Raw genomic sequence first — 72,089 nt, 5'->3', positions numbered from 1 at the left:
GTGCATCTTCTTGATTCCACCAATGCCATCGATTTCCTTTAACAATTTCAACTCTGCTTTTTCTTTTTTTTAGCACCACCCAAAGTATTTAGTACTACTTGCTGTTGATATTGGTACTAAGTTCATGCAATTCAAGACTAGTTTATGCCTGTTATAATTAGGGAAAATATTTTGCAAGGTAAAAAAATTAGTAAAGTAATAAAATAATAAATTAATTATTAGTATCTTTTTATTTATTATCTGTAAATTTTATTATTTTAATTTAAAATAATTAAATATTTATTTTATTATTTTATTAATCTTTTTTAATTTTGAGGAATTTTATTTTATAATCAACATTTTACTATATATAATCTATGAATAATGTTAGGAAGATAATAACATAAAGTTATTTTATTTAATGTAATATTTATAATTTTATATATATAACATTTTTAATTACATGTTTATTATATCTGAAATTAATTATTTAATAATTAAAAATAAAAATAAAAAAAATCCAAATGCACACTTAACACAAAGTGTCAATGTTAAAATATCACTTTTGAATAAGTGGGGATTTTTTTCAAATAGTTATTATGTGAAAATTTCATTTGGTTGTCACGATGACTTTTTGATATAAGACATGTAATATTTTGTAAGTAATCCGTAAAATTCGCCCTGAAATATAGCTCGTTTTTTAAATTGGTTCGCGGAATTTTTTTTTAATTAAATTTATTTTTTAAATATTTTAAATTAATTATATTGGTTTTTTTTTTAGTGACAATCATATTAGTCTTTTCTGTTACTATTTTTTATTGACAATATTAAAATTAAATATTATACATTAAATAATAATACAACACAAAGTTTTAATTAGCTGATAATATTATAAATTTATAAAATAAAATCAAATCAAATTTTAATTGAGGATGGACCTTGAAGTATTAACCTCTCTTAATTTGAGATTGATTGATATAATTTCATAAATTTATTATATTAGCTGTCAATTAAAACTACTAGATATGTATTATAATGTTATTTAATATGTCATATCAACAAATTCAGACGCTATTATTAGTAATAAAAGTGACAGAATAATTAATATGATTAATTTAAAATCTTTTAAAGATAAATTTGATTAAAAAAATTCTTTCGAGAATCAATTTAAAAAATGAATGATCTTCTAAAAACTAATTTCTCAATATTTTGCGAATTAGAAAATTAAATCAAATATGATTCATTAGTTTTGTCTTATATATTTTTTTATTAAAGCAAACAAACATAAGTGAGAAAGATATTATATTGTGTTTAGTTAAAAGAAAAAAAATATAAAAAAAAAGAAATAAAAAGAAAAAATTGAGAAAAGAAAGAAGTTGAGAGAATTTTTATTTTATTTCGATATATTTTAACGAAAGAAAAACAAAAAATATATATAATGTTATAAAAAGATAAATTTATTTTTATATATTTTAAATATATTAAAAAAAGGATAAGTATTGTTTTGGTCCCTCACGTTGAGGGTCGTAATCGAACTCGTCCCTGGTCTATATTTTTATTTAAAATCATCTTTAATGTGTTTTTTTTGTATTAAAATCGTCTTTTTAAATTTTTTTGAACAAAAATGCCCTCCACTACCCTCAGCACTTTTACCTCCATCACCACTAGCATCTTTCCTCCAACCACTACCACCAGCACCTTTACCTCCATCACAACAAAAAAAACAACATCAATAAAATCAACACAAATTCAACAAATCCAAAAATCATAAATTCAACAAATCAATACAAATTCAACAAATCCAGAAAAAAATTCAACAAATCAACCCAAATTCAACAAATTCAACAACCAAATAAAAAAACAACAAATCAAAATCAGAAGAAGAAGCAGAGACAGTCATAGAATCAGAAACAGAAACTCAAACAGAAGCAGATGCAGAAGAAGAAGAAGATGTTGATGCAAAAGCCGAAGCTGTAGAAGCAGATGCAGCAGAAGAAGAAGCAGAAGAAGCAGATGCAACAGAAGAAGAAGCAGAAAAACAGATACAAAACCACCGGCGCTTGGCCACCCATCCCCAATGGCGGCGACGGAGCGTCCGAGAACCGGCGACGCACTCCACCCTCTGATCCCTCTCTCTCCTCGGCCACCCATCACCCGCGGACCTGCGACGGAGCATGCGCGGACCAGCTCAACCTCGGATCCCTCTCTCTCTCCTTCGCGTGCCGCCCTCCTCGCGTGGTGCTCCTCTTCCCGGCGACGCACTCCACGGCGGCAGAAGCATGCATGAACGGTCCTCCCTTCCACCGGCGTTCCCTCTCTCTTTCCCCTCCCCCCTTCGCATTTCCTTTCGCCCCCTCCCCCCAACCCCCAAAAACGCGTTTCCTCTCCCCCAAAAAACGTGTTCTTTTTTTATTTTATAATTTTTTTATTATTAAAGTAGGGATATTTTAGGAATAAAATTATTTTTTTTTTAAAATGACGATTTTAATACAAAAAAATACGTTAAGGATTATTTTAAATCAAAATATACACCAAAAATAAATTCGATTCTGACCCACAACGTAAGAGACCAAAACAATATTTATCCCTTAAAAAAGGATAATATTAAAATATTGATACTAACTATATTTTTTTTTTCATCCAATAAATTGAAGAAAAAAATTTAATAAATCCCACTTTTTTGCTTTTGATTTTTTTATACAATTAAATAATAAAAAATAATTATTTTTCTTTTATCTTTTTTTTTTACCTTTCAATTTTACCTCAAACAAATACAGTAAGAGAGAACCACCTTGCGCACGGAAGGGGGACTTAATATTCGAAATGAGGAGAGGACGTAAAATAAAACGTTAGTAGATATTTTACTTTCAACTTTCATTTTCTTTTTATTTATAATAATAAGAGTTTAGTTAATATATAGCATATGATTAGCTTATTATTAATAAAAATTTTAAATATTTTTATTTAATAAATATATTAAAAATTTAAATTTTTTATATTTTTAATAAAAAAATTCTTAATTTATAAATTTAATATGTGTGTCAATAAGTTATAGTTCAAATGACATAATCTCTTCATATTCATTTAAGAGGTCGTAAATTCGAGTCTTCTTGATAAAAAAAATTAATACGTATTCTTAAAACACAAGATAGATAAATAATAATAATAATAATAATAATAATAATAATAATAATAATAATAATAATTTTGCTTTGATTAAACCAACAGACAATGACAAATTTTAGAAATTTCCTTCTCCTCGTCGCGTCTTTTTCCTTTATAAATCCAAAAAAGACTGGTGATTAATATTGTTCTTTATAATTAAGTATAAACCCAAAATTTGTCAAGTAGTCGGTCGCAAATAAAAACAAACTTTTATAGCAAGCAAGAAAAAAGAGGTATTCATGATCCGGTCATGTTAGATAGCCAAAAAATAATTATAATATAAAAATATTATATAAAATTTTTTATTTTCTTAATAAGTAAGTGACATATAATTTTTTATTATTTATTCTCTTTATCACCTACTATTTTGTTGCATGTTTAGAGTCATTAATATTCTTTTTAAAATTAATTTCAATTTCTTCCAAATCAAGTTCTTAACATCTTTCAATCACATTATTATCCATTAAAATACAATAATTTTCTGCAAAAAATATGAAAATTAAATTAAAAAATTTTAACAACTTCTACTATACAACTTATATTTTACATATAAACTATTAAAAAATAAAATATAAAATATAAAATATAAACAAAAATTAAAAAATAATTTTTTAAAAATAATTATTAACTCGTCATATTAAAATCAATAAATAAGCATATATGAATATTAAATAAAAATATTAAAATAATTAAAATCATGGCCTATTAGTGCACATATGAGATAATTTAAAAAATACAATAAGATGTATAGTTTAAATTTTGATAATATTAATTATAAACATTATAGGTATGAAATTATAAATATTATGAATACAAATTATAGATGTTATGTGTATGAATTTATAGATATTATGTGTAAATTTATCAATTGAATAAATTAATTTAAAAATTTAATTTTTTTTAAATTCAATTATGATAAAATTTAAAAGACATCTGTGTTAACTTTATATTTACATATACAATAACTAAAAAATGACATGTGTATGGATGTAATATCTAATAAACATGAATTTAATTTTTAAATGTTAGTTGTATGTAATTATGGATGTTATGTATATATACGTATGAATATTATGTGTATGAACTTAGTTAGTATATACAATATAATTATAAATGCACATAAAAGCACAAAAAAAAAATTAAATCAGTTTATTACCATACCTCATCAAAATTAGTGTGGTTTTTCATATTCTCGAGAATTGGTTGACTGACAACAATCTCGTCGGGTGAGCCCGTCTGTTGTTCAAATTCTTTATCAGCACTTTCTACCATAAGTACCGTATTAAGGTCAAATTCAAATGCCATACTATTTGCAACGATAAACGCGACTTCTTGTAAAATTTCTTGACTTATACACTATTCTGTTTGTCAATGGTATTATAGTCATGATTTTTGAATAATCATAATTAAATTAATGGAAGGTATATATTACAAAGAATCAAGTGCAAGTAAATGTCTAAACGGAAACAAAGAATGAATGATTTTTTCGTATTTTCATTGATTGATATTAAATGCATTAAGGGAAACAAAGAATCAAGTGTAATTAACTCAATTAATGTATATTATCATTACCGTCCATTCTTATTATTATTATTAATATTTAATGTATTCTTAAATATAAAAATTAAATTATAAAAGGAATATTAAGTATTGATTACAAGAATGCATAATAGTAAGGAATATGATATTATAATTAATATTATTAATAAGTAGAGTTGATAAAAATATAATAAGTGGAATGATAAGAGAATAAGATAAAAAATAAAACTGTTATTAAATAATATAAATGAAGTAAATTATAAAAATTTTTGGCTAATTATGGCTGAAAATTTTTTGTTACCAAACTTTTTCGTTCGTGATCATATAAAAAATTTTAAATTTACTTGTGATCTATCAAAATCTCCCAACAATTATTATGTGCTGAATTTGAATACTGGTGCGATAATTTTTGTCAAAAATAATAACACTCAAAATAGAGAGATGGATTTTGTATTTGTCCATGTTCAAACCTTGAAGCAAGGATACGATAAAAGGATCATAAATTCCTATTGCATTATAAAGAGCGATAAATTAATTCATAATGTATCAGACTATTAATTCATGTAAAATTTAAAATATTTATGTTGAGTTTATTAATTTGGTTTCTGTTCCTTTCTTTCTCATATGCTTCACTCACCCTAATCCAATTTCAAACTGCACCAATGAACGAATATATATATATACACGAAACTTCCTAAACAAAAATTCAACCCCATCACGTGATTCTCTAAGATATTAGATATGTATTAAGATGTATTCATTATTCCACCGCAACACTATAAGCGTATTTGAATTCCTTTGTTTCACCAATTAAAGACAAACGTTTGCATGGACCACTATCATCACTACTATATATATTAATATATTATTATATACTATATACTATATATACTATAACTGTATCATATCATATTATGATATATCTTCTATCTCCTATCCCTTCTTTATTATTAGGCTGTATCCTTTCATATAATACATGTGCCTCACCGAGCCAAATGGAATTTTCAAAAAACAAAAAGGGAGTTTGAATTTATCATTTTCATGTGATGCCAATGCTGTTTTTTCTATTTGTGGATGTAACTGTTAGCACAGCGGTGCAGAAAATTGTTGGGTATAATTAATAAGGACAACAACTTTTGAAAATAATTTCACATTGGAATATTTCATTTCCTCTATCTAAAATGAGAAATTCAAAATGGTATCATGCGTTTAATTAAAAACTATATGAATCAAAATAATGAATTTTGTTTTCCTTCTTTATCAAACTAAATTAGGCCACTAAATTAATGTCAATTAAGTTAGAGACCAAACTAACAATTTATAGTTGAGTTGCCAAATACCCTCTCTTTTCTTTCTTTTTGGTTTTATTTATTTTTCTTCCTCAAAAGTCAAAAGTGTTGGGATTTGTAGTGAACTTCAATGAGCATAATATTGGGCCCTCTGTTCTGGTATTTCCCGGCTACAAAGTACAAACCCAACTATCCAATCCATTATTGCATTAAATATATACATTTAATTCTTTCGCAAAAAAAAAAAAAAGGTAAAGGACAAATAGGTCACTGACATTTTTTTTGCGGACATTTTCGTCTTCGAAAAATAAAAAATACATTCATGTCCCTGAACTTTGTAAAACGTGGACAAATATATCCCTCCGTTGAATTCACTGCGTTTGACCTGACGGAAAACTATGACGTGGCAAAAGAGGAGCTGACCTGTCTGTTACAGGATGACACATGGCTCTGAGCTTTTGGAAATTGGACATATTAGTCCCCAGGCAAGAAAACGACGTCGTTTCACTACCTTACTAGAATAATCCACTCTCCTTGCTAGCTCAGCTTCTCTCCTCAAACACTCACCGCCTTTCAACCCTCTTTGCAGCCCTCCATAGCCACCGGGGGTCTCTGAAGTCCCCACTCATCTCCAGTGCCTCAACCAAGTCGGTCAATACTTCTTGGATCTTCGAATCGGATCACCGTCGCAGAGCCTCCTCCTGGTGGCAGACACCGGCAGCGACCTAGTATGGTTTTCTTGAAACAAAGACTATTTAATGATTTGCTCTATGTAACTATGATGATGCATTATTTTTACCTGTTAGAATGTGCCAAGAGATGCCAAAATGGAGCCCCCAATCCAAACAATGTACTTCCTCTCTGGTGGTGCTACAACCTTAATTTTCATGCTACTCGGTGCTAATGCTGTAATATCCTTGCTCATCCTGTCAGCAATGCCTGGAAACATAGTGGAACAACCACTCAAGACAATGTTACCATAGAGATCCTTCCTAATATCAACATCACACTTCATGATCGAATTATATGTGGTTTCATGGATTCCAGGAGATTCCATCCCGATCATGGATGGCTGGAAGAGAACTTCAGGGCATTGGAATCTTTCAGCTCTTATTGTGATAACCTGTCCATCTGGTAGCTCATAGCTCTTCTCAACAGTTGAGCTAGTCTTCGCAGTTTCTAGCTCTTGCTCATAATCAAGAGCAATATAAGCTAGCTTTTCCTTCATGTCTCTCACAATTTTGTGCTCAGCTGATGTCGTGAAAGAGTATCCACACTCAGTCAAGATCTTCATCAAGGCATCGGTGAGATCACGCCCTGCAATATCCAAACGCAAGATTGCATGCGGAAGAGCATAACCTTCGTAGATAAGAACTGTGTGACTGACACCATCTCCAAAGTCCAAGACAATCCCTACATAAAACAGAACAAAACAACATCAAACCCGAACCTGCAACCACACCAAGATCCACTCCCCATGTCTGTACTCATACTCTTACGTGGACGGTTCCACCACAAGCGGCTTTACTCAATCTCAAAAAGTTGATTAGCAGCAATCTCTCCTGACTCTGAATCACCTGAATCATCGTATGCTTTACATGCCTCCACCATATCTCCAACCTTCACATAGCCAACCACCATAGCCGTCCATGAAACTACATTCTTCTTAGACATTCCATCAAACACCTTGCGAGCATCACCAATCTTTCCACATTTTCCATGCATATCGACCAAACAGATTCCAACAAACATATCACCTTCAACCCCACACCTCAACGCCGAGCCATGGAGCAATTTTCCTTCGCAGGATCTGCACATGCTTGAATAGGCCATAAGAAGGGTGGTAATGGCGGCAGTTGAATGCGGCGGAGAAGAAGGGTGTTGAAATATTGAATTCATTAGAAGAACGGTGTCGTTTTGGTGGACTGGGGACTACTGCACATGCTTGAACAGGCTATAAGAAGGGTGGTAATGGCGGCAATTGAATGCGGCGGAAAAGAAGGGTGTTGAAATATTGAATTCATTGGAAGAACGGCGTCGTTTTGGTGGACTGGGGACTAATACGTCCTCTGTTCATAAGCTCCAGTCCACGTGTCATCCCGTAACGGCTAGATCAGCGTCACGGGAGCCACATCAGCGTTTTCCGTCGGGTTTAACAGGGTGACTTCAACGGAGGGGTATATTTATCCACGTTTTACAGAGTTCAGGGACATGAATATATTTTCTATTTTTTGGGGACGAAAATGTCAGCAAAAAAAAAAAGTCATGAACCTATTTGTCATTTACTAAAAAAAAATTCTTTAAAACAAATATTATTAATTATTAATTATTGTGTAAATTAATCTATATGATTATGAGTACTTTTGAATCAAGGAATTTATTGAGTATACCATTAGATGATTATACAAATGTTATTAAAATTAAAGTGATATATTTTTATATTTTAAATTAAAATACAATTAAATAATAAAAATATTATTTTTGTTATGACGAGAATTAATAAGAATAGATGTTCATTTATGAGTGTCTCATTTTTTCTATATTAAAAGAAACAAGTTCTTAGAATGAAGCGAACTTAATGAAGTTTGAAAACCATATTTTGTAGGTCTATAACACCATGAATTAAGACAAAATGGTTGCACACAATTAATAACAATTCTCTTCGTCTTTTTTATACTGTCAAACACTCTTCCTTTTTTTATATATACATTACTACACACACATATATATATATATATATATATATATATATATATATATATATATATATATATATATATATATATTATTTTTATTATATTGAGATATTAATTGTGGTGAATATTAATACTAGAGTTATTTATTTACATTTTTTTATTTTATATTTATTTTTTTCTTATTTATTTGTTTTACAACATGTTATCAGCACGAGACTCTGAGCAAAATTTAGGAAAATTCAGGTAATAAATTGTTATTATGTCAAAGCTATCTCATCTTGAATTTAATACTCTTGATATATCTGAAAACAACTACTTATCATGAATAATAGATGTTGAAATCCATTTTGATTCAATGGATCTTGGAAATAACATTAAGGCTGAAAATAATACATCCCAAAAGGATAAAGCCAAAGTCATGATCTTCTTTCATCGTCATCTTGACGAAGGATTAAAAAATGAATATCTCACACTAAAAGATCCTGCAGATCTGTGGAAAAACTAACCTTAAAGAAAGTTATAATCATCAAAAGACAGTGATACTTTCTCAAGCCTGATATGGCCGGACGCACTTGCGGCTACAGAATTTTAAATCCATAAATGAATACAATTCATCAATGTTCCGAATTACCTCATGAATAAAATTATGTGGGGAAAAGATAACTAATAACGACATGTTAGAGAAAATTTTTTCGACCTTCCATGCCTCGAATGTGCTTCTACAGCAACGATATCGAGAAAAAGAATTTAAAAAATATTCTGAACTAATTTCTTGCCTTATTGTTGCTTTTAAAAAATCATGAAGCGCGCCCAGCCGGCGCCGTCCCATTTTACGACGCAAATGCGGTAAATCATTACATCATAAGAGATAAATGGCAAGGTTTTTGTAACAAGAAAAATTATGAAAAGAAGAAAAATTATGTTCACACGAAATGATCTCACCAGAAGTGGAATAAAGAAAGAAATAATGGACAAAATAAATTAACATAGGATAAATGTTTCTGTTGTAGTGGAAAGGGTCATTGATCGCGTACCTATCGTTCCCCAAGGCACCTAGTCGATTTTTATCAAAGGAGTCAAATTTTGTTTCGAAGGATGTTGCTGAAAATTACACCACTCATTATGAAGTATCTGATTTCTTTGAGGATCCTGAAGGAAATATTAGTAATTTGATCAATGATGGAAAAGTTTGATATTTGAGTTCAGTACTTATGTAAAAAAAAAAAACTTTTTAAGTTTTATTATCTATGTATTTAAATTTCAAGTGTAATGTATATAAATAATATTTAATAAAATATTTATGTTTATAAATTTCAAAATTACTAAATATGCTAAGTTCTAAAATAATAATAATAAAATTTTTAGTATATGATACTATGTACAATACTTTTTAGAAAAATATTTTCAATCAATAAAATAATTTTACTGTGCAAATACTTTTACTTATTCTATTATTATTTATCTTTGAAAAAAATGATAAGGACATATAGTAAAGATGTTTGTCTTGCGAATAGTGCAAGTTCACATACCATTCTCGAAAGTAATATATATTTTACATATCTCGTACCAAAAAAGAATATATTAATACTATTATTAACTCAAGCAATGTGATAGAAGACTCCGGAAGAGTTATAATTTTATTTTTCGGAGGAACAACATTCATAATAAATAATGCACTATTGTTTATCAATTCTTTAAGAAACTTATTAGCTTTTAAAGATATTCGCCGAAATAGATATCATATTGAAACAATGAATGAGGGAAATCATGAGTACTTATGTGTCACAACTCATGATTCAAATAAAAAGATTATATTAGAAAAGTTACCCTCACTTTCATCTGGGTTATATTATACTAAAATTAGTACAATTAAATCACATGCCATTGTAAACCTAAAGTTTACCAGTCCAAATAAATTTATAATTTGGCATGATCAATTGGGTTATCCGAGAACAACTATGATGCGAAAAATTATTGAAAACTTCCATGGACATTCACTAAAGAACTAGAAGATTCTTAAATCTAGTGAATTTTGTTGTGCTATACGTTCTCAAGAAAAGCTAATTTTAAAGTCATCACCAGTAAATATTGGATTTGAGTCCCCTGAATTTCTAGAAAAGATTCAAGGCGTTATATGTGAACATATTCATCCACCATGTGGATCTTTTAGATATTTTATGGTGCTAATAGACGCATCTTCGAGATGGTCACATGTGTGCTTGTTGTCTTCTCGCAACCTGGCGTTTCTGAGATTACTTGCTCAAATTATTCGATTAAAAGCACAGTTTTCAAAAAATCCAATAAAAGCAATTCGTTTTGACAATGTTGGTGAATTCACTTCCCAAGCCTTTGATGCTTATTGTATGGCTAATGGAATAAATGTTGAACATCTAGTAACTCATATTCACACACAAAATGGGTTAGCAGAATCACTTATTAAACGCCTCCAATTAATTGCTAGACCTTTACTTATGAGAACAAATCTCTCAACCTCAGGTTGGGCATGCTATTTTACATGCCGCAGCACTTATTCGTTTGAGGCCAACAGTTACCAGCAGTAAAATATTTTCCATTTAAGAATATTCGGTTGTGCGATATATATTCCCATTGCACCATCTTTTCGCACCAAAATGGGATCTCAAAGAAAATTGGAAATATATGTTGGATATGATTAGCCATCTATAGTGATGTATCTTGAGATACAAACTAGAGATACATTTAAAGCTCGATTTGCAGATTGTCAATTTGATTAATCAAAATTTCCAATATTAGAGGAAGAGAATAAGTTTTCTAAAAAGGAACTTAATTGGAATGCATCATCCTTAATGCATTTAGATCCTCGATCAGGGAAATGTGAACTAGAAGTTCAAAAGATTATACATTTGCAAAGAATAGAAAATGAATTGCCTAATGCATTTTCTGATACAAAAAAGATTACTAAATTCTATATACCAGCTGAAAATGCTCCAATCCGAATTGATGTTCCGGTCGGACAAATGGCCACCAAAATAAATTCACGTTAGAATCATGTTAGGCCTGTCGGTTCCAAAGACAAAAATCCTCGAAAAAGAAAAAAGATAAATATTATTCCTGTCGAAAAAGATAAAGACATAGTAAAGACAATTGCAGTTGTTCAAAATTCTGATATAGTTTCGACGCAGAAGACGTTCAGGTACCTGAAAATTTTGAAAATGACGAGATCTCGATAAATTATGTCTTTACAGGAGAAAAATGGGACTAAAATAAGACAATTGTAAATAAAATATTTGCATATAATGTGGCACTAAATATTGTAAACCCCAAGTAATTAGTAAATAATTAACCAATAAATTAATTATTATTTGAATAAATTAAAAAATCAAATTCTATAGTTTTATGAAGTAGAAATAATCAAAATATGAATTTTAACACTAATTTTAAAGATTTTGGCCTAAAAACAGGCCAACAGATCGAACCGATTGAACTCGGCATGAACTTGGCCCAAACCGGGCCAATGCCCATAGTATAAATGAGGCATTCAGCCTCCTTTATTTCACAAACGGGTTTCACGCTGAGGAAGAAGGAGAAAAGAAACGAAACCCTCCTAAAAAAATTCAATTCCACGTAACTTTCAATATGGAGCTCCGATTGACGAGCCGTCAGCGACCATGCGTTCGTCTCAGAATTCTCTACAAAACCCACCGAGAAATTTGGTAAGAGAATTACGTTTTCTCACCCAATTCTCCCCTTTTCAGTTCGTGATTTTGGATTTTGGTAATTGAGAGATTTTGTGATTTTGATGGTTTAGGGGTACTCTAGCGTTGGATAATCACCGGATTTTGTCTATTTGACTTGTGGATAACGGTAAGAAATCTCTAACCCTTGTGAATTGGTAATTTAGTGAGCTCAATATTGATTATTGTGATATTGTATGAATTAGATCGTGTATTTTGTTGAATTAGAGTTAAATTGATGGATATTGGGAGCTTGGAATTGAATCCTGGGAGCTGGAATTCAATTGGTGAGGAGTTGGAGTTTTGGAGCTTGAGGAGCGGTGGATAATTGAGGTGTTCCGGGATTAGGGAGGAATCGGCCAATGAATGGTTTTCGTTTCTCGTAGTTAATGTTTAATGTCACATGAAAATTTAGGCTAGAATATGTTAAGATCAGAATGAACTGAATGAATTATTAATGGATTATGTATATGGTATACGATATGTGTATTAAGGATGAATGAATTTGTATGAGTTGGATTATGATTCTGATGAGTATAAATTAATGATGATTGTTGATGTGTTGAGGGTTGATAGTAGGTTTGTGAAATTGAATTGAACTGATTGGTTGAGAAATATGTAGTTTGATTTTATAAAAGATTTAATATTGGAACTGCTTTGATTTTGAAATTATTTGATAGTGGAAATGATTTGAATGACCGAGAGGTGTTTGGTTTGGTGGTCAGGACCCTTGAAGGGTGGTAGAAGTTCAAGTTTTAGAGGAGATGCTGCCGAAAGTTTTATGAAAATAAGAGGCTTCGTTTGAAGTGGTTATTTAAGAAGATTTGGATTTTTAAGGATTTTATAATTTGATTTTGAGTTATTAAAAAAAGGAATTACATTTTGAATTTAATTTATTTAAAAAAGAATGATTTATATTTTATATTTGAATTATTGATGAATAGAATGGGAGGAATGATGATGATTGAAAAAAAATGAAGAATGATGAGATTATGATTTAAAGTATGATTTTTTAATGAAACTAAATGATAATTGAGTGAGAGATTGAGTTTAAATGAAGGGTGAGGTGAGGATGATTGATATTGAAGTACGATATTTGAATAAATTAAATGATTATGAAATGTATGTGACCAGGCAAGAGGCGGTGGCGTTGTCCACTCGCTTCGGATCAATGATAAAGTTGTATGGGATATGATTGAGGACGAGGTTGGCTATGAGGAAGAGAAAGGTTGAGGATTGATTTTGATTATGAATTTAAATGAATATGAATACTCCGGGTAAGATGCAGTGGTGTTATCCACTTGCTTTGGGTAAGAGTTAATAAGTCGGGTAAGATGTAGTAGTATTATCCACTTGCTCCGGAAAAGTTTGAGGCTTCGGGTAAGATGTAAGGGCTGAGTTCTGTCGCCGCTTGCTCCAGGTTGAGAACTATAACACCACTTAGGTAAGAGGTAGGGTGAAGTTGTCCCCTGTTCCGGGTATGCGGGTAAGATGCAAGGGTTGCAGCGTTGTCCCACTTGCTCCGTGTTTGGTGTTCTGTCAAGGGTTAGCCACCGGACATGTCGGGTTTGACTTTATAACTGACAGATGAGATTCATCAGTCATAGGACAGGCATACATCATATGCATATGTGTGTTTTGTTTGATCATGCATTAATTGGATTTGCCTATGTGATTATTATGCTTACCTGCTATAATTACCTATTGTATCTATATCCTACTTGTGTTTGCTTTTTTTGTATTGCTTGTCTATGCACCAAAATTTTGGAGGAATGGAGAAAACGAAAAATAAAGGATTGGATCACAATTAGATTGGAGGAGACAGAGAGTGAATTGTAGGGCTAGCGTTTAATAAGATAGAAAGTGAATTGTAGAATTAGAGTTAGATTGAGACTTGGATACTTTAGATAGTTTTACCAAATTTATGATTTAGTTTATTCCTTTAAGTTTATATCTGAGTGACGAAGTTCTAGGATTGTCTTTGGTTTTTTCACGACCTTTTATATTAACTATGTGAGCACCTTTACCATGTTGAGAACATCCGGTTCTCATTCTATACATGTTGTTGTTTTTCAGATGCAGGTCAGGAGGTACCTCACTGAACATTGTGGAGACTCTGTGGAAGCAAAGAACTATGGAAACATAGGGTTATATTTTATTTATGTTTATATATGTACATAGATTCTCTATCTTGTATTTTATGTTTGACCCTCTTAAAGGTTGACTTGGAAAAACAGGTTGTCAGTTTTACGAGTCTGGGATATTTTGGGTTATATGTATGTATATATGTATACTCTAGCCGGCCTTTACTTAGCAGGTCGAGTTTGGAGCTTGACATTTGTATTTTAGAATTATAATCTATGTTTATGGTCTTTTAGCTTTCCTTTCAATCTTTCTTATCTGTCTACGCTTATCTTTCGTGAGCGACATGATTTTTGTTTCGATTTTTCTTAACTTCTTTTTCAAGACTCCTAATTATAACTTCTTTCAACTATATCTATGTATGTATCTTATTTTTAGAGGTCGTAGCATCTCACCACCCTGATTTACATCCTAGGCATAAAGCTCTGTGTGATAGGGTGTTACAAATATCTTGCATGAAAGTAAGGATCCTGAGTCAAGAACAGTCAAAGAATGTCAACAAAGGAATGATTGGCCAAAATGGGAAGAAGCTATGAAGGTTGAGTTAGACTCACTTGCAAAACGTGAAGTCTTTGGATCTGTAGTCCATACACCAAGAGATGTAAAACCTGTTAGATACAGACGGGTATTTGTGAGAAATCGTAATGAGAAAAATAAAGTTGTATGCTACAAAACTCGACTTATGGCACAAGATTTTTCACAAAGGCCCATAATAGATTATGAAGAAACATATTCCCCTATAGTGGATGCAATAACATTTCGTTATTTGGTCAGTTTATCCGCATATCATAAACTACATATGCATCTAATGGATGTGGTCACAACCTATTTATATGGATCATTAGATCGTGATATCTATATGAAAGTCTCTGAAGGACTAAACATATCTAAACCATCCAATGAATATTCACAGGAGTTATACTCAGTCAAATTGCATAGATTTTTATATGGTCTAAAGCAATCTGGACGAATGTGGTATAATCGTCTTACTGAGTATCTGGCCAAAAATGGATTCAAGAATGATGATATCTACCCATGTGTTTTCATAAAGAAATCTACATTTGGATTCATTATTACATTGATGATTTAAATATCATTGGAACCCCTAAAGAGATTCCAACAATTATAAAAGCTCTAAAAGAATAGCTTGAGATGAAAGATTTTGGAAAGACTAATTTTTGTCTCGGTCTACAGATCGAACATACAAAAAATGAGATATCTATTCATCAAACAACATACACAAAAAAAAAAATATTGAAGAGATTTTATATAGATAAGTCACATCCATTAAGTACTCCAATGATCGTAAGGTCTTTAGATATGAAAAAAGATCAATTCTGTCCTAAAGAAGAAAATAAAGATATACTTGGTCTTGAAGTACCATATCTTAGTGCCATTAGAGCACTAATGTATCTTGCTAATAATACATGACCTGACATATCATTTGCGGTGAATTTACTAGTAAGGTATAGTTCCTCTCCAACCAGAAGACATTAAAATGGAATCAAACAAGTCTTTCGATATTTTCATGGAACGATTGATATGGAATTATTTTATCCATATGAATTTAAGTCACAACTAGTTGGCTATGCAGATGCAGGATACCTGTCTAATACACAAAGGAAGATCTTAAACATGATACCTATTCATATATGGTGGTACAGTTATATCATGGAGGTCTACGAAACAGATGATTGCAGCAACATCTTCTAATCCAAGGTTATGAAAACCGGACCGGTCATTGAACCGGTCAAGCAACTGGTTCAATGGTCCAACCGGGGTCGAACCGTGATCGAACTGGTTTAATTAAATATACACTAAAATTATATAAAAATTCAATATATAATTTTAAATATACCAAATTAGTCTCAAACAATAGTATTATACTAACTCAAACAATAGTATTATACTAAAAAATGATTGGCTAAGCTATAATATCAATTAGTCTCAAACAATAGTATTATACTAACTCAAACAAAATTAACTCAAACAAAAAGCAGCAATTCAGAAACTAACCATCAACAAATAATTGCAATATTTCTTGCTCCACCTGGCCCTGTTCCTCCAAAGGCTTCCTTTTTTTCTAAATTAGTTGGCTAAGCTACATGCAAAACTAAATTTCCTATTTTATTTTGATTAAAGTTTCAAAACCAAATCTGGCAAATCAATAGATACTATGGGAAAAATAAAACTGCATATCTAATTGAAACAAAGTTCTCACGTTTCTACAGCCTTTTCAATATTCTAGATCATGACACCCTTAACTTCAGAGACCTTTTTCTGAACCTTGGCAAGCTTGCTTATCTACTCCAGTACTGCATATGCTCCTTGAATTTCAGCCTGCACCATCCAAACAAAACAAAACAAAACAACACAATTTACACAAATTCAACCAAATCAACCTCCATAATCAATTAGTCTCAAACAATAGTATTATACTAACTCAAACACAATTAACTCAAACAAAAAGCAGCAATTCAGAAACTAACCATCAACAAAATTAACTCAAACAAGCAGCAGCAATTCAGAATATCAATCCCATAACAGAAGCAGCAATGCAAAACAGAAGCAGGTAACAGAAGCAGCAATGCAAAACAGAAGCAGCTACCAGAAGCAGCAAAAAATATTCATCATGATTCATGAAGCAGCGAGCTAACAGAAGCAGCAATGCAAAACATATTCAAAATAAAAAACATCAATCCTGAAAATCAAGAAGGCAGCATAGAATAGGCAAGCTCACAGAACTTCAGAAAATCAAAATCCAAAATCATAAAGGCAGCATAGAACAGGCGAGCTCACAGAACCTCAGAAAATCAAAATCCAAAATCAAGCATAGAACAGGCGAGCTCACAGAACAAGATCAGAACCTCAGAAAATCAAAATCAAGAAGCATAGGTGAAAGAACAGAGTCTTACCAAATTCAGAAGGAGGCGGGCTCGGCCGGTGGTCGTCGGCTGCTGTCGATGGTTGTGGGTGGCGACCAACAACAGCATAACAGAATCAAGAATATCATCAACAATCCTAGACCACAGTGATAACAACAATAATTGAAGAAGAAAAATTAAAACAACAATTACAGTAAAAAAAATACCTTCTCTTCTAGAGAACAGAGGTGAGGGAGCACGACGGAAGGCTGGACGCGGCAGAACTAGAGAAGAGGTGGCCTGGACCACCGCGGAACTGGAGAAGAGGTGGCCTGGACCGCCACGGAACTGGAGCCCAGGAGGGTGGTGCGTGGCGGAACTAGAGCAGAGGAGCAGAGCCGGCGCAGCGGAACAGCGGCTGCGCGACGGAGGAAGCACGCGAGACGAGATGCAGTAGGGACGGCAGCTTCGAGTAGTTGAGACGGCGGAGGTGATATGGCAGTGAGGCTAGGGCTGGGAGAACTGGTGAAGGGGATCTAGGGGTTGGGAGGAGAGGCTTCTATGCTTCCCCTGACTGCGACGGACGGCGGCGGTGACTCACTCCTTGCGGCTTTCGACGATCGGCGGTGAGGCTAGGGTTTCCGTTTTGGTTTCGGGAGAAAGAAGGAGATGGGAGAAGGACTGGAGACTGGAAACTGACTAGGGCTTCCTTCGATTTTTACGCGTTTTCCCCTTTTTTTTTTTTTAATCCAAAACGACGTCGTTTAGCATTTCAGCCTTCAAACCAAAAACCGTTAAAAAACCGGACGGTTCTTCCGGTTCACCGATTAACCGCCGGTTCGATCGGTTTTTTCACCGGTTTTTTGCCAGGCGGTTTTTGATGTTACCCGGACCGGCTAGATGACCGGTTCCCGATTATTCCGGTTGAACCGGCCGGTCCGGTTCGGTTTTCAGAACCATGCTCTAATCATGCTAAAATACTAGCGATATATGAAGCAAGTCGCGAGTATTTTTGGCTCAAGAGTTTGATTCAATATATTCTGTCATCATGTGGACTGATTGATCATAAGATAGTTCAAACTGTTCTGTTTGAAGATAATATAACATGCATTGCTCAACTTAAAGGTGAATATATCAAATGTGATAGAACAAAGCATATCTCTCCCAAATTCTTCTTCACTCATGATCTTTAAAATCAAGGGACAATTGATGTCCAATAGATCCATTCAAATGATAATCTGACAGATTTATTTACAAAGTCACTCTCAAAATTCTCATTTAAAAGATTGGTACATCAGATTGGGATGCGCCGATTTTGAGATATTAAATAATGTCGACAAGAGGGAGAGACTGTACTCTTTTTTTCTTGGTCAGGTTTTTTTCTATTGGATTTTTCTTGACAAGGTTTTTAATGAAGCAATCCCCATCACAAAGGATTTTGTACTCTTTTTCCTTCACCCAATTTTTTTCATTGGGTTTTTCTTTAGTAAGATTTTAATGAGGCATAATCATAAATGAACATTTAAGGAAGAGTGTTGTGACGATGATAGATAAAAATAGATGTCTATTTATGAGAGGCTCATTTTCCCTTTGTTGAAAGAAACAAGTTCTTAAAATGAAACAAACTTAATGAAGTTTGAAAAATATATTTTGTACGCCTATAAAAATATGAATTGAGACAAAAAGATTGCACACAATCAATAACAATTCTCTTCCTCTCTTTTATACTCTCAAACACTGTCTTCTCTCTCTTTTATATATACATTACTACATATATTAAAAATATATATATGAATCATTTCTATTATATTGAGATATTAATTGTAGTGAATATTAATACTAGTGTTATTTATTTACACCTCTTTATTTTATATTTATTTTCTCTTTCTTATTTATTTATTTTATAACAATTTTAATTTTAACAATAATGGTTAAAATTTTGTATATATTATAATATAAACACCTTATCATGCATCATAATAAAAATCCTTATCCATACCTAGTCAGACTGTCAGAAGGTGGTAGAAACTTGCAGCAACAACAAGAAGTCAAGAAGTCATACCAAATTATCTTCCACAGCCTGTCAGGACGATTTTAGAAAAAAAAAATTAAATATTGACTTACTTTCAATCCGAAACAAAACAATCAATTGCATTCAAATATTCACAGTTTTTCTAAAATAATTAATTGGTATAAAAATAGAATTATATTGACGTAATATTTTATAACTGAATATATGAAACGATTTTCTGAGGGGCTTTTACACTATTAAGCTCTGATTTGAAAAGTTTTTGTTTTCTAAAATTAGTTTATTAAAGTTAATTTTTTGAAAAGATATAGCGATTATATTTGATAAATAAAAATATAAGTAACATTTAGTAAATATAAGGTAAGATACAAAAATAATTATATTTAGTAAATTTGTTTTCAAAACATTTAAAATAATTTTGACAAATATAAATATAATAAAAAGTAAAAATAAATATAGATATCTATTAATATATTAGATTATATTTTACCTTCAAAAAAAATATATTCATAAAATATTTATATTTTTAATTTAACAAATATGGAGTAAAATATTTATATTTTAAAAAATGTAAATATTTCTCAAAAAAAAAAAATTTATATTGACCTAAATCGATTCATACAAAGCTCGACGAATTTTACCTTACTTCATATCAGATAAACAGAAATCCCATAATTTATGAAGCACCGATATTTTGTATAAATGACTGTGTCTGTGTCGAATATGTTTTATCGATATTTGTCTGATAGGTGTTGTGTCTAATCGTATTTTAATAAAAAATAAAAGTTTTATTTAGATATAGTTAGACATATTTAAATATTATTACGTTTCAACGTGTTCAATCTTATTCTTAACATATATTCTTAAAATAAATTTAAAAATAATATTATAGTATATATTATTATATATTAAAATAAAAAATATTTTATAAAATTAAAATAAGACATTACAAATAATTAAAAAATAAATTTATATTTTAATATCAATAAAATATTAAAATATCATTACGACTTGTTTAAAAAATATTTTATATTTTATATGTATGCATATTTTCGTATCTTATAAAATTTTAAAATTCGCATATCAACATATTTCGTATCGCATCATATTCCAAATCTGCATTAGCATTCGTATATCATAGCCCAAAATAAAACATTAAAAAAGAACCATTATTATTGAATTGAATATTTTCATTTTGAATCTGAATACATGTAAATGGACTTATGCATTACATGGTTAAACTAACATTTTTTTTTTCTAAATTTAAGAGTTAAATTTGAATCTAAAATCTCTTAACAAAAATAAAAAAATTATATCATTTTAGTTATAGCTCATTCATTAAACCAACTTCTTTTTTTTTTACTAAAAATATAGAGGCTCAAACACACGACCTCTTAATTAAGTATGAGGAGACTATGTCATTTGAGCTATCCTTCTTGGCCATTAAACCACCCTCTTACTTTAGGTACACATAATAATGTTACTAATTTAATCAGCTACAGTATGATTTAACACCGAAAAAAAGAAGAATCAATTTTAACTTTCCGAACTTAAAATATTACCAAAATATTTGCAACGCAATTGAATTGGATTGCAATTTCTAAACGTGTAATAAAATTTAAAAATAAAATTCGTTACACATTAATGTTGGTGTTTAGTGTAAAATTAATGAAATCTAGAAGAGAAAGGAGGAAGGGGGAAATAAAAGAGAGAAAGAAAGGGATATATATGAAGAAATGATAAAAAAAGGATTGATTGAGAGAGACGAAGAAGCATTCAAATAGCTGGAGCTGCTTTTACCTGTACCTTCACCATCACGCGCCTTCTTCAACGCTCCAGCACCTTTTTCCTTTTTCTCTTTCTCCTGTACGTTCATCTTCTTTCGTTGATCGTGTTTTGAATCATTTTCCTTGATTTTATGCAATTCGCATTGGAGATGGTTAGGTTTTTAATCTATAAATTTCAAGAATGATATAGGATAAATAATGAATAATGTTTGGAAATTTACATTGATCTCTGAATTTGTGAAAAAGGAGAATGTTTACTTAATGAAAAGTCAAACCTTCTATTGTTCAAATCCAGCATTGTTAGGTGTTGCGGTTTGGAAAAGTTTAGATCCTAAGTACTAGCTAGAAGGAAATTGAAGAATTCTGTGCTTGCCTTCTAATCAGTTTTATGTCAAAAGCTGCTGTAGGTGGCATATATATTGCATTTCTTTTGGTTTGGTTGAGAGTGAACACACGCAACAAGGATCCCCAAAACTCCCTTTGAACTCTGTTTCTGTTCATGTCCTGAACTTCTGTTTCACAGTAAACATTCTACTCAATCAATTTGGTCACTGATGTGGCCCTTATACCTGTTATTCAACAAGATTCTTAAGACAGAAGATGAAAGAGAATTGAAAGGAGATAATTTGAGTGCCATAGATCCCTACTTGTTTCAGCATTCATCAAGTAACAATAACATAGAGTCCCATCTTCCCTCCTTACGCCGCTCGCTCTTTGTTGATGTAAGTGCATGTGATTCTGGCTGATATCTTTTTCTTTGTCTATCAGACTGCTATTATTTTACCGTTGATTTTGTCTGCTTATAGGTACCACATGTAAACCAAATATATACATGGGATTGTGGCCTTGCTTGTGTCTCGATGGTTTTGAAAACTATTGGTGTTAACGACCGTGATATTCAAGCCCTGGCTGAGCTATGCTGCACTAATAGGTCTTTCCCACTATAAGAAGCTTGAAACTCCTAGTTGCTATGTTATGTGAAATGCTTGTAGTCCTAGATGATGTATAAACATGAGTATGTCTACTGAAGGAAGTAAAATTGTGATTTTTTAACAGGGTAAACTGTCTATAGTAGGCACACACAACTATATGTTGGACTCACTGTATATTCAACACAAAGTTGAGAGTGTGCACCATAGGATTATGCCTATACAAGTACCTTTCTAGTCTTCCTCTCCTTCCCTTTGCTCTGTCCAATTGAAGACCATTGAAAATCTTAGAATGTTTATCAGGTGCAGGATTTCTTAGTATATTCACATTACCTTTTGGACCAACCTGTGAGTCTGTGACCAAATGGTCTATGCCTAGATACATACATTTTCTAGACTAGATACATAGAAATATAAAAATTGTATTTCATTTTTGTGTCGGGTTCTGTTATTCAAAATTGAAGTTTCCATTTGCTGATGATCATACTAAACTAAATGCCTTTCCTTTGAACATTGTTTCTGCAGTATCTGGACAGTTGATTTGGCATATTTGTTGCAGAGATTTTCTGTTGCATTTTCCTATTTCACTGTAACATTTGGTGCAAACCCAAACTATTCTGTTGAATCCTTTTACAAGGTGATTCTCTGGCTCAATAAAGTAGTTTCATGCTCTTTATTTTGAATAAATCCCAGCTTATGAATAGTTTTCCAAATATCAGTTTAATTTTCCAGAGATTCACTTGATCCTAGAGTGATTTTTTTTTGGCCGTCCTGCAGTAACTCCTGGACTAATTACTTCTATTTGAGGACCACTTGTTATAATCTTTTCAAGAGCATGTTGATATTCCAAAAATTTGAGGGACAAATAATGAGCTTTTATCCTAATTTTATCTTTGTGCACTTAAGTCTTTGTAGTAAGATGAATTTAAGAGATGAGCTTTTCTTTGATAGTGATTGGGATATGAGTTAAAATATACCAGTACTACAATAAATTTATCAAAGCTTACATTGTCTTGAATTACACCATTGAATGCTATATAGTTAAGTTTGACAGCAAGGTGGACTTGTTTTGCCTAAAATGTTTCCACGCTTGACTAAATGCCTCTTTGAAACTTGTGATAAATGTTTGTAGGAGGAATTGCCTAATGATCTAGTCAGAGTAGATATGTTATTTCAAAAAGCAGTGGAGTCTGGAATTGACATACAGGTCTGTTGTCCTTGTTTTTACTGGATCCCTTCAGTTTCGGTTTTAAGAGAATTTCTGTGATTCACTCCTATTGGAGAAGAAAAGAAGTTTAGGATCATTTATTTCTATTAATGGTTTATTGTTATACTTAGATTTTAATAAGAACTAATTAAATGGTGGAAAATTAGTTGCACTTTTAATAAGAATAGGAAAATGAAAGTGGTGTTTTTATCACAAAAAAGGGATAAAAAATAAAGTTGTGTGTTCTGCCAGATTTGTTGGACTTGAGGAAACTAACAACTAGATACATTTTATTCACTAGCAACTTTGTCATTTATTTATAATATTTAGTCAGCAAACCTTTCTATCGTTTTGCAGTGTAGATCAATTAGTGGAAGAGAGATTTCCATTCTCATATTGTCAGGGAAATATATTGCTATTGCATTAGTTGACCAAAGCAAATTGAGGTACAGGTTTTCTTCTTATATGTTCTGTTCTTTTTTGGCCTCAATACTTAATTGATGATAGCTTTTCAACATTGGCATACTCCACGTTCTTACCAACTTTTTACATAGTGCCTGTGGTACACCACGTTTATTCATTTGATACCATCCTTTTTAGAAGAAATTTGTCACTCCAATTGCATTATAACACATGTTTTTTGTTTATAACTTCTTCCTTGATCATGTCATTATTCTCGCTGGAGAAGTGCAATTCAATCTTCTTCTGAAAAGTTTCTGTTTTAGTCATGTATTGCAAGATGATGTTCATGTTCCTGAAGTTTCCAGCAATAACCCTGGCTATACTGGTGAGCACTGAAATTCCAGCTTTGCATTACTTGTGTGCATTTTCAATGTATTGTTTCTGTTGAAGTTGCCAGCATTCGTGTCTCCTACACATGTAACTAGCATTTATTTTATGTAAATATTTAACATCTTCAGTGTTTAGTTATCTTCTAGATGGTATTTTACCATCTAATATTCAGTCCTCGAAATATCAATGTTGCTACATTTAAAGCTTACTGTCAGATATAAAGCTTGAAGCACTTCTCAATATTTCATCCACCTATGTTGAATCCTATGGTTTACATCTTTTCTCCTTTTCCCATCATTTTGATGATGAACCCTAGGAGCTTAAACTGTATGCCTGGGAGTATGGTATAATCCTCAATTTTCACTGCTAAGCTAGAATTAGGATGCCTCTTGTTGAACCTACATTTTAATGTGCTTCTAAAACTTGTCTCTACTAGAGCTTTTAATTCATTGCCCCTCCCGACTTCTCAACTAGGACTATATTATTTGCAAAAAAGAATGCTTTATGTCATAGGTTCTTGGATACTAAAGTGCACCCAATATCAAAGTCTGATTTGAATGGCGAGATTCCCTTTACTATTTCTTTCATACAATATATAGGTAAAAGTACAGGTATCTAGGACAGATTTTTTTATCTAATTCAGTGGTTTTAAATACCAAGTTACAGATATTGTAGTGTGATATCTACCCAGATTTTACTCACTATAATAGCTATATATTCTATATATGGAAATATAATACATACACCTAGTGTGTTCTTAAGGCTCATCTATAGGTATAGTGAAGACTCCTATAGGATGTGTAAGACTAGTTTGTACTTAAGCAGGGTAGCTGATGTAATATGTATATATTTTACGCATTATTATGCTATGTTAGGCGCTTATACTAGAAACAGCTGTATCTGCAGATCTTCTAAAGTTCTAATCAGTAAATTTCAAGGTTCTACTTGTTTAAAATCATGAATGAGAGTTGACATTATTTTAGTATTATGTGAAAGCAGTATATTTCATTATCACAATATCCTATTTCTATTATTCAATTTGTTAAGTTAATTACTGAATTAAAAAATTCCATCCACAGGTCACTATGTTTTGATATGTGGCTATGATGCTGGAGCAGATATGTTTGAGATTAGAGATCCTGCCAGCTCTAAGTAACCCCCCTTTTTTCTCACGATTATCTGCAGAATATCTTGTATTATATTAATGGCTTTTATTTTTTCTCTGCACAATAATATTTTATGCTTATTAAGATCCCTGTATTATCAACAGTTATTATTTGGATCCCTAACTCATGTCATTTAATGCATAAACTTGGATGAGAAAAACCATCCATGTAAAATATTCATAGTGAATTTGTGTGCTCATAGATCTAAGCTACAACTTGAAGATTATATTCATGATACTGTGGCTGAATTTGCCGAATTAGCAAGGGGCAACAAAAACAAATGACACTGATCTTCATGAAAAGTAGAAATTCTTGAACAACTTGCACTGATAAGACAAGCCCTTTTTTTTGCATGTTGTTTGACGGGATTATCTTATTGCCGTGAAATTTTTATGATTTTGATTCTAAAATAAGAGTTTGTTGTTCACTTTATAAATCACAGATTTAAAATTCGCTAAAAATTATGCAGGAAGCATAAAAGGATATCTTCAAAGTCCTTAGAAGAAGCTCGCAAAACCTTTGGGACAGATGAGGATCTTCTCTTGGTAAGTTAACGTGCCACAAAATTACCTCAAGTCATGCTCAATCAACCATGTTCCTTTTATTCATTTTTGAGTAACCGATGTTTTAAAATAAGTTCAATTGCATGTTCTATTGACATCATTTAAACCTCTAATAAATAATTTGGTTTTTTCTTATGGTCAAATTTTGAGCAAGAATGGTGTCGATAGATGTATTTTGTTTTGAATAATTATTGTTACTTGTTCTCGGTTCCAGCCTTCCAGGGACATCGTCAAGGTTTGAATTTTAAAATGTTTGCTGATGATTTAGGATTCTATTAGAATTTGATGGATACTGATAAACATTCACTCTAAATGTATCTACAGCGAAGCTATAGGTTCCCTGTAACATAACATAAAGTTTTGTGATTTTCCTCTTTATTTTGCTACATAAGTTGTGTGATTCTTGAGTGGATGTTACTGTCAAAATCAACTGCTTTCTTTTGTGCTGCTAAATGCTTAACAAGCTTCTTTAGCTGGTTAGTTGTCTCTATGTATGATGGTTAATGGGATATTAGAACATTTCCAGTACCATCATCTTCATTTTTGGATCTAGTGGAAGTTTTTATCATCTTCATTTCGAACCTATAGTGGAAGTTTTGATGATCAATCCATTTTTATTCTTATAACCTTGTTTTTATCATAATTTTCTCATTTATTCGGAGTATTCCTACTAATTACTCAACTCAAGTTGATAACTTGATGCTATTGTGTGAAGTGATTATTTTTCTTATATGACCAACCAGATATCTTTGGAGAAGAGCAAGAACCACCATCAACTTTCAAACCAACTTTCCACTGATGTCAATATGGATTCTTCAATTTCTTCTCCTCTGCAATAATTTGCCATTTTTTTCTATTTTGCATATATTACATATTCCTTGTGTGTTAATTTAGTTGCTAAAAGAGAATCATAGCTTCTCTTATATTTATATTCCCAGTAAAATCCTGTTAAAATGGTAATATTCCGGCCTGTATGCATTGTGTAGATACGTAAGATGCATTACTGAAAATTGTATAGTAGCAATCAATTCATTGTAATGTTATGTAAAGATCATGTATACCTTCTCGGAAAGATGTGAAACAGACAACTAAATTATCATGAATGGATTCAGAGTTTAATGGACAGAAAAACTTTTTGCCTGAAAATTATTAAAATAAAAATGTCATTTAGTTCTGGAAACTATCCATTTTGTAATGTGTCGGCTGCTTCCATTAATCTTGTATCACGTGAGATTGTGATTATTTATTAATTGTTTTTCTCCTTTATGGCCGATTGTTATTCAGCTGATGTATCTTTTTGAAATAAATTCAATATGTTTAGTGATTACAGATGAATTATACTATCTGGGCAGTTCCAGCTATGCATGATTATAGTTAATAACACTCCTCTTAGAGAGAAGACAAGATTGCTTCAGGTATTCTCTATTCAACAAATGCATGTGATGTGATACATTTATATCAGTGAACCACATATGCATTCATGACCTGCTTGGACCATTAAATGCATCCTTCTTTCTATGCATCTGATACACCTAATTTTTGTAAAGGAGCGCGTGTTGGCTCTAAATGCATGAATGGATGTGTGATATATATATTTTATGCTATAATTACTTGTCACTCCCACATGCAAAGAAGTGGGATACAACCCGGGTTTTGGGGCTTTTCACCATTTGGCACTGCTTTTAATATTATTTTATCTACTAAACTTTGGATTTAGCTGTGTTTCTTATCTTAAAAAATTCAGAATAGACTACTAATTTGATGAGTAAGCATGGTTAAGGTTCAATAATTATATTCTCTGTGACTATGCCATTGCTGTGTTTCACTCAAACAATTGTCATCATTGTGGTTGTCGTTTTGTGAATGACGGTGGTGGAGAACATGGTAATGGAAGAAGGGAAGTGAGTTGGTCAAAACGGTGATAGATTCTGTAAGGGGATGTGGAACTCACTTTCCCAAGAATCTTCTAAAACAGAGTTCCCCGACACAGCGTCTCTCTCCCGCAGAACAACCAGACATGTTCTCCATAACTAGCTTGTACTAGTACTATTAATATTAATTAATTAATTATTAATATATAATTATCACCATCATCATCAATTCATCATTATCCATATTTTTTTAGGACGTGATCATCACCACCACCATCATTATCATCATCATCATCATCATCAATTCTTCGTATTATTATAATGTCATTCTATACCTGCAAGTCCACAATATATAATTGTTATATTTTACTGGTTGAACTTTACATCTTTTATGTTTGCCACTCAGCCCACTCGTGCATGTTCTTTGGAAGTTACTTTCCCGCTATTGCGATGTGCGAGATTATTGTAGTTTTCCGGGTATTTATATTTACATTTTATTGATCAAACACCTCAATAATTAGTATTTTCCTCCGATTGTTATCCTTTCAATTATCAACTATCTTTCAGAATTTTTGAGTTATTTATTATATAGGAGGAGGAATGTGCAAGTGCGATTTCTGCTTCCTTCCCCGATTGTGTTTCCCACTTTGTTAATCGTATAATAAATTTTCTGACTAATACAAATTCTCCTTTGGTTAATCGGCCTAATATAATAGACACATGCACCATGGTTTTGAGAACCGAATAGAACCAGTTGGTTTAACTGAATTAATCAGAAATTAGTTATTAAACCGATTTGATTTAGAATAAAAATTGGTTGACAATGAATCAGACAAAAAACTAGAAAAATTGCTAAAAAGGAAAATTTCGGGGTCAGCAATTTTTAAAAAAGTTAGCCAGCATTTAACCAAAATTGAATGATCTCACACTGTTGGATTTAATCTCACATCATTAAAAATACTATTAATGGCTAATTAATGGTTATAAAATACAAAAGTTGTTGATTCCTAGTACTCTTCAAAATATTTTTATATATAAATATATTATTTCATTATATCTGATCTAGTTTTGGTTGTCAACAATCAGTTTTCAGAACCTTGAGATGCACTTACTAACCCCCACCCTAAATACCCAAAAACAAAAACGAATAAGAAAACTGAATAAAAAAAAGGTTCAGGCCCAATTCCCTAACTCCATAGAAGTTGGCTCTTTGTAAAATAAGAATCTATATCAAAAGTGGACAAAGGCAAAGGCAACAATCTCCTGATTTTCCTGTAATCACTTTGCTGATTTAGAACTTAGAACTTAGAAGAGTCCAAGTTGCTGAGTGAGAAATATAAAATAGTCAATTATAAAAATATAAAGTGAATTTCAAGTTACTAAGTAGCCAGTGGTACTCAACTCGAGTTTAATTAACCGCTGTGGATAGCTACTCTCTTCATTAACATTAAATGTTTTCATTTATTACTTTTGCCTATAGTAGTTGCTTCATAAAATGTTCACCCATTTAATCACAAAAACAGAGGAAGTTCACCCACCACTATTTGTTTCCAAATTTCTAGTTTTCTACTTCTTTTGTTCAGGAACGATGTATGTTTCAACTTAAAATAGAGTTCACCGGTTCACCCATCCCTATTTGGATGAATGTCAGAGTGTGATAGCTATTGCCGTATTGTACACACTTTATTTGAAAAAACACTTACATGTTTGGTTAAAAAAAAATACTATTTGCATATTAAAATTAGTTATTAAAATATAAAATCAGTTATTATGTATTTATGTATAAATATATTTATAATATAATTTATTTTTAGTATGTATTTTATATTGATCATTGATTTTAGTATATATCTAACGTAGTTAAAAAAAATACAATATATATTTTTATAATATTTACAATTACATTTCTTTATGAGTAACTTCTAAATATTATAGATTAAGAAAAAACAGATTACAGATATCTTAAAGAATGTATTAGATGTACTTTAGAAGTGTATACATATGTTTTTCATATCTGAGGATAATGCTCTTTTTATATAAAATTTAATTAAAATATATTAATAACAAGAGTTAAGTAGGATTTTGGTCCTTAAGTTATATGTCAAAAAAAATTTTATTTTTAATTTTTTTTGCATACAAAATTGTTCCTAAATTTAAAAACTAAGTTTTAAAATCGTTATTTTTATTTAAATATTAAAGAAAAAATAAGAGAAAGCGAGTGTTTTTTTCTTGCAAAGAGGGAAGGAAAGAAGAAGAAGGGAAAAGAAAAAAAAGAATAAGAAGCTGTCTACGATCCACCTTTATCTCCGCTTTCGCCGCTACCTCTGTACCATTTTGGTCCCTAAGATAAGGACAATTTTAAAATCAAATTAAACTTTAGGGACGATTTTGTATCCAAAAAAGGTTGGGAATAAAAAAAATTTCAACCTTTAAAGATCAAAATCGAACTTAACCCATAGTAACAATATCTACAATATAATAAAATAACATTGGTATATTAACTAATTTAATTGGAGAAGAAAATTTTGGCCCCAGAAAGAATATGTACATTGACATGAACATAAAACAGTCCTCAACAAAAATGTGCATTGTCTTTAATGAAATCGGATCAAATGTTGATCATACCACAAACCACCTCCTAAAAGAAATTGGTGTCGAAAGTGATCTTAGAGGATACGACCCTATGATATGGATTGGTGAAAGTTAAATTGACTCATGGTCACTATTAACCTACCTTTCTTGTTGACCATCAACCTATTTTCACATTTTGCATGGCCTAAGTTGATATGGATGGCACCTTCTGCTTACAATAAGTTATCCTATACCCAATTTAGGTTAATCGAATGGGAACAGTTCATTTATCTGGTTAAACAAGTGTTGAGAACGAGAAATATTGTACAAAAAAATTATCCTATTAAGAATGAGTACACATATATAAAACCCTTGTGAGTAAAGAATTAAGCCATGGATGACTTATTCATTTATGTATTTGAAAGGTGATAGTGAAATGGGAGGCATGTGGAGGATGAACAGGCGTAGGTGCTGGCCATGACTGTAGAGAGAGTACGACATTTTCATTGAAAAAGTAAAAGTGAGAGGCACAGTAGCCCATGTTATAGAAAAAGTTTCAGACCAGGACACACCCCCCCTCCCCCCCTTCCCTAACACGAATCATTGTCCTCTTCCTCCAATTCCATAAATATCTTAAATAATAATTCCCTAACCTTAATTACAATTTAGCTAGAGAGAGATGGTCCAAATTCATCTAATTCTAATCGAAAAATAAAATACATATTATTTTATATTTTGAATGTCTAAACCGAAAAAGGTTCGTGGTTAAGGAGAGGAACCGTTGGTTGGATGGGAGTAACACTTAATAATGCCAAATCCAACGTATCCATTATTCGGCGGATCTCTGATACTACCCTCTTGCATCTGCATGCTATGCTCTATGCTATGTTGGTGTCTTATTCGTACAATAACCAATTTGGAATGAAAGCGACGGTGAAAAGAATATCTCCCTCTCTGCTTTTTCTACTTTTTATTTTATTTTGTCTTGTGATCCCATACAAATTTGTCATCTCTTCCACCAACACATCTTCAACCTTATACAACAACTTGATCACAACATTCAATTTTAATTTACCCCTCTTATTTAATAAGGACAAGGATTTGGTCATGGAGATACATTTGATCATTGCAAGTTTATGTACATAGTACATTGATGTGAATTATACAAAGATATTGATATCAACCAATCTACATATGCTAATCACTGTTAACAAAAAATATGTTTCATTATAAAATTTCTAATTTTAATTTTTATGCCTGCTGCCCCTTATTCTTGTGACTTATATTCTATAAAATAAAAGTAGAATATAAAATAATTAATTTTTATATTGATTATATAAATAATTATCTAAAAAAATAAATATAATTAAATAATTGTATAAAATATTTTATAATATTAATGCATTAAAATTAAATTCATAAAAGTAATAGATAAAAAGTAAATTTTTCATTAAAAAAAATTGAGTATGCTAAGTGCTAACATTACCGGACAAACTTTTTCTAGTTTCTTGATACAGTTAAAATTAAAAATACCAATATAATTCAATTTGGTATGATTTTATTTTTTATTCAAATTTAATATGATTCAAATGAGTCGGATTTGCATCGTATCAATTTAATTTTTTTTTTTTAATTTTAATGCTATTGTAGCTAGTGTGATTGGGCTTTATTTTTAAGAAATCCAATTTTATAATGTTTGATAAATAAATAAAATAATATATTGAAAGGATGGTGATCTATGAATAAGAAGTTAAGAATTAGGACTAGTAATGGGTAGAATCTACCTGCAAATTAAAAATTTTTTTAAAATTCTATCATATTTTATCTGTGGGTTGAGAATTTTTCAATCCTAACCTTACCTACATCCTAAAGTTTTAAATCTTACTCTACCCACATAAAAATAAAAAATTTTCAAACAAATATAAAATTTAACCATTCCAAATTTTATACATATTAATAAATAGAAAATAAAAAATTAAATTCAAATTAAAATTAAAAATAATAAAATCTTAAAGAAATCTAACATAAAATTATAAATAATTTGATTATCAACTAATTTAGTGGTTATTTCAATTTTTTATAAAAAAAGAATTGTAAATTCAACACTCACTTTTTTCACTATATACATAATTTTTACATATATATTATATAATATATTAGGAGTGCGAGTAGAATAGAATTAGGAGTGCGAGTAGAATAGAATGTATACCCTGAACTCGTATCTTACTCTATTCGCAAGCAATTCATACCCTACCCGTGGGTACCCAATCCGGTCCAACCCGTTCGGGTAGGATAGGATACGGTTCGGGTATGCATGCGGATAGGGTAGGGTATAGGGTGTACCCTACCCTACCCTACCCTACCCTACCCTACCCTACCCGCACCTCATATATAACACATATTTTATAAAAATTAGATACATAGTGAAGGAAGTGAGAATTGAACCCACAACCTCCTTTATATAATGACTTACAATAAATGAACAACCGCTAAAGTTAGTTAGTTAATTTAGTAATTTAGAGCATTAGTTTTTTATTTTTTCTGTTATTAATATATATAAAATTCGAAATGATTGAATTTTATATTTATTTTAAAAAAATTTGATATTTCTGCACATAAGATAAGGTAGGGTTTAGAATTTTAAGGTGTGGGAATAGAGTTAGGATTGAGAGATTCTCAACCTAAAAATAGGATATCAACCTACGAGTAGGATTAACCCTACCTTATTCTACTCATTATCAGTCCTACTTACAATCCTATCCGAATAAATTAATCCGAATTGAATACCCGCATATAGGATATATATTCTCAGCCCTGTTAAGAACTCACCGCAGGGCATGCAGTCTAGTTCTGGCACAAGTTGAGACCTGACTTGCCATTTGGAATTGCTCCTTTCTCTATCTCAGAAATGAATCAAGTGGGCAACAGGTAATCAATTGGGTTTGTCGAAGTTAATTTATTTTCTGCTTAAGTAAATATTAGAATTTAAATATTATTTTATGCATATTAACTCTTAAATAAAATTTAAATTTATGATAAATTATTTATCTGTTAAATTAGAGGATACAGTAAATAAAAAAAAAATGAACAACTTCAATTTTTTCATCTTTTATTTTTCTGAAGAACATCACTTTGGGTAAAGAATAATATTACATTATTTGAATTTTGAGTTTAATATTTTCTCTCTCTTTAAAAGTTATTTTACTTATTTTATTTAAGTCTTAAAAGATATAGAGATTATTTCCACAAATGTGCAAAAGTGAATTTACGTTCAAAAGTACACAACAATACTAAAATAGCCATTTCGTATAACCGAAACGGGTTTTTGACTTTTTGGCCCACTTTACAGCCCCTTATGGGAAGCGAATGCTAAAAAAATAATTTTATTTAAAATTAAATTAACATTTTTATTAGTTAAATTAAATTAAATAAAAAATGACGAAAATGTTATTTAAACAAATAATTTTAAAATATTTTATAATATTTATATTTCAAGTAGCGATGTGGTATGGCCTACGATGTTGGTATGTTACTTCATTACGAGTTTGTGGGTGTCCCACTTCCACCCTCTTGAAGATTTTGAATTCGCTAGCTTATACTAGATGTAGTAAAGTAGCTGCAAAATTTTGGAAATTATTGGAGGGAATGGAAGATTGACGGTTACTCAAGGATATAATTTCTTATGGTATGGTAGGTACTTGTCATGATATGAGATATAATGTTAATTCATCACGGACACGTCACTCACCTCCCCACTTTCTAGGTTTAAATTCAATTCACAGCTTTTTCATTTTTTTACATTTTAAATACAGAGTTTCAGTTTAGAGAATATTTAAGGTATTTAATTTTTTTTAAAAAAATATATATTTTTTTAGAAAAGCAATGTAGAAATGAGTTGAATTAAATTAAGTTTAACAAATTTACACTTCATGGATTCATAACTCGACTCATTCACAATTGAATTTAATTTTAAAAATAATTTTAATTCATAAAAAAATAATAATACACATTTAAATTTTTTTATAAATTAAGTCCAATTAAATTAAATTAATAAAAAAACTTAAATATATAGTATTATTGTTCATAAAAATACAAGAATAAACTCACATAATAATGATATGAATAAAAAAATTTTAATTAGCGAAGATTTAATAAAAAAATGTATTTAGGCTATGAGATTTTAAAATTCAAAATTACCTGCCATATTTAAAACTCGACCAACTTGATTTGGACCAAATCAAATTAAAATAGTCCTTTTTTTTAGTGTAATTTATATGCTTTACAAGAAAATAATATTTAAAATGGTCTTTGAATATTTATAAATGATTTAAAATAGTTTTTTATTTTTAAATATTCAAATAAATTCTTGAAATTCTTTTTTAAAGATAAATGTTATTTTATTAATATAAAATAAAAGTGTTTCCATAAGAAAGTACAAAAGAATTGGGTATTTTTATTTATCACCAACTATGACTGAAAGACTAAGAACTTAAAGAAGAGTAAAGTAAGAGTAAAGAAAATTAGTAGCATCTATCAGGTATGGCTCACAAATTCACGCACTAAATTGCTGGCTTCTTTCACTATCTCTAGTGCCGGGCTTGTTACCTTCTAAAAAACACACCGATTCCTCGCTTTCCAAGTGCTCCAACACAGCGCCGCTATGAGGAGGGTCTTTTGTCTACCGTCGAATTGAGCCGCTGCCCAGGATATGACTCGTTGCCACCAATTGAAAAAGGTCACTTCTTCTCTCATCCATAGGTCAGGGATTATTAAGGTTAGACGCCATATTATTGAAGACAGGGGGGCATTGGAACAAAGCATGAAAAATTGATTCAGCTTTCAACATGCATCTTGGACAAGTGGCAAGAGTGGATGCGAACCGGCTGTGAACTTGTTGCAACACCGGAAGTTTTTCATGAAGACTTTTTCATAGAAAAATCTTAATTTTATGTGGTAATTTCAACTCCCAAATGCTATTTCAGACTCTGTTGTGTATGTTCTGGGGCCTCAATGAAGTAGGAGAATGAAAGAATTCATAAGCAATTTTGTATTCTGATCCAACTTCATATATACCAGATTTTGTCCGGCACCAATTAACTTCATCCTCCTTCTCTGTTGGTTTGATTGAAAAAAATTTATTGCATATATCAACTGAAAAAATCGACTCAATCAGATTTCTATTTCAGCTTCTATCAGGATTTAGTAACGAACTAACGTAATACACTTGCAGATTTGGCGGGATTGTGAGTGCATTTTGAGGGACATTAAGGGGCACTGGTGGTGGGAGTCAGGGGTCATGGAAGATGCGAACATTAGTGCCAGAACCTATTTTCCATAACAAGCCTTTCTCGATCACCTTACGCCCTTCAAGAACACTTTTCCAGCCCCACGACGGTATGCTTCCTATCTCTGCATGTAGGAAATCTGTATATCTGAAATATTTAGCTTTGAGCATTTTTGATAGAGTAGAATTAGGGTATTTCATTAGACGCCAACATTGCTTGCCCAATAAAGCCAAATTTTGCGCCCTTAGGTCCTTGATCCCCAGCCCTCCATCTTTCTTCGGTCTCGTCATTGTGTCCCATTTAATCCAAAACATTCTTCGTTCTGCGCCTTTTTGACCCCACCAAAATTGCGAGAGCATGCTATGAATCTCAGTCAACAGCGTGTCCGGGAGCTTAAAACAAGAGAGTGTATAAATAGGAATCGCCTCCCCCACCGCTCTCAATAGCGTGTGCCTGCCACCTGATGACAATAGACTTCTTTTCCAACCCATAATCCTCTTCTGAACTTTATCCTTGATAGCTCCAAAGATTGCTTTCTTTGATTTTTGAACTATAGAGGGCAGTCATAGGTATTTGTCTTGTGCTCCGATATGTTCAATATTTAGTGTCTGAGCAACTACTAGTCTTGTGTTCTGAGGTGTGTTGTGACTGAAAAAGATAGCCGACTTATTCAAATTGACTTTTTGCCCACTGAAACCCTCATAGATCTCTAGTAATTCTAGAATACTTTGGCTTGTATTAGGTGCGCTCTTGCAAAAAAGGATTGAATCATCAGCAAACAAAAGGTGATTAACTGTTTGACATCTTCGATTAACTTGAACTCCTTGAATTAATCTATTTTGCTCTGCCTTGTGTAGCAAGAAGGAAAGCCCTTCTGCACAAAAAAGAAAGAGATATGGAGATAGGGGGTCACCCTGTCGGATGCCCCTATTTGGCCTAAAATAGCCAAAAGGTTGACCTTCTACAACGAAAGAGTAAGAAACAGTCGTTACCAATTCCTTAGTCCAGTTAATCCATTTAGCATCAAAGCCCAGCTTATCCATAATATACCATAAAAAATGTCATTCAACCCTATCATAAGCCTTGCTCATGTCTAGTTTAATAGCCATCTCATGCTCTGCCCCACTTCTCTTACTTTTCAAATAGTGCATACATTCGTGGGCAATTAGAATATTATCTGAAATGAGTCTACCTTTGAGAAACGCACTCTGATTCGAGCTTATAATTTTATTCATAATACCTTGTAATCGGTGCACCATAACTTTAGAAATAATTTTATACATAACTGAAGACAAACTGATCGGTCGTACCTGAGTCATGTCACTAGCATCTGGCACCTTTGGAATCAAACAAATTTGAGTATGATTGAAGCTTTTTAAAATTCTGCCACTGTGAAAGAAACTTCTCACTTCCTTAAAAACGTCACCTCCAACTATATCCCAGAAAAAGTGAAAAAACTTAGCTGTAAACCCGTCATCACCAGGAGCACTCTGAGCATGAACACTAAATGTAGCTCTTTTGACCTCGTCCATAGTTACTGGCCTTTGGAGCCTACGGTTCATGGAAGTTGTAACCTTATGCTCCAAATCCTCTAAGTATGGATTCGGATCGGTCGAACAAGAAGAATTAAAAATATCACAAAAGTAGTCTTCAGCTACCTTTGCAATATCCTCCGGTTTTGATGCAATCTCATTGTCCCTCCCCACTAATCTCCAAATTCTGTTCCTTCGCATCCTTGATTGAAATTTCTGGTGAAAGAATCTAGTGTTCTGATCTCCTTCTTTTAGCCACTTGACTCTAGATTTTTCTCGCCAATAGCTCTCTTCTTTCAAATATGCCAGCTCCAACTTCTCCTCCAAACTGGTAACCTCCTCTCCCCATTGATTCCAGCCACCTGCAACTCCTCTAGTTTAGCTTGAAGGTCCTCAATTTCTTTCCGAGAGTTTGCTTTGTGAGTTTTCTTCCATTGAACTAGTCTATGTCTACAAACTTTCAACTTTTGGGCCAAGGAGAACATAGCCGAGCCTACAACTTCCATTCTTCACACTTCACTGACAATTCTCTTGACATCCTCTTCTCCACACCAACGTTCCTGGTATTTAAACCACCTTTTACTATGCCAGGATTGAGGTTTGGTTTCCATCAAAATTGGAGCATGATCCGAGCCTGACTCTGTGAGCCTGTGCACCACTGCATTCGGAAACTTCAACTTCCATTCCATCCCAACTAAATAGCGGTCAAGCCTCTCCTTCACCAAATTCTCTCCTTGTCTTCGATTTGTCCACGTGAAAGGGCGCCCCACCATTCCAATATCCACTAATTCGTTACTGTCAATAAAATTAGTGAATGTTGCAATGGTGGTTGCTGATTTTTGGCCTCCACCCTCTTTTTCTGCTTGGCTTGTTATAGCATTAAAATCGCCTGCTATTACCACTTTTCCTTCCAGGTGTTGGCTCATTGTTGTAAGCTCCTCAAACTGTAAGGATCGAATTTGTTCCGAACAACTCAAATGGACACCAATAAACGCCTATACCTCACTGCTTCCGACTTCCTTAATTTCGGCTGCCACAAAGAATTCTCCACTGCTAATAATTTGAACACTGATGTTGTCCTTCCAAGCTAGCACAAGTCCTCCTGCCACTCCTGTCGGATTAACAATATGCCAGTTTTCGTAGCCGCATACCCGAAGTTTTGCTTCCACCTGTTGAGATTGGTTCTTTGTTTCACTTATAAACACAATCTCGGGGGAGTGAGATTTACAAATCACTTTTAAGGTGTGAATTGTCAGGGGTCTCCCCAAACCCCGACAATTCCAAACTATAGTTCTCATGGCGCCTTGGGTGCCATTTGTAGGCTGGCACCCTCCACCATCTGTTTAACTGCATTTTCATCCTCTGTTCTTGCTTTCTTTGTAGATCCTTCAGCTATACCACTCATCAACCTTTTTTTGGGTTCACTTTTAGTATCTGACTCTGCAGCACCTTGTCTTACTAAACTTTTCCACTTCGTACCTTTCTCTGTGGTGAGACACTGCACAATAGCGAATTGCATAAGCTGCCCTTCATCCTCCTTGGTATTGGACTGACCAGCTATGATAACTTCCATGCATTCTGTTCTAGAATTGGCTGATTGAGGTAACTCAGGTGCTGTCCTGTTACCAGTGTCTTGTGGTTTCAAACTTTGTTTCCCTTCTTACATTGACATCCCTGCAAATTCTTCTAATAAGCAGTTTAAGACCGATTCTTTCTTACGTTGAGTGGTCTTATTCTGATTTTGGGTTGAGTTGTTGAATGTTCTTTCTTCTTCGGAGTAGATTCGCGTTCCCACTTGGCTGGCTTTAACCCATTCGCCAATGTCATCCTCTTTTACCATATCACTCTCTGTGTCCTTCAGCAGATCATGGCGGTTTTTCACCTCGTGCCCCAATTTTGCGCAATAGGTACAGAACTTTTCAAGTCTCTCATAGCGCAGTGCCACTTCTACCTCATTTTTATTAGGTCCTGCCACTATTAACTGATCTCTCACTTGCCTGGCAGCATCAATATTGATTTTGGTCTTCACAATCTTAGTTTCTCTGTCTCGCATATGAAATTTACCTACTTCCAACACTGTGCCCAGTTTCTCTCCCAATTTACGTCCAACTTCGAGGGTTTTAAACGATTCTGGCAAACCCCAAAATTGAACCCAAACTGAAAAATTGGAAATAATCTCTTCATCACAGTTCTGATCTTCCTTCCATCTCTTGACATGGAGCACATAATCTTTGAATAGCCATGGAGAACCACGTTCAACACGCAAGACATCCACTTCTTTATTAAAAAAGAATTGGAAGGAATTATCCCCTTTGTCACTCACGCTAAATCCTTCCGGGTTTCCCCATATAGCCTTTAAAGCATTCCCCATGGTTCCAATTGATAAGGTTTTGGAAGCAAAGAATCTTCCATAGAGACTATTGGAGCAAGCGTTAATACCTTCTGATATGTATGCCTCTTCCAGTAGAATCACATTCCTACCTCCTTTCCGGTTGTCTTCCTCGGTTCGATCTTCATCCCTCGTTGTCTCAGCCATGCAGATTACGTAAACTTGTATTGAGATTTAATTGATGTTGACAATGTAGCCTTGATGGTACTAGGAACTCCGTTAAAAAACCCTAACAGAGCACTAAAAAACCCTAACAGAGCATTTAGATTTAATCTTAGAATTTAATTTTAATGCATTGTGAATGTTTTTTTTTTTGTGACTATGAGCTATGAATATAAAATAATTTTATACGTGTATTCAATTATATAATTAACTTTCATGTTGATATCTAAAATAATAAATGTGATTGCACAACTGTATTTATACTATCAGTATATTAAAATTAATTGATAAAATTATAAAAGTAACATCAAATTATGAATATTACATTAAAAAAATTTTAAATATATCTATATACTGATATCTTAATAATTTTTAACTGTTAATTTTAATTATAAAAAAATATATGATATATAATTAAAATCAATTATTAAAATTCACTTAAACACCATGTAGCAACATACTTAAAAGCTTTCTATTACATTAAGTTGCTCATACTAGTTATAACACAAAATCAAAATTCCATTATACCGAAAAAAAAGGGAAATTATATTTGCGAGGCAGAAAATGGTGTGTTGTCTCATCATGTGTCATCGAAAGCATTGGTTAGGGCAATGAAGGAAGCTATGAATGAATGTCTGCAAAGCAGATATTGTATTTCGATTTTTGATGTTTCTCTTTCACACGTCACTCCTCTCTTCTTTTTAGGCGCCAAACTCAATACATGTTTCGCGGCAATTTTCACCACTTTTTCTTTTTCTTTTTATAACTATATATTCAAAATTTTGTATCAAATATTTTTGTTTTTAAAAAACAAATTATTATATTAAAATTTTTAAATTTTATAAAAATAAAATATATAAATTTCTAATAATTTTAAATAAAATTGAAATTTATATATTTTATTTTTATAAAATTTAAAAATTTTAATATAATAAAATTTTATTTAGATATACATATATATATATATATTTTATTTCTTCTTTTCAATTGAATCAATGGACAATAAAGTTAAAACAAACTATCACAGTCACAGAATCGATCTGAACCGTTGGTTTCTGTCAGCAAAAACAAGAAGAAAAATATAAAATAATAACGGTGAATAATTAAAAGGAAAAAAACACTGTAAGCTACTTTCAATTTTAGATTTCTTCGGTTGGGATGAAATTGTGTCCAGTTTAACTTTTCGATTATCATGAAGTCACTTACTTTATAAATTTTTTTACTATACCCATTCTGTTACAAAATTCTTTCATTTTTGTACGAGTACTTATTTAAATAATAAACGAAGAGAAATATTAAAGATTAATATTTTTATTAATATTAGTAATATTTTTAAATTAATGTTTTATTTTTTAATATTTATAATTGATTAAATATTAATTAAAAATAATAATTTTTATTAATTATGTAACGTTACTCATAAACAAAAAAGTCAACTATAACTATGATAAGAGAATATAATTACATGTTAACGAATAAAAAAGGTATGAATTAAATTTGTTATTTGTGTAATTACATGTAAATATATTTATATTTGTGTAACATTAACCTTTTTATTAGATAACAATAACATTAACACGCTTTGTATTATTTTTAACCGTTGAAAATTTCTATAAATATGATAATTAAAAGGTGGAAACTCAAGTACAGTCGATAGCTGAGAGCCGTTAAATAAAAATTTAGTCAAATCAGTCAAACCATCTAACGACTCTCAACTATCAACTTCACGTGAAGTCGGCTACACCTGAGTTTTCATCTAATTGAAAACGATATAAACGAAGATTATTTCCCGCCATGAGTAGCGGTGTTGTCATTTTCCAATTTCCAAGCATCATTTATTTACGAAGGTTTCCCGCCATGCCCATCACCATGCCATGAAAACGATGTCTCGTCATTTTTTCACTATTTTTTTCTCAAACTCTATTTTGGCGGGAATCCTAATACTTCATAGCAATTAGTCATCAATCAATTTTTATAAGTTGATTTTAAGGAAAAAAATTTTTTTAATGCATTTACAAAATACGTATACCTACTAAAATTATTGACCAATATAAATAAATGTTACTAGTCTCTAAACACTCTTTTATAATAAATAGAGGGATACTATTTAAATTACTCAAATTAAATTCAAATATCAAAAAAGTAATTTCTCACTGTATTTCCTTACTCGACATATTAAGAACTAATCCATCGCAGATCAAAGCTCCATTTAAGGGTTTGTCGCTGGTTAATAGGTTGTTGCATGTACAAGGAGGGTTTTGAACCCCCGACATTTGTTTAAGTGAACTAGTGAGCTAACCATTAGACCAACCCAACTTAGTTAAATAGTAATAGTAAAATTTAGGGTTTTAAATTTGTCATCCAACCAAATAAAAGAACTAGAGGTACAATGCAAAGGGCATACAAAGGTGTAAAATTTTCATATTCGTAAGTAATAAAGTTCGTGAGAATAACCATCACCACAAAAATTAACTTGTACTGAGAAAGTCCAAAATTTTATAAAATTCTATCCTCAGATGTTGATCCTTTGACATAGAGCTTTTTCAAATGTTGGTCCCGCGAGACTTATAATAATTTGTATACAAATTAAATTTATCTTTTGTTTTGGGATGTTATAAAAAATAATTGATATGCGAACAAAGGTTTGTAATGGGATCCATGGGTTGTGGCTGAAATATCGACTATGAGTGATGCTCTTCCATTGTACTGTAGAAGGAACATTTAATAAGTTGCATGCAATCAATGAAATGCGTGTGCTCTCTCTTCTCTTTCTTTAATCACTCACGGGACTTCTGTGGAATGTGGATACTATACCCACACACACATAGAATTTCTCACAATAAATGCCATTTCTCCATACCTTTTTTCGCTACTTTTATTTTATAGTATATATATATATACCTTCCAAGAATAATAATTATTTATCGGCACATAAAAAATATAAAATCTTCAACTACATCTGTCTCAACTTTTATGTTTCCTTATTCTTCTAATATTGTGTCCCAACATGCTTGTAAGGTCACTTTCTTCATTTTTGTAAATTAATAAAATTTACTAGAAATTCATACTTCAAACAAGTCATCAATTGAGTGAAGAGACATGAACAAACAAATTATTAGTTAAAAGAATATCTATCGATCTATCCCTTTATTATAGGTATAGAATTATTTGATGAAAATATTGAAAGTGTTTGTTCAAATAACAAAGGATAAAATAATATAACATAACATGACATAAAATAAAAAAAAAATGTTTGATAACAAAAAAAAAGTCAAAAACAAATTAGAACTTATTTTATTTAATATTTATTAATTTTTATAATAATTAATAAATATTAATGAAATAAAATATTTTTTTATCTCTCTAGTGTTGCTGAAATAAAATAAGGGTTGAAAGTTGAAAGAGAGTCAAGATTAAACACTAACGAATAAAATAGGGGGTGGATACAGTAGAACTAGAACTCTAGAAGTGATAGACAGGTAGCAAACATCTTTTGACTTTTATCCAATTATATGAATAATTTCGTATGTCACTATATATGCACTCCAAGAATAATTTACCAGCATCACCAACTAACACACTACTTTAAACCAATTAGGCCTTTAAGATATGAAAGTGGGGTTAAATTAAACAATCTAACCAACAAGGATTCTACCAACTTCTGTCAATTTTTGTTTATTGCTGTGTTTAATAAAAATATTTTTATAAATGTATCTAATAAAAATATCTTTTTTGTATTTGTGTCTAATAAAAGTGTCTTTGATATTAATTATTATTGATAATAAGTTATCAAATAATATATTAATATTCTACATTTTTTTTAAATTAAAACTAAAAAAAAATGAAGAAATAATTTCCATTTGCACATTCTTTGCGGCGTGTGAAATGGTTGACATATATATATGTTCATGAGCATGCGCTCTACAAAACAAAAGTAGTGAATCTAGATAGCAACGAACTATGAAATAAAAATATGATCACCACGCAAATTAATGAAGATCGATCAAGTTAACCCCCATGAAGCTTTGCATGACAAGATTAGCATTTGTTACTTTTGACATTGTGATAGAGTAGACACGAAAAAGAAAAGGAAATCGGTGCTGCTAATTATAAGGAGTAATAATAATGCAATGCAATGTTATGGGTCAAATGTCGTAATGATTGTGTCCTTTGCTTTATATTAATGACGCATAGTTTGCTAATTAAAGATCCCCCGGTCTGGTGGGCCTCCTACGAAAACCTCAACATGATATTTAGTTATCTACATGTGGGGTTTCATCTTTGATTTATGTCCCAACAATGACAACAAATCTTAGTGGTATTCTTATTGGTTTTAAGGATCGGAGGTTATCTATTTTGGAGGCTTTTTTACCTAAATGCGCATCTAAAAAACATTAATTCCCAAAATGCGCATGGCTGGAAATTTTTCTGTAAATACGTATAGCCATTTTGTGGCCGCTGCCCGTGAAATGGAAATGAACTCCATTTCAACTATGGTACCCACGAAATGGGCCACCAATGTCATGCCAACCACACACGAAATGGATATTCCATTTCCATGAGGGCAGCAACGAAATGGAAGGTGATAACTTCAGTTGTATAAAATTTATAATGCTTGATTTGATTGATTAGGTGTTTAATAATTTTATACTTAAACATAAATAATTAAGATTAATGTTATAATATTGAACCAGGATGATGCAATGATTGGCCAAAAACAAGAGTAACATATATATTATTATATTTATTAAAGTAGTTTTTATATTATTATATTTATTAAATATTGTATTTTTTTAAATAATAATTTTTTTATGCGAATAAAATTGGATAAGATAGAATTAGATGTAGAATTTAAGGTGCAAGTAAAATTTGAAAAGAAAAATTGTTGCTAGCGATTAATACGTTATTATGAATTACACTAAAAAACAATTAAATATTGATATCAAATTCTATATTGTTAAAAACATATTCATTAATTCATATACCTTTATATTAATATCAAATTTCTAATTCATTAAATAGCATTCAGCACATATCAAATATTTTTACTAATTTTTTCATATGAAATTATATCTATTCTCAAATTATTCTATTTTTGCATATATATATATATATATATATATATATATATATATATATATGTTACTCTTGTTTTTTGCCAATCATTGCATCATCCTAGTTCAATATTATAACATTAATCTTAATTATTTATGTTTAAGTATAAAATTATTAAACACCTAATCAATCAAACCAAGCACTATAAATTTTATACAACTGAAGTTATCACCTTCCATTTCGTTGCTGCCTTCATGGAAATGGAATATCCATTTCGTGTGTGGTTGGCATGATATTGGTGGCCCATTTCGTGGGCACCATAGTTGAAATGGAGTTCATTTCCATTTCACGGGCAGCGACCACAAAATGGCTATGCGTATTTACAGAAAAATTTTCAGCCATGCGCATTTTGGGAATTAATGTTTTTTAGATGCGCATTTAGGTAAAAAAGCCTATTTTGGATAGGTTTTAAATTTTTATATATTTTATAAATTTAAAATTTATAGTTTTCTAACAAATAAATTATCAAAATAGTTTTCCAAATCTTACCCGTCAATTAATTTTGTCTTACAATTTTTTACTTAATTAAATTTGCTTTTCAAAACTTTCAACATCAATCAAACTTATTCATACTTGACTTTTCGTCTAAATTATATTATTTTCACTCATTGGTGGAGGTTTACTTTTGGATTGTGTTAGTTTCAAACCTACTAAGCTTTTTATGGCTTACAATTATTGACACATTTTTTTTTTCATTTGTTGTTTTAGTTGGTTCCTTCACTACTCTTATTGTCAAGTTTTTGCCTCTTATTGTATTTTGGTTTTATGACTTTTTGCCTTTCATTTAAATTTTGGAAAGATTAAACTCATTTTTAAAGGTTTTGATATATTTTAAGATTATATTTTAAATTTATGAGCTATGAATTGTACAATAAATTTAAAATGAAACCATAGTTTTTTTGAGGTTTAAAAAACGAGTAAACACCCAACCCGGTCCTGTACATATCAAATTAGGACAACGCGATCCCTCACCAAAAAAGTAACCCACGCCGGTCCCTGTCTATGTATAAAATAACTCATCGCGACCCCTCCCATGTATTCCTGTTCATGGACAGGGACCGACGTGGGTTACTTTTTTGGTGAGGGATCGCGTTGTCCTAATTTAAAATGGACAGAGACCGGGTTGGGTATTTACTAAAAAAAATATTAAAATTAGTAGTATAAAAAAATATTACAAATTTTTTATTTTTTTATTAAGATATAATTAGTTAAAAATATGATACTTCTATATGTTGAATATATTTTAAATATAATACTTCTCAATATATTTTAAATATAATACTTCATCCAATACAGTAAATCAGTAAAAGTGTTCGCACTCATAATTGATATAACATTAAAAAAATATATATTAAAATATTGAATCATTTATTATATTGACACATTGTGTAATAAATACAAATAATGTAACATAAGTGTTAAAAATATAAAAGATAAGAGAAGATTGACGGAAAAGAATGACACAAAAGTAAAAAAATTGATAATAGACAATAAAATTAGTGAATATTACCTTGGTTATAAGATGTTTCACGTTGGCTATATGAAAAGATTTTAGTAAAAAAAATTGGTAAAATATCTATTATACCCTTAATAATGAACTAGTTATATTCGAAATTTCCTATTAACTTCTTTATATTTCCACTGGCGAGCAGTCACGAAGCAAAGTTAGGTTCTATATTTTCTAAAGAAAACAAAATCTGATATAAGAGAATAATAAATTTGTCAATAATAAAAAAATTAATTTTTTCATAACCAAAAAAGTATTTTTTTATGAATATTAAACATATTTTTATATGGTGATTAATTTTTTGTGTTAAGGTAATATAATTGTATAAAATAAGTTCTATATCTACATTATTAAAATCTTTTAACTTTTTGAATTTATTGAAAAATTAATATATTTAGGTGAATTTTTCTAATATATTAATTTTAATAAATTGAATAAGAATTAATTTAAAAATAAAGAATATCATGGCTTAATTTTTTTTTCTATAAGAAAAAATTTGGATATTTTTGTTGAAAATTAGCCTTTTATTAAAAAAATTTGGATATTGTTGTCTAATATATAAGGTGGATCATAAGTCATAACTAAAATACAAAATACGTGTTGAATACTATATGTGTGCCATGTTTGGACGAATCTTTGACAACGTTGTAGTAACATCCCTTGCGTATCCAATTGTCAAATATCAATATTAGACAAAACACCACTTTTATTTTTATACTTACTAAAAATAATTTCTAAAATATCAACGGTAGTAAAATTTTAAAAATTAGTCAACTAGTCTTTATATAATTTTTTTTTTTATAATATTAGTCAACTAGTCTTTCCAAAATATTTGTTGACACTATTAATTTTAATATTTTTTTAATAAACATCTAATCCGGTCTCTGTCTATTTTAAATTAGTACAACGCGATCCCTCACCAAAAAAGTAACCCACGCCGGTCCCGTCTATGGACGGGAATACATGTGAGGGGGGGCGCGATGAGTTATTTTATACATAAACAGGGATCGGCGTGTGTTACTTTTTTGGTGAGGGATCGCGTTATCCTAATTTAATATGGACAGGGACCGGGTTGGGTGTTTACTCTTTAAAAAACCTACAAAATAATAAAAATAACAATTTCAATGAACAATCAAATAGAAACTAATTTAATTGGTGTTGAAAAAGTTGATAGACTAAAATTTAATTGAGTGAAAATTTAGAAAACTTAAATTTGAGAGTTTATTTTAATTATTTACTAATTTAGTACCTTAATTTGTTACCATAAATTAAATCCTTTAATATAGCTAAATGTTAATGCCATTACTCTTTTATTGTGTCAATATAGTATCTGAAATTGATTCATATAACGTAATTAGTATCTATCAACTTTAATTTAATTAAATATTATACTTATTTTAGATATTATATTGATCATCAATTCACAATCCACATCAAGTAGCTATTGTATTAACGTGAAGACAAATGTTTGTCAAATGGCTAATTAATATATGTTATATATGAATCAAATCTATTTAAAATGTAGAATTTTATCGGTTATCTTAACTACTAAAATGAATATTCTCTCTTTATATAAATATATCTAATCCAGAAGAATGACTAAGATATTACCATCAACCAAAATTTAGAGAGAAATAAATGTTAACTATATTTTTTTGAAAAAAAAATACTACTATATTTATATTTTTTTTTTATATTTTTACTTGTATAGTTAATATTTTAGCCATTAAACAATTAGTCGTTAATCAATTATTTGTTTTTAATTTATCCCTACCATCATCAACTATTTAAACCTTAAATCATTTGTATCACCACCCTCCCAACAATAACAATCAACTAACTCCAGAGTTACTTTTTCTCAATGTGTATGTTTTCAACGTAGTATATTTTACCCTGTGTTAATCATATATATTAATCACCTTCAATATGTATGGATTGAATTTAGAGGTATGAACCATTTCTATTTTTTTATTGAATATTTTATTTAAAATTTATTATTTACATCATTTACAAAATTTATTGTCTACCTAGTAAAATTGTAATAATAATCTTATCCATGCGCAAGAATGACGATGAATATTTACAGAGGTAGAAACATTTCTCGTTCGTAGCCCACTCGCCGTCTATAAAAGAGAAATTCTAGGATCAACACTTTATTAAAATCTGGTCAGGAACTTAACCATAAAAAAAAAATGAACTATAAATTACAAAATTTACTAGTCCCTATTACTCCTCTTAAAAAATTGCTTCCCATGCCGTTCTATTTCCGTCACAGTCTTCATTTATTTTCTCTACTGTAGATATCATATTCGTGAATATTAAATTTTAAAAAAATAAAAAAAATTCAACTAAAATATATCAAATCATAAGTGATTTAAACACATTCAACATTACAAAATCCAATTCAACTTTATTTAACTAAATTTTCAACATTCAAATTCAAATAAAATAAAATAAAATAATTTCTAACATAACAAATATTGGTCGACGATTATAACTCAGTAGTACTCTTTTTTTTAATAATTAGTGAAATTTTTAAAATTATAAAATGTAAATAATTAGATTATAAAGTACTATGTACTCAATATTTAGTATTTAAAATAAAATTTATTATTCTCGCTGAAGTCATTAGATTACAATGTAAATTCCATTGTAAATTTAAGCCAAATCCAACATAATTTTTTTTTAAACTATTTATGGTCCTGCCAACATTAAAATATAGTTATCATCTTATTATTATTTGAAATGGTACCTTTTCATACACGTTCCAAATAAAAAAATCTTGTGTTGTAATTCAAAACTATGCTCACTATTGGCTAAATATTGGATGAGTCATAATGTCTGTATTCTCATTCTACTGTGTCTGGACCATATTACTATGTCTTTCAGGTCAAAATCTTTTATTCCCTTATCCTCGAATCTTATTGGCTATCCTTGAATACACAACTCGTTTGTCAATCAAAATAACAATGAATGGTAACAAATTAGCAGCAATGATAACGCCCAATCCATATTCTATATATTCAGATATACAACTCATTTACTAACTAAAACAACAATGCACTGCAACATGTTAACAGCAGTAATGACACCCAATCTATTTTCTGTATATTCAATTATTCACAAATCACAGTACCTGGACTGTTATATATTTGCTGTTATATATTTGACATATTTGCTTTCTATTTTTATCATTCATACTCTTGTATATATATTATATTTATTCCATGATTTGAACCTGTTTTTTTGTCCATTTATTCTTATTATGGAGTTTACTTTTAGGAGTTGTATATAAAATTAGAACTTAGAAGGATAAATTGTCATGGTTAATTTTATTTATAATGTTAATATTTTTTTAGCATGAATTAAATATGTTTAGGAATTACATAATTTTTATTTTTGCAATCTTAATTTCGAAAATTATAATCATACTTCAATTTATGTTTTATTAAAAATGTCATTTTAATTTAAAAACAATTTTTGTTGTGAACTCTTTTAAATGATCAACCATTAGTAAATTATTACTATATATATATATATATATATATATATATATATATATGTATATATATATATTATTTGCCAATGGTCTTCTAATCATGACACTATAACAAATAATAATGTTGAGAAAAATAAAGAAACAATAAAAATGATTAACAATTCAAGATTAAAGTAATATACAAAATGTAATTAAATTGACACTTTTAGTTTTTAATAATTTTTTTATTTCTAATTAAGATGGATATTTTGTGTGTGGCGCAAACTATAGCCTACATACGTAACAATAGAATTAATTTTTGAAAAATATAACGGCAGTTCTTTCAGGATGCACAATATTTATTTTTATCCTTTATTTATGTTTCAAATGATAAGTGCGAAATTTATAAAAAAAAATAAATTAAAACAATTAAAATGTCAAAATATTTGGTATTACTATTTGAGTTTGATTTTGATGTATTAACACTTAATAATATAAATAATAAGAATGGTGCTGGCTCATGTCATAGAGTGAGTCAAGACTCAAGGAGCTTATGGAGAAGTCTTTATTTTTTCTCTAAGTAACTAAAAAAGGAAATAGGAATTCAAACCCAACAAAAAGTGTTCATACGTTATACAAGTTTGTAGACTCATCACACTAATTCATGAGCCAGTTTGTGACTCTGCTCCACTATGGTAGATCATTTTGCAAGTTACTAAACCACAAAGACATGTACTACAATTAGCATAGTGCAGAGAGAGGCTACATTTTTTCAATATAAAAAAGATTTGTTGTAACACGTTGAAATAGATCTTTGTAAAGTAACTCTGTTCATATACTGTTAAAGCAAAATGAAGGCTATGATTTGCATTTTAATATTTTTTTATTTTAATATACTTTTTTTATTATTTGTATGCAGTCTCCAAAATAGAGATTGCATTTTATATTTTGTATTTTTTCTTTTAAAAATTATAAAACATAGATTGTATTTTTAAAAGCGTAAATTATATTTTGATTAATTTAAATATTTTAATCCGAAAATTTTGTCTATAAATACTATTGTTGTTTATCTTTTTTATACTTTTGAATTTTATGACAAGTAGTAGTGGTGTCAAAAAAATTAAGTTAAGACAATGAAAGATACTGCAAATTTACGAATGTATTATAACGGTAAAATCATATTCCACACAGACTATGAAGTGTCTTTTGTGTGTGAATTTTTTTTTTTTTTGGGTCATTCCATGCATCATGAACTTTGTGGAGTTATAAAACGATCTCTGTATCATATTTTAAAGTGAGCAGCATTTTATACATAAATTCTATTATCGTATTTGGTAGGCTAATATAATTTCAAAAAATGCCCATCACGAACGACGCATGTATGCAATATATGTTTTATATTTATTAACAAACCCGATTTTACGTGCCAATAATAGAGTTGTATGTTGAATTTGAACAACATATGTGAGTGAATGTAATTGATGACAAGTTGAATATGAATGAAATCATGGACATAACTTGGGAAAAATATAAAAATGATAGTGAAAAGGAATTTGAAACAATCTAAAAAGTTAATGACAAAAATGATGATAGGGATGAGGCAAACAATCTAGCGGTGTAAAATGAAGTAGATACAGTTGTCAAGCAGCATTCTTTCTGTGTTCCGTCTTTTATACGAGTTCTGGATCTCAAAGCTATGCATGCTTTGGATTTTTTTGAGCATGCGAGTATGATGATGTTATGTTTTTTCAATAAAGTTACTGTTACTATTTCTTTACTTAGCCTTAAATGACTAACGATTGTTCGCGTTTGATTTATGCAGGCAATGCATAGACAAATACTTACACATTAAGGATTATCCAGATGTTTAATAATATACTTTTTGTCGGTAAATGTAAGATCACGGACCATTTTAATAAAATTTAATTTACACAAAAATAAAATATTTCACAAACCTCTCACTCACTCCACTTATATTTATCCTCTCGTCTCTATTTCAAACTTGTTTCTCTTTTCTATGCTTTTCACTTGCACAAAATTTAGATGGAGTGGACAATATATAAAGAACCTCATTCATATGTATCAAACATGTATCTCTCGGCTCACTTGCAAAAACGTAAGTTTCATTTTCTCTGCAATATGAAAAACACAACTTATGTTTTAGTGGTTCTAAAAAAAGCCAAAATAATAAAATGTCTCCTACATAATGAGGCTGAGTTTTTTAAATATTGTAAGAATATGTGTAATTTTTTTAATATTTGTGTATAAGTGAGTTTGACACTGTTATGAAAAAGATTTTTTTTTTTTTGTCAAAACACACAAAATGATGGAGACATTTTGTATGTGATTACAATTTTTTAATGGTCAAAACAAAAACGGCGCGGCCGTTTTATATAGAAATAAATAATAACAAATAGATGGAAATGGAAAATGATGCTACCTTTTTGTAATGGAGTAATTTTTTTTTTTAATTTAAAAGATAGAAAACGGTGATGCTGTTTTGTGTTGAAACAAATTTTATCGTTGAGAGAATGGTCAAAACGGTATTGACGCTTTGCAAAAAAGCGAAAACATCGTCGACGTTTAGTATTATGAACAAACAAATATAAAATTAACTATAAAAAGTACGTTGATGTTATGCTGGAAACACTTTGAGCAGAGTAGAAAGTGAGCAATACAAAGTTCTTCGTCTTTAAATTTTGAGAGAGTTCAGAGCTCTTAGGCTGCATTTGTTTCTAAGAACAGGACAGGACAAGACACTGAGAATAGAACAGGACAAGACATTGATGGATAGAGAAACAAAATTTTGTGTTCTTATATTCTGTTTGGTGATAAACTAGAACAAATTATGAAAATTTAATTTATTCTCATTTTTTCATTCAAAAAATTTGAGATGAAAAATATAACAATAAAAAATATAATTATGAAAAATTAACAAGAATAATGAAAGAAAAAATAAAAAATAAGTTGTGTCATTTGTTAGTGTCTCCGTGTCCTGTTAGGATGGACACAAAATACACTAAATTTAGTGTCTCTGGACACATTGTCTTTGTCCATGTCTCCTCTGCCAAACACGATTTTATGTCTCAGTGTCCCTGTCTCAGTGTCCTATATTTGTAAACAAATGCAGCCTTAGTTCTTTAGCATTTGAAGTTGTTCTTCATTTGTTGAATGAAATAAGTTGAAGGTAAATGTAGTAAGTGTATAAAATGGAGAGTTATGTTAGTTTAAGAATATATTTCAATGGTCATATTTTGCATGATACACATGAGGGTGTGAATTTTTTGTGTGAAAATCCATGTGTTATTGTTGTTCCTCTTTCAATAACATATGAAGGACTTAAGAGTGTACTTTGTCAGAGTGTAGATCATCAAGACTTGAAGAGAGTGAAAAATATTTTGTACAAACAGCCTGTGTTAGTATTTGGTAGTTTCGTTCAATTTCAAATAATGCATGTGACTGATGAAGCTGGTATACAAGGAACGTTTTCGACCTACCATTAAATTAGAGTACGAACCTCACTTATCGAGTTATACATTGAGTTCGAAGAAATTGAAGATGTTAATGTTCCAGAACCTAATACAGGTTGGATGGGTTATAATATCGAAAGTAATGAAGAGTTTAAAAGTAATTATCAAATTGTTAATCCAACTGAAGATGTAAAAGAAGATGATATATCAATTGAGGAAAATGTGACAGATGTTGCTAACGTACTAGTGAATCAAAACATCCATCTGAAGAGCCATCATTTATGTTAATTTTAAATCTTGATGTTATGCAATATAGATAATTTTATTATTGTTGTTGTTATTGTTGTTAGAATTATTTGAATTATTATTAATATTGTTACGTTATTATTATTATCATTACTAACTATTATTTATATTATTATTTGTCTTGTTAATTTGTTATGCAGCCGGCGGTTCTAGAAATTATTATTATTATTATTATTATTATTATTATTATTATTTGTCTTGTGATTGCAGTAGTTAAAGAGTATACCATTTAGAGGGGCGTTGATTATAGGGTATATGAATCAAAATCGACGACATTCTATACTAAATGCGTATAATACGGAACAAGTTGTGATTGACTTATCAGAGTTAGTCTTATAAAAAGACAGTATTGTTGGGTGATAAGGAGATATAACGGTAATCACACGTGCATCAGATTTATCATCTCTCAAGATCATATCAAACTGGACTCTGGTACAATTGCAGAAGCGATAAAACCATTGGTTGAAGTCGACCCATTCCTAAAGGTGAAATCTGTAATTGCTGAAGTGCAGTCGATGTTTAACTATACGATAAGTTATCGCAAAGCATGGTTGGTCAAACAAAAAACAATTGAAAAAATATTTGGTGGGTGGGAAGCTTCTTATGAAGCTTTGTCAACATGGTTTGAAGCAATGGCTGCAAAAGAACCATAAGCAGTTGTCTAATTTTTATACTGCTCGATAACTGATTGATGATCATTCCACCTGCCATATTGCAATAACCCATATTTTTATAAAAATTCGGACATAACATCGATCATCTAAAAGTGGACTTAACCACCCTTAAGGGTTCCTCAATTCATAAATCATTTCAACCATCAATCACAATATCATCAAATTAAATCATAACTTATTCGTAATTTCAGTTACTACAGCAAAAATCACTAAATCCACGTCTTAGCTAAATTTTACCTACGAACGAGTGGAAAGTTAGTATCCATCGACAACGGTTTTATTAGCGGCATTCGTATCCATACCCATACAAGGAGCAACGACAAAGAACTATCCATGTCCTTGCAATCATACCTAGATGCCCATACAAAATCCAAATAATTTATAATTACTAATTGAATTATTAATTATTAAGCACAATAGTAAACATAAAAATTACTTCTATATACAAAATGTTAAAGATATTTTGATATATACTCGTGTGTGATGTTATATTTTTCCATCTTTATCTTTAACTCTATAATAAAAAAAAATGTGAACGTTACTTATATTTTCTTTTTTTATTTTTTACTGAAAACATTAATAATAATAACTCTTAATCTATTTACTAAATACATATCCTAAATAGTCACACAAAAAAAACACATATCCTAAATATTAATAATTATCCGATCTAAAGTTGTTTCCATTATTTTCCAATATATATTGCAAAAAAAGCCTGAAATTAGTAAACATAGCTAAAATTTAATAACAATAATCCTGTTTTTCAATAAATAATTAAAATAAAAAATCTAACCGTATATATATTAATAATTAATAATAATTCAGTTTTATTATTAAAAATTAAACGCACTACATATATAAATTAACTTAGAATTTAATAAAACACTGAAATATTTAACATTTTATATAAAAAATTTCTAAAAATAACCCATACTCATTAAATAATAATCAAGGCTAATATATTTTAGTCAACTTTTAACCTAAAAACCTAAATCACTAAAAAATTATATCCTAATTAAATAAATAATTTTGTTTTGAAATCAATTATTTTAAATAAAACTAAAATTACTAAATAAATATATTTTTTTAATAAATTATTTAAAATATAACCAACATTGCTAAGCAGGGCTGTTTTTTTTTAAAAAAAAATTAGAATTGCTAAAACGGGCTGTTTTTCAAAAAAATTATATAAAATGAAACTAAAATTAATAAAATTTCTATTTTTAAAAAAATTAAATAAACTAAAACTAAAATTAAAAAAAATATATACTAACATCCAATTAATACTATACACTAAGTCACTAACGACAATTTATCAACACTAACAACTAATACTATTAATATAACTATAATGAAGAAAATATATATTTTAACTATTCCTAATTAACTAACAATTAATTTATTTATCTACTTAACAAAAAATTAATTTAAAAAAATTATATACTATTTGTTTTTAGAAATTTTAACTCAAAAAAATAGGATTAACCCTAACTAACTACTAATAAAATGTATAAAATACTAACCTTTCTCTGTGTATCACTAGCTGCCGTTTTCTTTGTTGTGGGGTAAGAAAAATCCAATTTTTAGCATTGTTCTTCAAAGCATAACCTACATTTTGCATGTCTATTACATAATAGATATACATTTTTGCATAATAACACAGTAAAGATGGATTATACCATTTTTTTTTATCCATTCTTAAATTAATTTATGACAAAGAGAATATATTTAAATATGTACAAATTAGGGGCGTTAAAATTTAAACTAATTCAAATAACACTGTTAAAATTTAAATTAATTTTTATCTTATTTATGTATTATTATTATTTATTAAGTATTTTATTATTTTGTGAATATAAAATAAGATTTATTCATTTATTGGGCTTATCAATTTAAAGTTATTTTTATTTTTAAAAAGAATAAAACGTTAAAATTTTATTTTTAAAAATCAAATAAACCAAACCAATTTAAATCGTAATAAATTATATATATTGGATCAAATTAGTTTTATTTTTTCAAAATCAAACAAAATCGCAGTGCAAACACCCTTAGGAAAAACTTACTTCTTAGATTGTAATATGTACCAAATGTGCCTTAGGTAGGGGTTAGGACACATTAAAATTTCAATAAATATATAACAAGTACATTAAAGATTTATTTATTTGTTGTCTTTCATAAATACTTTTATAATTACAAACCTTAACATAGATGAGTACCCATAAGCTAAATCCTACTAAAAAGAAAAGAGAGTAGTAGTGCCAAAGAAAAAGAGAGAAGACTTTGAAAAACAATTATTGAGACGTATGGTAATAGAATAGTAAACCCTTGGTTAGTGTAGAAGTGTAAGAAATTTGAAATTTGAAATTTGATTTTAAGGTATATAAAAGTTAAAAAAAAAAACTCAGAAAGTTGTGAAGATTAAAATTAAGGCATGTGGAATATAAAAACAGAAACTAAAAAGAAAAAGAATGCGGGGTATGGTAAGTTGGTAACGATGCATGTTCCAATGAAAACGGTGGTGTTTAATTAATTTGATTTAATTTGAAAGAGATTATTAAGGGGGTGGAGTGGACAAATGGCAGGTGAGTTGCATACAAAAACAAGGACAAATGTCTCCAACCACTGGGCCCTTCTTCCAGTTGTTTGCAAATTGCGCACCTCTCTCTCCCCCCTCATTTTCTTTTTATTTTTTAATACAATAAAATAAGAATTTGAAGTGTGTGAAAGGAGACCCTGAAACCTTAATAAAAGCAACATTGTCTTCAACATTCTATGATCCACCACCCTACTTCTTCTACTTCCTACTTTCTCTCATCATTCCTATTTTCAACTTCTATCTCAATATTCTACCACTTTCCGACCACCCATGGCGAAGCTCCTTGACGACGCCGCTCTCTGGCTTCCGCCGCCGCACTTCCTCGACGGAGCTAAGGGCTCCCCAAAAGCCGACCCGGACGCCGTTTTCTGCTTTCCTTCCGAGTTCCCCTATGAGTTTGGTGTGTCCTCTCCGGTGGAGTCCGTTGCTGGCTCCACCGAGACGGAGAGCAGCGACGAGGAAGAAGACTTCTTCGCCGGCTTGACTCGCCGGCTCAGTCAGGCGACGATTCACGACTCACGCAAACAACTCGCCACTGAGAAACCTGAGGTATAGAATATTCTGAAAGCCACAATAACACACTTTCTCTTCCTTCTGAAGCTAACTCTCTATTTTCGTTTTGGTTCTCACAGGCATGCAAAACTCGCGGTATGGCTGGCTCGCCTCAGTCTACCCTTAGCGGAATCGGAAGCTGGTCCGGCCGTAGCTTAGTTTCCGGCGAAGGAACACCGAACGGATCTTCCCGTGTTCCTTCCCCTTCGACGACGCCGTTCGCCGACCAAAACGACCCTTGGGAGGTTATATACCAAGCCGCAGGACAAGTGGCCAGGATGAAGCTGAACGACCACGTGTCTCAGAGCAACAGAGGGTTTCTTAACTCTGCACGCGCCACCGCAGCAGCACCGAAGAACCTTCACACCACCGTATGCCCCTCGTTCTGTAACCACGCTCCTCAGGTAACAAAACGGTCTTTGGGAAGAAGGCATTTCTGAAAAACTTGAATCTAATAATCTTTTTCCATTGTGTTCAGGTTTCTCAAGAGCAGGTGTTGAATCAACAGTGTGGTTCTACATGGGGAAGTCTGGGGGCTGGTAATAAAGCATACTGGCTCCTCCAACAGCAGCACAGAGCGCGTGAAGTTTGTTACGAGAGTGTAAAATGTGGTAACCGTCTCCAATCTGCATGGCCCCAACCTCACCAGAATCAGAACAACTTGCAGTATGGCAGATCCGGGCATCGGGTTCCGGTTCCGGTTGGATCTGCCGCCAAAAGAGCCAGCTCTGGTGGAACAGGGGTGTTCTTGCCTCGCCATTATGGGAACACCGCCGAGCCTCGAAAGAAGACTGGTAAACCCCTCTCTTGGCTCGTTTAATTTCTTATAGGGTTGGTCCACTTGTATCTAATTTTAATCGTTTATTCCATCAGGTTCTGCACCTGTTGTGGTTCCGGCTAAGGTTGTTCATGCTTTGAACCTAAACATTGAGGGTTTTAATGGTCCATCACTTCAGCCGTGCTTCTCCAACGCCTTTGCCACTGATTATGGTAAGCCTAGTCCCTGTTTCTCATGTCTGTGACATTTTATTTAAGGGTTTCCTTGTTCAGATATTTCTTTTCTGTTTTAGATGCATTGGTTGCAAGAAGAAACGCTGTTCTGATGCAGAACAGATTAAGGGCACGGCGGGAAGAGGCAGCCAGCTACGAAGTTCGCCTCCCGCAGGAGTGGACTTATTGACTCTGACTTGAAAACAAAAATTGTTCTTTTCTAGTTTTAAAAGGCCATGGAGATGAAAAATAGTGAAAATTGGCCACTGGTTTGTGCTAGTAAACTTGGTGTTTTGTTTTGGTTTTTTTTTTTGTCCCATGAATGATGGGATTCAAGGAATGTGTTTTGGGTAGTTAGTTGCAATAAAACATCCAGGTTTAGGGTAACGGATTGTAGCTTCTGGGATCTCTGTTTTCTAGTTTGAAGCAATAGTTAAAGAAATAGTTTAGGGAAGAAGGTTATTCTATATTTTTTGGTACTTGTTAGTATTATTAATTAGTTGTAATAAGATACGCGGTTCATTTTCATATGGGCAACAATATACTAAGGGGCAAGGTATGGTATGGTGTATGGAATTGGAAAAAGTGTTCCAAGTCAAGCTAACAAGGAATTGATGAAAGGTTTTACCCATACCTTATGTACAATCCCTCTCTTTTGCTTGTTATAGTATATGTAATAATTTATACTATGTAATAATATCTCTTGTGTAATTCTTGAATTCTACTGTTTTGCCTAATTTCCCTTGGTGGAATCAAGGGAAAATAATTAGTTTTTATTTCTCTATATTCTATGTTAATTATGTCCGAAGAATTAAAGTGATGGGAAATAAGAGTAACACATGGTTCTTGAGAAGGTGATAGACGTTGATGGTTTGCCTATTTAGGCATTATGTTTTGAAGCAAAGTGAGAGATGGAATTAGGTGTACGTATTTGGTTGGAATTTTGATGGGTACAATTTTGGCCCCATATTATCCTGAGGCCTAGTTGGTGCGGGGCCCATTTATCTCTCTCTTCCAACTGTATCCTCACCCGCCTTTATTTTTTTCCTTAAAGAAGCAACTAACAAAGGACTCTTCGAAAGTCGTGATTTGATTTTGGAGTTTGGTTGGAGGGAACCATTTCTGGTTTTGACCCGGTCAAACTTCTCTTCTCCTGCTACTTTATACCCTTCGCTCTTCGAGTATGAGGAGATTCAGTAAACTAAAGAAAATAAATATTTACTCATTTTTTAAATTAAAATAATAAGAATTGTAATTTTTCAATTCTATTATTTTACGGATTTCCTCAGAATTCCCCCCCCTAATATTTCTGAATGTGTCTTGACTTGTATAAAGTATAAAGCAGGGTACATGAGCTTGGTCCCTCATTGTTTATGAGTCTGTAGAGATTTTATGTAATCGAGACGTCCACCCAGTATACTTTTCCTGGTTTTACTGCTTCCCTGCTTCTACCAATGTTTTCACTATAGAATCCAATGTTTTGACCTTAGGATTAAAAACGGAGCCACTCAGATCTCATTTTCTATTGAACCGTCATCAAATTTAAATAACTATTGCCCATTCAAGGGCTAAATAGATAATTTCAGGCTGTTTCTTAAAAGAATTGAACTAAGGAATTCCTTTTTTCAATTTTAAATTTTACATTCTAATTTAAAATCTCATATCTTCTAAAATGAGAATTAAAAAACAATTTTATGATAAAAAAAAGTTAACTAATATTAATTACTTTTTTTGTTATACTATTACTAATTATTTAAAATTTAGTTTTCTATATATTTTAAAAAAATATTAATTGCCCATGGGCCATGGCCCAGTCATTATTATTACAAAAAACCGAATGAGAGTATGTTTGGGAATCTATAAAGATTTTCTGCAAATATTTTAAGTATTCTTGTCTGAGTTATAATTGAAAATAACGAAACTAATGATTTTAAACTAAAAAAATTGTCACCAAAAATAATATTATTTTATATCATTCTTTTAATTATACCAACTAAGCAATTTGATTTTAAATATTAAATAATGTAAATAATTATTTTATATCACTATTTTAATCACACCAATTAAAAATAGTTTTTTTTTTTTTTTTTTTTTTGCATGCATTCCAAACACAATAAGTTCTTTTTTAAAAATTACTTTTAACTAAATATATATAGTCAATTATTTAAAAAGGTAATTGAATTTCTAAGAGTTTCAAACACACCCCCAATTGATGGTAAAGAAAGATTGAGAATAATGAATTAGGGTCAGTACGGGTTGGTTTGGTTCGAGTTCATGGTAAAATTAGAATCGAGTCGATCAAAATATAATTGATTTGGTTTAGTTTGGATTTGTGTTCTTTTGTATATATACCCGAACCAAACTAAATCAATTAAGAATTGATTGGTTCGGTTCGAATAATTGGGTACCCGATAACTTTGAAATTTATAAAAAAAAAAAAAAACCAATTTTTTATTTTAAAAATTCAATAAGTACAATAAACATGTAACATCAATAGAAATAATCAAAACATGTTAAACATCAAATACATTAAAAACTAAATTCATTAAAATCCAAACATATTAATAGTGTCTAACGAAAAAGTCATATATATATTTTTTTAATTTTTTTATTTAATTAATATATGATCGGGTTTGCGCATTGGTTTGGGTTCTGCACCATCAGAATTAATACCCGAACCAATTATTAATAAAGACTATCAGTTTGGTTCGAGTTGAACCCGATTACCGATTGATTCCAAAACCAATTTAATTGGTTCGATTCGAATTCAAACAGGTAATCGGGTATCCGGTACCCGTGCTCAGCCCTAATAATGAATACTGGTTCAATTTGTTTGAAGCATAAAAGCAGCGAGCGAGTAGTGACTAGTGAGTGAAGTAGAAGTGTCAATGTTAAAATAAATATTTTGGTAGCAGTGAGTGAAAGTGGACTACAGCTATAAAGTAGTTTTGACGGCAGAGACGATGATTATTATGGTGGTGGTGCAGTGGTGGATTTATGGAACGTGTGCATGTGAGTCCGCTGTACGGTCCCCCTTCATTCATTTTGTATGTTTTGCTAATGCAACCAAATCTACCCTACGTCACGTGTGCCTCCTTCACATAACATCAATTACTCCCCCAACTAAATCAAATCTACTACCTTAATTTCATTATTATTGGAAGCTTATCTATTTTGTTCAATTCCGGTTACTTAAGCAAGAAATTACAGCTGTTGGTTAAGGTTTTGGGCTCGGAATGTTGAATAAGAGAAAGACCACAATAATTATTAGGCTTTTCAGGATCCAAGAGAGTTTTGTCAGATTCAAGCAGTTCCACTATTTATTAGTACCTTGCTTTTTATTAAATAATATAATTTTAATGTACTTAATTATTAATTTATACAAATCGGTCCAATTGGTCTAGGTTCTAGAATTCTACATAGTAGACATTAATGAATGAATCATCTAGTAATGGGGTAGGAAACAGTTCGTCTGAAAGAGTGAAAGAACAAAATGGTATCGGTTGGGGGTAAGTGAATGCCATTAGTTTACTTTTTGTTTGTTTGGTTTATTGATTGCCTTCGTAATCAAAGCAAATAATAGATGGATGTTAAGCAACGAATTCCTGCCGCCGTTAAAAGACAATTATTGCATTGTATTTAACCTGTTAATTATTGTATTTTGGTTTCTCACGGTTTTTTCAGCTCAGCAAGTTAATAATTAATTCGTCAGATCGAAACTCTATTTAAAATTTTGTTGTTGGTCAATAAATAACACTTACTTAAACAGACTAATAAATTAACCATTATACCAACCTCAATCTGTTGATTTTACTGTTAATCAAACCAAGTATATACATATTGGTTGAAGTTAGGAATCTCAACCAATTTTATTGATTGCCTCTTTTATCTTGTACATTGGCCCATATAGGCTTAGGAAGCTATCCATTTAGGGTTTCTTGGTTATGAAGATTGAAGGGCCACCATTTTAAAAGAGAAGAAAGAAATAGATCGAAGGCTTCCTCCTTTGTGTTGATCACTCTGTCTATTATATGGATATGGATTTGCCTTTGCTAGTAAGGTACCAAGCATAGCTAGCAAAGACTGCAAAATAATTTCAAGTAACATGCAATAAGATATGTGCTGTCAACACGTGGAGGGTCACATTGCTGTTGTGACTTATTATGAGTAGCAGCTGTGACATTATCATGGCTTATTATTTTTATTATTATTTTCTTTTTTAATATATGTTTTAAAGTTTAAGTGATTTTGGTATCGATCTAGATTAGGATCTACTTTAGAGATCAGCAGTCAATCAACTACACTCATGAGATCATTGATTAGAGAAACTCCCATAGTAACAGAGGAAATTTAAATCCCAGAAATGTTAGAGCCCTATTAAAATTTATTATTTTTAGATATTAATTATTTGTTATAATATTTAAAAATATGAGATAAAGTATTTTGTTGATTTAATAGACTAAAGAAATAGAATTAATAGTTAAATGAAGAAAAAAAATAACAAATTCTAATAACTCTTTAATATTTTCTTTTAAATTTGCCTTATTGTAAGATTTATTTTCAAAGTTTAACATACGATAACCCTATTTTATTCAAAAATATTATTTGTATATTAAAATTTACTATTATAATCTGTCATTATATATTTGTATATAAATATATATATATATTATTTAACTTATTTTTAATTTATAATATACATCTATATCATATAATTAATTTTATTTTCATGGGGAGATTTGTATTTTGATTTCAAAGGGAGTGTTTGGATAGGGTTTAGACTTTAGACCTCCTAATTTGATGGCCCATAGTTAGCCGTGAATTACGTTTCTTAGGAGGTCCGTTTTGGACCCTAGTCCATTTCCAAATCCATTAAACTTTTTGTACCTCAATTTTATCCATCTCTAGAAAATCTCATAAGAACGAAGAGGAGGAAAACTATTATAAATATTTATATTGCTTAAATTAATTTGGGTTGATCAAGTAGAGAGTTTACTTGTTCGTTTAATTAAATATTGAGAGTTTGAATCCCATCTCGTGCACACAGCAAGCAATCTATTGGTTAAACCATTTTGAATTAGTCGAATGGTCAATTTACTCATTCGTTTAAATAAATATTAGAAATTCAAATTTTGACTTGTGTACGTAACAACTCATTAGTAAATTATATTGTTTACTGCCAAAGAAAATTAGAAAAGGTATTATTTCCTTCGATAGTTTTGGACATTATATTCTCTTATCTTAAAATATTGGTAACATGAGTACTAAATTTTTATCTTACGAGAAGATTTTTGTTGTGTTAATATTGCCATTATGCCATACCCTAGTTACTATTAACCAAACGGAAATATTTGATAAAAAAAATTAATCAAAAATAACTATAATTTACTTTATTTAGTATTAATTATTGGGATAATTAATAAATACTAAATAAAATAAGTTCCGACAATTCTCTTTATCTTCCTAATATTACCGTAACTAAATTAAGTTACCTTTTTTAAACACTTTTATTTGGCATGTGGGGTTATTAATAAATACTAAATAAGATAAGTTTTGACAATTTTCTTTATCTTCTGACAATTAATAAATACTAAATAAGATAAGTTCCGACAATTTTTTTTATCTTCCTAATACTATCGTAACCAAATTAGGTTACTTTTCTTTGAACACTTTTATTTGGCATGTGGGGTTATTAAGCATGTGAGCAACATTGGAGTGCCTCCAGTTGAACTTGAGGTGCTATATTCTTGTTACGGTCCAACTTAGCTGAGCACAATTGTCGCCCCAGCCCACGAACAAACCGATATGTGCGGCCGGGTCAACTCGCATAACCTGCTCGGTCTGCGATCCAGACACGTACCCTTACTACCAGCTGCATGACAGTTGTGGGAAATGAAGTTTCTTGGAAGGAGGCCTTCCTCCGTAGGGCCCGCCCTACTGACAGGGTATATAAGGGGAGGGTCCTACCCCTCCCCCACAGTACGTCATCATAACTTTTCTTCTTTGTCACCTGTATACCTGCTGACTTGAGTGTTGGAGTGTCCTTGCAGGTAGCACCCCCCTTAACTCGCGAAGAATTCGAAAAATCGACCGCTCACGCTTCTTATTCCCATGATCCATGTCAAGGCTGGGACATACCTTCACACCCGACAAACAATCCTAAACCGTTTGGTAACCGACTAACCGTACAATTCTAAATAAAAATGCCAAAATATTAATTGTATAAAAATGAAGTGACTTTTTTTGTGAATAATCGTTTTTTAATAAAAAAAAATTAAAAAAGAGTTTTTGCGATCGAATTTTCCTCCACTTTTTTATATGCATCTTTTAATATATTTATAAGATTGTTCTACAAAAATTTAAAGTAAGTGTACAAATTATTTGTCAAATAAAAGATTTGTCTGTTACCTTTTGAGACCTTATGTCTTTTGAAAATATATTTGACAGATATAACTTTTTGAAATTCGAATACCATTTTTTAGTTTAATTACCATTGTTTATTTAGATTAACAACGAACTGAAGATATACTATGAGCTATCAAATCGTAGGGATATTAATTTACGTATATAAGTTTGATGTATGCTTCATATGACTAATGACTATTATTTTGGTTGCGTTTATTTCAATTAATGAACATCATGTCACTTTTTCCCCTCCCTATCCAAATCCAACATTCCAACTAATGGTTGACCTGATGAGTTATTTGCCATAAGTCATAACCAATTATATGACACATAATCTCGATATGTATAGATTGCATTATTGTAAATGTTTCTTTTTCTTTATTTATTTTTTATTTGGGGGTTAATGTTTATTTAGTGGCGTCTATTATGCATGCTGAACTGACCTTATCCGAGTGACTGGCATGCACCAACTTCATCATTTGCAGCTACCAATCTATGAATTAAAGTTACAAAAAGTAATCGCGCTTTCTTCTTTTGACAGAAACATCAATAAATGTTTAATAATTTATCCTTTTTTAATTAAAGAGAATTGCTAATGAGTTATCATTAAAGGCATATTGGAATTATACGCTGTATAAGAGCTGCGTTCTATTACTCATTGTATTAATTAGTGTTATTAATATTAATTTTTGTTTAAAATGTTAACAAAGTGTTATATCTGCTCTTGTTGATTGCAAAGATAGAGTTGTCATTTAATTTCCTAACATAAGGAGAGGCATCTTGCTTCTATAATCAGAATAACGAAGAGACAAGAAAGGAATGCCCTTTGTCCCAAACAACAAATTGAAACACCCGTTGCCAATAACCTAATTGAGTAATTTTTAGTGCGGTGATAATAGGGAGATAATATGTTTAATTAAATACAATTAAACACATTTTGGGCTGATATGCTTTTGGTTCCCTAGTTGTTCCCTTAAAAAAATGAGACCAGTATAATACAAAAGATAAATCTAATTATCAGAAAAATCTAGAGTAAAAGTTTTGTACTCTATACGGATAATAAGATCTTTCCTCGAGTAAACCTTTTATAATGCCGTATCTAATAAAAGTAATTAAAATGAATAGTTAAATTAATTCTGGTCAATAATATGTACAGGAAGATAGTTTTTGGTTCGGCTATAACATTTGTAGCAAACAAAGGCTTCATATTTTGTTCAGGTCTTGGTTACAGTTTTTGGGTTACAGCGTAGCCCAATAATGTATGGGCTAACACATTCATCATTAATAGTTAATACTTAGAGGGTAATGAATAAATTTCAATGAAAAGCCTTGTTCAAAAACCGAATTTGAATGAAAATGACTAGATTGCACTAATGTCCAAAGAAGACTGGAGTATACACATAGAGAAAGGCCTTCTTTAGTGGCAACCTATGAAGCACGGACATTTCGCTGAGTTATCGTATTCGCGTGTCAGACACATTTCGGATACGATACTCACCGATATTTGTCCGACACGCGTGTCTGCTGTATCCAACCGTGTCTTAATAAAAAATAAAAAATTATTCTCCGGACATGTCTGGACACACCTAAATACCATCACGTGTCTGCTGTCCAGTCTTATCCTTAACATATATCTTTAAAATAAATTTATATATAGTATATATTATTATTTATTAAAACAAAAAATATTTTAAATACTTGATATAATTAAAATAAGACATTAAAAATAATTAAAAATTTTAGTTTATATTTTAATATCAATAAAATATCAAAATATCATTACAATCTATCTAAAAAGTATTTTATATTTTATATATATGCGTGTCCCCATGTCATATAAAATTTTAAAATTCGCGTGTCAGCGTGTCCCGTATCGTGTCGTGTCCCGTGTCCGTGTCAGTGTCCATGCATCGTAAGTGACAACTATGTTTACTTTGCTAGAAGGTACAGTGGATTCAAATTCTAGCAATGACTAAGAAATTGATATATGGAATTCATGGAGAAAAGGAGTTGTGTGTGCAAGGGTGTATCTTAACAAAAATAATAATAATCATATAACATTTTTTATATAAAAATGATAATAGAAGAATGCAAGACCCAAAAATAATACTCTTCTTTCCTCTTTTATAAGAATTAAATAACATTCATGTTAGTTTATTTGGCTAAAATATCTTTTAATAATTATTTTTATGTATAAATTAGTGATAGTTATTTTAATGTATCAAAAAATATAAAATATATATTTATTATTATTATAATAGTTTTTATTTTTTAATATTTTAACTTGTTATGAAGATATTAAATTCAAAACTTTTATATCGATTAATGAAAAAATATTGAAAATAATTAAAACTTATTACATTAATAGTAATATATATTTTATATTATAATTATTAATATTATTATAATATATTTTATTTATTTTAATTATTTATTATTAATCATGAAATTTTTAAAATTTTAGATTAAATATTTTCGTAAAAAGTTAAAATATTTTATTATATTATACTTTTCCATATATTTATTGTCAAAGCGCCTGATGAAGCTCCCGCTGCTCCTCTCCACGCGGTGCTACGTGTCACCAGCATCCTCCTTCTCCCTGCTCCAGAAGGCGCTGCTTGTGAATGGGAGGTCCTGGAAGGAATCCCATACGTCGAGGGAGATGCTTGGAATCAACCACATTATTCTTGATTCAAAGTTTCAAACACACAAAACGAAATTAAAGATTCTTTGTTTCTTGCTTGTGTTCATCATATAATTCCCTGCTGAGTCAGGAGACCATGCATGGAACTAAAACCAACTGCCTTTTTGTCATTCACCTATCACTAGGATCTTTCATGACGCTTCATCATTAATTAACAACAGTTTTTTCATGTATGTGTTATGTTGCCACTCAACTAAAAAATTGGTTTATTTGTTTATAGGGATTAGGGGGTGGTTCAATTACAATATCAATAGAAAATTCAGTTACTCGTTCTACTTCGATTTCTTAATTGCTGTCTTTAAACGTCAAGTGCTAAGATAGATTATTTTTTTGTTGTTTGCTTTCATACATATTACTAAATTGAGTAATAAATCCTATTACTAATAATTGTTGTTTGCTAAGATAAATTATTAAATTAAGTAAATTGAGTTAATAATTAAAAATAATGACAAAAATGGATAAGCCCTATTACTAACTTCATTTGGCGGGACAAATAAAGTAATTTCATTTTTAGGTCCATAAATGAAAATATAATTAGACATATAGTTAGCAACATTTAAATATCAACTGCTAAACTATTAAAATAAATATTATCCAAAAGTTTATATTATTGATAAAAATAATCTTAAAAAATATAAAAAATAAATAAATTTTTAAAAAATTTAAAAACGTCGTGATAAAAACAATTAAACAATTGATAAATATATTTTTAAAAATATTTTAAAGATCAAATTTTCATATTTTTTTTCAAGTATAATTAGATAAATAGTACCTTTTAATCATTGAAATTTGGAAATGCTAAACAATTGTTTTGTTGTGAATATCCAATTTTTCTCTAAACATGAAAAAAGAGATTTAGTAATTGAAATTTACTATCATTTTTTTATGTATATTTTTTAAATATTTATCTAAATATTTTTATAAAAATTAAAATTAAATAAATAAATATATAATTATGAATGTTACATACATACAATTATATATATTAAATTAAATAAGATAATTTTAAATTATTATCTCTCTAATATTATTCTATTTTTAAATATCATATAAAGTGTCCTTTTAAAAAATAAATCTACCTTGATAAATAATTAACGTATTGAGATCATATTTTAGATAGGTTACAGTTACTTGGAGTTCTACTAGAGAGTGTGTACAATAGGCTATATGAGTTAAAAAATGAACATCTATACTATCCAGAATAACTATTTGGGTACTAGGATAATAATTATCATGTCATGATACCACTCATTCCAAAAACTTCAACTGATGAAAAAAGATAACATTAATAGTTATATCTCTAATACTAAATCGGACATCTCTAAACTTTCATTGTACACATTGTACAAATATTTCATTGCTCCTTATACTTTTTCTATTAGAAATAATTACAAAACAAGAAACTACCTTATAAGCATGTTATATTAGCCTAGCTCAATTTGTTGTTATTAGGCAAAGTTGTAACCTTTTTGTTGAACCAGTATAAAATAAATCATCGGATACAGGAGCTAATAAATATTTTTTCAACCAACAAAAATAATTATAATAATGAAATTGGTTGAATACTGGTTGTGAATTTCTGAAAAAAAATATATAAAATTAGGCAGAGAAATTGGATCAAAGTTTAGAAGTAATAGTAGTAGTAGGAGTGGTGTTGCGGCTAAGCAAGAAGAACCTGCCGGTAGGCAAGTGGGAGGGGGGAAGCAAGGCGAGTGTGGCGGCAAGGGCAGCAGCATGGTCGGCGGTGTGGGTGCCCTTTCCCCTTGTCATGGCGGTCTGTGTGAAGCCAGGGCAAAAACAGTTGACACTGAGGCCACTTTGTTTCTTAGCGAGCAGCCTTGAGTATGCGTTGAGAGCCAGCTTGGAGACCGCGTAGTCAGTCCACTGCAATGGCCACCCTTCATTCTCCCACCTTCCACTCTTCACGTCTCCAAGGAACCTCTTCACCATTCCCTCTATTTCCTCTTCCCCTAACTCCCCCCTCTCCAACATTTCTCTCATCTTCTTGTTCCTCAATTTCTGCATGGCATCACATAATTAGATAAAGTGATGAATGAATGAATGAATGAAAGAAAGAGAATTTAAATTTACATCAAGGGAGCCAAGCCTTGAGCTAATGTTGAGAACACGAGAGACAGAAGAAGAAGAAGAAGAGCAACGGAAGAGTGGAAGGAGAGCCTCAATCAACAACTTAGGGCCATAAAAGTTAGTATCCATAACCGTTTTTGCATACTCCACCGTGTTCCCGTCTAGCTCATTGAACGACACACCCGCGTTATTAACCTAATTAATTAAAAATAAAATCACATAATTAGGAAGGAATTGTGTTGATATTTGGATTATTAAAAGCGGGAATGCATACGAGAATATCCAAGGTGGGTCCGAATTTGGCTTGAAAGGAGGATGCGAAATTTTTTATGGAAAGAGGGTCAGAAACATCGAGCAAGAGAAAGTGAAGGTGATTGGCAAGACCATGTGCTTCAAGGGCCTGTAAAGCAGCTTCCCCTTTATGGTAGTCTCTCGCAGTCAGGACCACGCTCAGTCCAAGCTCCGCAAATTGCTTCACCAACGCATACCCTATGCCTTTGTTCCCACCCGTCACCACCGCCACCGTCTCCTTTGACCACCATCTTCATCCATTACCATACAAATCAACACATTAATTAGATTCATTCATTTCCAGTACACACACAAATTATTATCAATGACAATGTATTTATACCTGGTTGAGCAGAGAGAAGGAGAAGGAAAATAATGCTCCGCTTCCATATATACAAAATGTATGTTATAGTACTACTTTGGACTCGCTAGTAGCTTATCAATGAATGGTGAATGAATGAAAACACAGACAAGAATAAGATTATATATATGCTATCTATGTATCCACTTGGCATTCTTTATTGGGATTAAGGAAAGAGAAAGTTTAGGGTCAGCAACTTTTGTATTTTGTGGCTATTATTTAACTATTAAAAGAAAAATGAGTAATCTCTTACCATTGAATGTAATCTCACACCATTAAAAATACTATTTGATGACCAATTGATAATTATAAAACACAAAAATTATTGTCCCTAGCATTCCTCTTAAGGAAACACTACTCATATATAATATCAAAAAGGATATATATATATATATATATATATATATGAAGGAATTTTGTTTGATGATCTTTATTGTAGTTTTTGTTTTGAGGTACTGAAATAGAGATTATGAGACTGAGATTCAGTATTATATTTGTTGCTTTAGAGATTGATATTAAAATTTCTGTCTCTATTTCTAAAATTTCAGTACCTCCAAAAAGTGGGGACACAGAAGACTAAAATTTTTAGAAATGGAAACTGAAATTTTAATAACATTTTATACCTAAAATAACTTCATTTCAATTAATTAATTCCAATTTTATTATTTATACAAATTAAATTAAAATTTCATTCTTATTTCAATTTCTGTCTCTCATTTTACACTAAATAAAATACTGAGATTTATTTCAATTTCTGTCTCTCAATTTCAGTCTTTTCGTTTCTATTTCTCTGCCAAACGCTACTTAAATGTTTATATATCTTTAATACCTTTAAGTATAGTAGGAAGAAAAAAACGGACACACACAAACTATTTCAACAGTAAGGGCGTTTATGGTTGAGTTCGGACATAATTTAAAAAGTTATCCGGTCTATTTTGATCTAATTTAAAATAAATTGAGTTAAATTGGATCAATTTAATATAAAATTAATATATATATATAATATATTAAATAATAAAATTTTGTTTTAAAAATTAAATTTAATAAATATTTCATCATATTTATAATAAAATAAATTATTTTAAAATAAAAATAATATTATATAATATAATAAATATTAATTAAAAATTAAAATATAATATAATATTATTAATTTTATTTTAAAATATATATTTTTATTAAACAAAATTTCGAATGAAATGATTCGAAATATAACCGAATCCAATCTAAAAATAATAAATTTGAATCCTATAAAATATGTTTTGGGTGTAGGATGATACCAAATCTTAAACACTCTTATACAATAGTATTGATATAGTAAATACTGCTGCATAACTTTCTTTAATAAGAAAAAAAAAATACTGCTACAAATATGTGGTTTACTTTATTTGTTGTGCCCATCAAGACAATATATAGTGTTTTAATAAATAAATGGAGAATTTCAAATGAAATAATGGAGGTAAAATATTTTAGGATGAAACATTATGAATTTATGATCAATAACGAGAATATGACATGTAACATAATTTTATTGTTGGTCAACTTTTTTTTTAATTGAAAATAGTTGAAATGGAAATGACTAAATTATTTGGTCAATTGATTTTTTAAAATAAAAAAAAATAAAATAGTTAATGACAAAAGCACTCTCAATTGATATTAAGTATTTGATTTTATTAAAAAAAAATGATTGATTTAGTCATTTAAATTCAATCATTTTATATTAAAGCAAAAATCAAATTTAACCAGAAAAGAAAAGCATGTCATATGTTATGTTTTCATTACTTGGTTAAAATACTTAGTTCAGAAACATTTTTACTTCATCATACTATTCATCTAAATAAATTTAAAACACTTGATAATTTATTTTGTCAATTTGTTTATG

At 30.6% G+C, this 72,089-nt stretch overlaps 5 protein-coding genes and 1 long non-coding RNA gene across 7 annotated transcripts; 3 read left to right on the top strand and 3 right to left on the bottom strand.

Moving 5' to 3' along the window:
* Positions 1-6,150: 6,150 nt before the first annotated feature.
* Positions 6,151-7,824, bottom strand: LOC112733607 (actin-93-like). The gene has a single exon (XM_072213421.1). The coding sequence runs from the start codon at positions 7,264-7,266 to the stop codon at positions 6,775-6,777; it is 492 nt and encodes a 163-aa protein (XP_072069522.1). The 5' UTR covers positions 7,267-7,824; the 3' UTR covers positions 6,151-6,774.
* A 13,248-nt stretch (positions 7,825-21,072) lies between these two features.
* Positions 21,073-26,991, top strand: LOC112733606 (guanylyl cyclase 1). Of its 2 annotated transcripts, none has more exons than XM_025782623.3 (10): positions 21,073-21,282; positions 21,602-21,925; positions 22,010-22,134; positions 22,658-22,769; positions 23,265-23,339; positions 23,697-23,785; positions 24,065-24,126; positions 25,211-25,283; positions 25,767-25,842; positions 26,604-26,991. In XM_025782623.3, exons 2-10 carry the CDS (start codon positions 21,758-21,760, stop codon positions 26,697-26,699), a joined length of 876 nt encoding a protein of 291 aa, XP_025638408.1. In that variant the 5' UTR covers positions 21,073-21,282; positions 21,602-21,757; the 3' UTR covers positions 26,700-26,991. The 2 variants fall into 2 exon arrangements, with proteins under 2 accessions (XP_025638408.1, XP_025638409.1); XM_025782624.3 differs by having other exon boundaries at positions 21,079-21,282; positions 21,611-21,925.
* Positions 26,992-27,135: 144 nt separating this feature from the next.
* On the top strand, positions 27,136-28,356 carry LOC140178020 (uncharacterized). Its single transcript, XR_011869984.1, has 2 exons — positions 27,136-27,275; positions 28,138-28,356. It is a non-coding gene; the product is annotated as an uncharacterized lncRNA (long non-coding RNA).
* A 9,272-nt stretch (positions 28,357-37,628) lies between these two features.
* Positions 37,629-38,417, bottom strand: LOC140177739 (uncharacterized). Its single transcript, XM_072210896.1, has 2 exons — positions 38,121-38,417; positions 37,629-38,063 (listed from the first exon to the last, which is right to left on the bottom strand). Exons 1-2 carry the CDS (start codon positions 38,415-38,417, stop codon positions 37,629-37,631), a joined length of 732 nt encoding a protein of 243 aa, XP_072066997.1.
* An 18,394-nt stretch (positions 38,418-56,811) lies between these two features.
* LOC112733605 (uncharacterized) lies at positions 56,812-59,077 on the top strand. The gene is made up of 5 exons (XM_025782621.3): positions 56,812-57,365; positions 57,449-57,772; positions 57,847-58,162; positions 58,242-58,358; positions 58,439-59,077. Exons 1-5 carry the CDS (start codon positions 57,087-57,089, stop codon positions 58,546-58,548), a joined length of 1,146 nt encoding a protein of 381 aa, XP_025638406.1. The 5' UTR covers positions 56,812-57,086; the 3' UTR covers positions 58,549-59,077.
* Positions 59,078-68,695: 9,618 nt separating this feature from the next.
* LOC112733602 ((+)-neomenthol dehydrogenase) lies at positions 68,696-70,293 on the bottom strand. The gene is made up of 4 exons (XM_025782619.3): positions 70,190-70,293; positions 69,830-70,097; positions 69,559-69,750; positions 68,696-69,486 (listed from the first exon to the last, which is right to left on the bottom strand). Exons 1-4 carry the CDS (start codon positions 70,234-70,236, stop codon positions 69,085-69,087), a joined length of 909 nt encoding a protein of 302 aa, XP_025638404.1. The 5' UTR covers positions 70,237-70,293; the 3' UTR covers positions 68,696-69,084.
* Positions 70,294-72,089: the final 1,796 nt, after the last annotated feature.

Source organism: Arachis hypogaea, chromosome 13 (genome assembly GCF_003086295.3).
Source record: "Arachis hypogaea cultivar Tifrunner chromosome 13, arahy.Tifrunner.gnm2.J5K5, whole genome shotgun sequence".
NCBI lineage: Eukaryota > Viridiplantae > Streptophyta > Magnoliopsida > Fabales > Fabaceae > Arachis > Arachis hypogaea.
Note: the sequence above shows the minus strand (reverse complement) of the source record. Positions and strands in the feature narration are given on the sequence as shown.

Excerpts from the sequence above, each read along its gene's own strand:
- LOC112733607 (XM_072213421.1), bottom strand. The coding sequence starts at position 7,266 with ATGAAGATCTTGACTGAGTGTGGATACTCTTTCACGACATCAGCTGAG.
- LOC112733606 (XM_025782623.3), top strand. The coding sequence starts at position 21,758 with ATGTGGCCCTTATACCTGTTATTCAACAAGATTCTTAAGACAGAAGAT. Across the intron at positions 21,926-22,009 it reads GCCGCTCGCTCTTTGTTGAT|GTACCACATGTAAACCAAAT; the intron begins GTAAGTGCATGT and ends GTCTGCTTATAG. Across the intron at positions 24,127-25,210 it reads CAATAACCCTGGCTATACTG|GTCACTATGTTTTGATATGT; the intron begins GTGAGCACTGAA and ends TTCCATCCACAG.
- LOC140177739 (XM_072210896.1), bottom strand. The coding sequence starts at position 38,417 with ATGAGAACTATAGTTTGGAATTGTCGGGGTTTGGGGAGACCCCTGACA. Across the intron at positions 38,064-38,120 it reads AGGAAGTCGGAAGCAGTGAG|TTTGAGGAGCTTACAACAAT; the intron begins GTATAGGCGTTT and ends CGATCCTTACAG.
- LOC112733605 (XM_025782621.3), top strand. The coding sequence starts at position 57,087 with ATGGCGAAGCTCCTTGACGACGCCGCTCTCTGGCTTCCGCCGCCGCAC. Across the intron at positions 57,773-57,846 it reads TCTGTAACCACGCTCCTCAG|GTTTCTCAAGAGCAGGTGTT; the intron begins GTAACAAAACGG and ends CATTGTGTTCAG. Across the intron at positions 58,359-58,438 it reads CGCCTTTGCCACTGATTATG|ATGCATTGGTTGCAAGAAGA; the intron begins GTAAGCCTAGTC and ends TTTCTGTTTTAG.
- LOC112733602 (XM_025782619.3), bottom strand. The coding sequence starts at position 70,236 with ATGGAAGCGGAGCATTATTTTCCTTCTCCTTCTCTCTGCTCAACCAG. Across the intron at positions 70,098-70,189 it reads CCTTCTCTCTGCTCAACCAG|ATGGTGGTCAAAGGAGACGG; the intron begins GTATAAATACAT and ends TAATGGATGAAG. Across the intron at positions 69,487-69,558 it reads CAAGGCTTGGCTCCCTTGAT|AAATTGAGGAACAAGAAGAT; the intron begins GTAAATTTAAAT and ends GATGCCATGCAG.